At 34.6% G+C, this 60,948-nt stretch overlaps 1 protein-coding gene across 1 annotated transcript; it reads right to left on the bottom strand.

Moving 5' to 3' along the window:
* Positions 1-11,093: 11,093 nt before the first annotated feature.
* Positions 11,094-20,448, bottom strand: LOC111509840 (uncharacterized). Its single transcript, XM_023165674.2, has 3 exons — positions 20,214-20,448; positions 16,081-16,280; positions 11,094-11,498 (listed from the first exon to the last, which is right to left on the bottom strand). The coding sequence occupies exons 1-3, from the start codon at positions 20,275-20,277 to the stop codon at positions 11,235-11,237; spliced, it is 528 nt and encodes a 175-aa protein (XP_023021442.2). The 5' UTR covers positions 20,278-20,448; the 3' UTR covers positions 11,094-11,234.
* Positions 20,449-60,948: the final 40,500 nt, after the last annotated feature.

Here is a 60,948-nt window from a genome sequence, read left to right as displayed (position 1 = left end):
GTCATAGCATTATGGGTGATAGGTACCTACTAGAATTTTTTGGTCAACGAAATCGGATATGTGTTCGTTGAATGCTTTAACTCCTTTATATGTTCTTTGAAACAAGTTAATGTCTGACCAACATCCTTTTTCCCTTTTTTGTCACCGTTCGTGACAAGTTGGCGAAATTCACTTTTGCTTACTTGATTATTACGTCTAAATTTCAAGTTGAATACGGAATATAACTGGAGTTTTTTCTCAACACCAAATCGTTATTTTTAACACCTCGACACGTGTTTCGATCACCAAGTGATGATCTTCAAAGAGGAAGATTAAAACTAAGAACTAGTGCGACCTGATCCTATTTATTCTATAAAGGTAACCCATACAGGTAAACCATCCAGGCGTACCAACCATACAGGTATACCAACCTAAATTAATTTTACAATTTTGCTTTATCTATTATTTTACAATATATATTTATATAAAACAATTTTCAGCTATATAAAAATTAATTTCACAATATTGCCTATCCAAATTTATTTTTGCAATGTGTCCTTATGTTGTAATCAGTAAACCCAACAACATTATTTTATTTTATTTCAACAAGCTATATCGTATGCTCTTTGGTATAGGTTCGGCATCGTTATTCATAATATTATTGTGTTTACTTATTTCTACACTCTCATATAGGCATCTAGTTGCCTGTTGTTGTTAACTTGTCTAACTAATCTTAATGAACTGAAGTCTATGGAATAGTATTGTTGCAAAATATGATGGGCGACTGCTGATTTTTCAGGTCTTCCATATTTTAAGTGTGCTATGTGTTCCTTATATCTTAGTTTCATAGATCTTTTTGTCTGTCTATAATATTTTGCATCGCAGTCAATTTCGTAAATTCCAGACTTTTCCGAATTATCGACTTTGTCTTTTGGACTTCACGAAAGGCTCTGTAGTGTATGACTTGTTTTAAAAACCACCTTCGTACCTAGTTCCTTGAAAATCTTTCCAAAGTTCCTCGTATATTGATGGTATGGAACTGAGATGTATTTATCTTGGTTTTTGTCCTTTCTGAAAGTCGAGATTTCGTTCATTCTTAACCTAAACTTCTTTTTCCTTATTATGTCATCTACAATACCGCTCGAGAAACCGTTAGTGGCTGCTATTTCCTGTATTGTACGGTGTCGAAACTATATTGCCTCCCAAAAATCCACAAACCGGGAAAATCAATGCGCCCCATCGTGTCAGCTATTGGAGCTCCTACCTACCACCTACCTACCTACTAAAGAATTTGAAACCTTGTCTAAAAACTCTTTAGAGTTCATACAACATACAAAAAAGTGGTTCTGCAAGAAGGTGAGATTTTGGTTTCTTTTGATATTAGTTCCTTATTTCCTAGCGTCACAATTCCACAGACATTGCAATACCTCAGGGAATTACTACAGAAAAATAATTTCAATAATAACGAAATCGATGAATTCGTTTCTCTTACTAATTTGTGTATGAAACAAAATCGGTTCCAGGTAGAAGGTTGCTTTTATGAACAACACGAAGGAGCGGCCATGGGAAACCCCTTGTCCCCCTACCTGGCAGACCTGTTCAGGAGCAGATTCGAAATGGAAACCAAAGAAAAGTCGAAGTATTTTCCTAGGATTTGGCTAAGGTATGTGGGTGATATTTTCGCGATATTTGATACCAAAAAATCGAATATTGACGACTTTGTTTCCATTTTAAATAATAGATGTCCATCAATACAATTCAAGTATGAGTTAGAAAATAAGGGACAACTACCATTTCTTGACGTTTTGGTAATGAGGAGCCAAGATGGAGGGTTAGAATACGATATATATTTAGAAAAGAAACAAGCACGTACAGGTATATTCCTGACAGTTCACATCACAGTGGACAGCATAAACGTGCTGGGTTAAATTTTTTAGTGCATCGTCTTTTAACTCTTCCTCTAACACATGATAGGTTCACAAAAGAAAGACGTGCAATACAGGAAATAGCAGCCACTAACGGTTTCTCGAGGGGTATTGTAGATGACATAATAAGGAAAAAGAAGTTTAGGTTAAGAATGAACGAAATCTCCACTTTGGGAAAGGACAAAAACCAAGATAAATAAATACATCTTAGTTCCATACCACGAATATACGAGGAACTTAGGAAAGATTTTCAAGGAACTAGGTATGAAGGTGGTTTTTAAAACAAGTCATGCACTACAGAGCCTTTTGGAAAGTCCAAAAGACAAAGTCGAGAATTCGGAAAAGTCTGGAATTTACGAAATTGCATGTAAGGACTGCGATGCAAAATATTATGGACAGACAAAAAGATCTTTGAAGATGATCACTTGGTGATCGAAACACGTGTCGAGGTGTTAACAATAACGATTTGGTGTTGGGAAAAAACTAAAGTTATATTCATTACCACACCAAAGGTTCCAAACAGTGCATGCATAAGTTGAATACGGATATGTATTTTCATTTTGAAAATCAAGACAAGATGTTTCTCGTTTGTCTATAGTTCGAAAAAGACAATCATTCCGGCCTTTAATAGCAAAACTCATAATCTGAACACACTATTAGAGGTATGAAAGAAACTTGTTTCTGAAATAGAATTCAAAATACTAATTATGCCTTTCAGAAAACAACTGCAGATCATTTTTAATGGTCTTTCTATATCCTTCCCATTTTTTAAAATTTTTTGGAAAATTATTTTAAGATATTTTTTACGAATAAGTACCTATATAGAAAAGGGATGGTTTGAGAGGGACATTTTTTTCGAAGGCCTTGAAAATGGATGAGAAGATATATTTAACAGATTAGAGATGTATGGAATGCTTTCAAATATTTCACCATACATGTCATTGAATTGAATGTTATAATTATCACTTCTTTTCGCTTACTTATTTATTCTCGTATTCTTCTAGAATGTAAGTTGTGTCATTTCGTAAATGAAGAGACGAAATAACTTATAAAAGTATATGATACTAAAGAAAGTTTGCTTGAACTATACCTAAGCTGTACATTTCCTGAATATACGAAGTAAACAATAACTAGGGGAGCGAGGGACACGTTGTTACAGGGGTAGAAAGCTACACGCCTTTTTTACCGGGATTTTGAACTCTTTGGTGGACATGATTGGACTCATTTGTTTTATTATAACGTCATGCATCATATAAAAACGGTCAGTGACCGGTCAAGCGGCAAGTTGCTAATAGGTTGTGTGCATGTTTTTCGATGTCAACCAAGTACCTAAGTAAAAATATTCTTAACGAAATTTTTGATTTCTGACGAAAGTTGTTCATTGGGTAATATTAAACCTAAATTGGCATTCTCACAAGAAATAGAACATAAATTAGCTCATCTACTAAAAAGTTCAGAAATATATTTTGGTTTACTATCAAGTCCGAGAACTAGCTCACCAATGTGCTGTAAAACTCGATTTGAAAAATATTCCCCCCAGCTGACTTGAAAATAATATGGCCGGGCCGGACTGGTTTGAAAGTTATATGGATATCAATCCTCAACTATCTCTACGTACACCAGAAGTTACATCTTTGAGTAGTTATAGCAACGTCGTTCAACACAACCAACGTTGAAGATTTGACAAACTGCAAGGCTTACTTCAAAATTACAAAAAATCCTTATAAATTACGATAAGTACCTACTCATAAATATTAGAAGACTATTCAACGTGATCTCTTTCGTTTATAACTTTTTGAAGTGATAATGAAAATTAGTTTTCACTGCTGGTTTTGTTTATTTCTCTCCCGTTACATCGTGCCCCGAAGATGTAACAAGTAGCCCCAAATTGGGGGTAAGTTGTTATAATAGACTTTTTTGTTTAATTATTCATTGTGCAAAAATTACATGAATTTTAATAACTTTTCAATCATGTTTCAATAGCTGAATAGACATATTAACGATAAAAGCTATCAAATGTATAAATTATTTGATAGCTTTTGTCATATTGACAATTATCTAAAAATTGTAACAACGTACCCCTCCGCTCCTCTACTTAGGCGTTAGAAAAATATCTCATTTGAATTCATGTAACTGAATTTATTCATAATTATTAGGTATGCTAATTTTATGCTATTTTTATCATGAATATAATAACAAAAAACATGAAGTTAATGAAATATTTATAAAAGATTATTTGTTGCCCGTGGCTTGTGGTTTGTCACATTAAGTTTCGTGACAGACCATTGAAGAAATGGTTATTTCTTTTTTATTTTATACTTTTTTATTCATTTTTATAAACCCAAAACTTCAGGTTTCCAACTTCAAAACTGACGAAATTCAATATAATCTTTGAACCCCTATTTTTCCCCCTTGGAACTGGAAATTCCTAATTCCCTTTCGTGATGCTTATTTACCCTATGCAAAGCACTTACCTGAATATTTCAAGATTCTAGGTTCAGTAGCTTCGGCTGTACATTAATATAAGAGTGGGCAACAACTGGTAATTTATATTTTTACTTTAAAAATGCAGTAACTAAAAAAATATGCCAACTGCTCTAAGTAATGAATTGCTTCGAGAATCGAATCAAGTTACCTATAAAGAAATTCGCAAAACCAACACAAAACGACGTCGGCCCTCACGCGTCTGCCTGCGTTCGGGTCGCGTTCTCATCAGCAATTGCACTTCATTACTGAGACCGTCCCTCTTCTCCGCGCATCGTCCACCGTCGTCTCACAGTAGACGCGACATTGTATTTATAGCTCAGTAGTTTGCATATAGTGACTACCTCATAAGAGGTAGATATATGCCATCGCGGATTCACTTGAATCAATTTTAAATTCTGTCATGACGTTATAGTATTCATATTGAACGCAATATAGGACGCGTCTCAAGCAAATTGAGGTACATTACAAGTCGTGATAGTTTTGGCAATGTTTGAAGTCATCCACGCCTAGTACGGTTACATCGAGAGGGGATTGAAATAGTTTACGAAACGTCGACCAACGGGAGCAATTTTTTTTCAAATTCAAATATATATACATTGATTAGTTTGAAGGTGTCTGACAATGTTTCGTGGTGCGTTTCATTAGTTTGGACTTACATTGTCTAATATGATATAAATTCAATTGAAATCCCTGAAATAATCTATGGAAAATTAAAAAGATTAGCTGAAAAATAACAATTATATTGAGAAAAAAACTGAAATTACCATTAACACGAGATTAAAATTGAAAATTAATAACAAGAAATGAAAATTAAAAACTAAAAGATTCCAAGTTACTTCACATTTGACGTTTCGATTGTTAGTATCCACAATTGTCTTCGTGTGATAACTAAACTTATTCCTCCGAGATCTGACTATTTATAGGACATTCGAGTGCTTTGACCTATCCCCTCTTCCCTCTCCCGCTTCATCGGTTTTAGCGGAAGCTGACCTTTTTGGCGGGAGTTGGTCGTGATCCGCTTGATTATAGGTTCCCATATGTTGCGTATCTCTACAATAGCGCTAAATGCGTTGTTGTACAACATATATGCGGCTTCTTTGAATTTTCTCCTAAACCAGTGTTCCTTCTTGTGAATGATTTCAGCTTGAGACCAGTTGATGTTATGTTGATGAGCCCAAATATGCTCTGCTATTCCTGATTTGCTGGTTTCTCCTCGCTGTGTATGTTTCTTGTGCTCGACAATGCGAACTTTCAATGGCTTCTTTGTTTCACCGATGTACGATTTTCCGCACTCGCAGAGTATCCGGCAATTGCAATTCTAGGAATCGCAGTCCGCGTTTGGTGGCCTGGTTTTCGTGAGACTGCTACGTATAGTGTTCACAGATCTGCAGCAGGTTCTGATGTTATACTTGGACCCAATTCTTCTTATCCTTTCCGACAATCCTCTGATGTAGGGAAGTACAAGTACTGGTTGTGGCGGCTTCTCTTCCTTGTGAGGTTCTTGCTGTCTTCTAGCCAAATTATTTTCCACCATAACTTTGGAGTAACCATTCCTGGTTCAGATACTGTCCCGTGAAGAATACTTTCGAAACAAATACTTTTATATGAACACTGAAATATACAAAAAAATATTTTCTCTATTCAGTTTGTATTTCAACTCAGATTGAACACTGTGGATATCATGTATTACGTGTTTCCACATTTTATCCTTTTGTTGAACAAAATATCGAAGGTGAACTTCGAGATAGTTCAAATCTCGATTGCCTAAATATTTCACTCCATGTTTTTCTGCGATCAAACACCGAGATAATAAATAAAAAGTTTGCGACATTTGCGACAGAAGATGAAAAAATAACATATTCAGGACAACGACGTGCCCTTTTCAGGAGATTCGAATCCCATGGCTGCGAGAGAATCATTTACGAGCTTGTTGGAATGGGAAGCCCTGGTGACAGGTCACTTTGTTTCATGATTGATGTCACTTGTATCGCTCTGAATATTTATATGAGCTCCATCTCCAGCGATGCGATTTTCTGTGCTGGTGTGATCGATACAAAGGACCACTTCGAAATAATAAGGAGATGGAATTTATGATAAGATTTAACTGGAATATACGTGGGTGTCTGTTAAAAAAGCGGTTTTTGAAGATTGGGTTCATGCTCTTTTATGTTTACGATACATGACAAACAGTTCTGGTGGTTAATTATTCAGGTAGAATACTCTACAGAATTGTTTTGAAAATATATTAAAGTTCGGAATCACTATATAGAAAGGAACTTTACCAATATAAATTGAAAATTGTTTGAGTGTTGATAAGGTTTCTAGGTAGTGAAACTTTAACTCAAGAAAATTACTCATAACGGTGCTGTGATAATTCATTATCACACCACCCATGCACCCACCACTTACTTATGGGATACTTTGTTGGGGAAAGAGCTCCAAAAGTCAGATGGTATTCGTTAGGCAGAAGCAAATCATCAGAAGTATATTCAGTTTGCAAACTGGAAGCCGCTTGAATACAAACAATATTTGACATTTATATTATAAGCGCTGTATGCTCCATTCACAATTTCCAAATTTTTGGCGAACTCAATAATGAAACAAGTCTGTACCAGAAAAAGGTAAAGGAAACCCATGAGACAATGGAGTTGGTTGTGAATGGAAGTGATGAATACAGGGCAATGATCATGAATCCACAACCACTCAAACTGTACTCTTTTTTCAAATAACATGAAAACAGTTTCTCGATTAGACCAGTGATGTCGTTTATAACGGCTCCAACCGTAAAAATCCCATAAATGCTCATGAAATCAAGTGATATCAATAATAATAATAATAATAATAATAATAATAGGTCTCCATATCTAGAATATGCAGTAAATATGTGTGAACATTTTCTGAAACGAGAAGGGCTGAAGATCAGTTGGTTGCATTGAAAGATGTAACCTCTGTTTTTCATCTTATGCCAAACCTATATTAATCTTAAGTCGCCGTTCAGTATAATCAACACTCATCAAATAGTGAATAATATTCCTAATAGCTCCGTATAATGCTTAATTAATATCGTAACAGACTGTCGGTTGACACTGGAAGTCAAAGCATTCTGGAAATGACCTCTGACTTTATGCCTCCAACTGTTAACTACGAACTGCCTCATAAAGTACTGTTTCCGAGTAAAGAGGAATGGATCCTCCTAAAGAAGGAAATATTAAGAGCAGATAGTTGTTGGTTCAGAGTTGGATCAAAAATACCTACCGGTTCCGGTGTAGGTGATTTCAGTTGCAGACTCAGGACAGAGATATCAACCTGCCTAGGATCCTATGCGACTGTATTTCAAGCCGAAATTTACACAATTGAATTGTGTGCGGAGAGATTGGAAAATTCCAATCTCATACACAAGTTAATAAACATATTCTCGGACAGTCAAACGGCGTTGAAAGCTCTTGGCTCCTACCGAGCAACGTCTAAATTGGTAGCATATTGCCAAAAACGATTCTCCTGGATAGGAAGACTTAACAGATTGTTTCTGGTCTGGATTCCTGGCCATATACTGGCCTGGAAGACAATGTGGCTGCTAACTTCTTTGCAAAGGAGGATGCTGCAAGCAGCTTCATTGGACCAGAACCTGTCATTGGCATCGCTTCAGGCTTTTCCAAACAAAGATTGAATACATGGATGGCAGAAAGATTCATGGACTTCAGGCAGAATCTGCCAGAATTGGCTCACACCCTTCGAAGCTTGTGAACCAAACAGTTGTTGGACTACAGTAGGGATGAACTACGATGTCCAACAGGCCTTCTTATAGGTAACTGTCATTTTAATCATCATATGCAGATACTCGGACTGTCGGAAGACAGTGTGTGTCGCCTCTGTATGAAAATGATGAAACAGCAGAGCACATACTTTGTGCCTGCCCCGCTGGGGACCGAATCAGCATTTTAGAGTTCGACAGAGCCGTACTCTTACCATATGACCTGAAAGACCACTCACCATACAAACTAATCGGCTTTGTTAGGAAGCTGGGTTTATTTGATAGTGTGAATAGGTGTGAGCCACAATGAACCCTTGCGGGTTGCGGTGGAGGGTTGATTAGACCCACTCACTTTGAACCTAACCTAACCTTAATTGAAAGGGTTATTTTTATAGACCATGTAAAAACTAATAAAAAAAGGAATTTCCGGTTTACTTACTATTTGTCTATCTCAGAAGTATTTCAAATTCGACAAAAAAAATTTATTGATGCAGCGAAGGAATAACAATGGGTGAAATATTCATGGATAACTTCGAAAATGAAATCCTTAATAATCAGTTACTTAAGAGTTTCTTGTACTGGTTCAGATACGTTTATGATATCTAAGTATGTTTTACTAGTACATCTATAGACAATTAAGTAAGTTTGTCGAATATGTCAACTTCATTCACCCGTCAATAAAATTCGGATTTTAGTTATTGAAGACATGCCTAAAGAAGCTATTGTATAGCGAAACACGTGTTGCGTTTTTGTAGAACTGTTTAGTGACAGTGTTTTATGAATACGTTATGGATTTTCATCAAGTATCGGCCAATTCCATCACATATAAATGATATATAAATGAGAAGAATACATCATCTAAGTCCTATGATCCTTTCACGCTTCCATTGTAAAGTACTGAGGTGATTGTAGATACATTTATACACTTTGTAAAAGCCAAATGGAATAAATTCATTATTTCGGTTAATATACATATTTAAAAAATCCCGAAACACGTCGAATATAAATTATAACTTGATATTCTTCAACGTAAAACTGCCACCTCTTTCTTCAGCTCCCTTCGAATGACAGGTACAACCCCTAATTATTAAATGGGAAGTATAGGTTTATGATGTATGGTTTGAAAAGTCTCTTCATTCTTTATTCAAAAATGTTATCGCTTTCAAGTTCATTGCAACAATTGAGATAAAATAAATTAAAATCATGTAGTTACCGAAATTCGATAAATACACTCAAAAAGTAAAATGTAATGCAAAACGTAATGAAATGTAGAATACGAAAAAGAAGTATGTTAACGAAGTATATGTTCAAAATATCCACCGCGAACGTTTTGGCAACATCCTAATCTCAAATAAAACTCTCTTATAACATTATTTTGCATATCAGGCGTGACCGACCTAATCGCAAACGTTATTCGTTATTTCAAGTCATTCAAATCTGGAAGTTTTGTTTTGTGCACATTGCTCTTCACATATTTCCATAAAAAAAGATCTAACGATGAAAGATCAGGTGATCGCGCTGGCCATTCACTCGATCCTCGCCTCCCTATCCACCGATTGGGAAATATATCGAGGTATTGCTGGACATTAACTTGGTAATGTGGTGGCATTAACCTTGTGAGGGTATTGCGTGTGTTCTTCTCTCATCCAGTGAGGATTTTCCGTTGATCAGTAGCAGCAATTTTGCCGATTGGCATGACCGTTAAGAGACAAAGTACACTCATCAGAAAACATTAAGTCTTCTAATTGTATGATATTGTTATCCAACATGTGTATCATTCGCTCACAAAAATAAGTTCTATAAAAATCGTCTCTCATGAGCTCCTGAGTAGGTATCATTTTATAGAGATGCATTTTATTTTTTAATATGTTTACTATCGATGTATAGCTAACATTGAATGTAGCGGATGCCTAACTACTCGATGTATGTGAGTTTTCCTCAAATTCAAGCATCACATCTAACTTGAGTTCATCACTCATTGCATTGGCAGCTTTTTTTTATCTGCCTCACATGACCAAACTCGCGGCCCTGCTTCTCTATTTTGCTTAATGTTCCTTGAAATATGGGGGGTGAATTAGGAAATTTCTCATGAAATAGGCGAGCTACTTCCTGTTGTGTTCTGTAACCAATCATTTGTGGAACTGTTATTTTATGCATTTCCGTTAATCTAACCATTTGTCAGACTTAAAGTTAACGAACTTCAAACTTTAATTAAAATACTGACAACTAATGTTGTAATATACAAAACAAGTTAACAAGGCGTTTTAAACTAAAGTTGCCACGGGAATTATTTACATGTTTTTAAAGGATACCATCTAAAAATAACATTGCTATGGTTTTTGCTTACTTTCTTATTATCAACATCTCAACATGAAATAAGTTATGAGTATATTTTATCCAATTTTGGTAACCACATGATTTTGATTTATTGCATATTAATTGTTGCAATAAACTTGAAAACGTTAACATTTTTGAATAGAGAATGGAGAGGTCTTTCAAATGATATATCACAAGCCTATACTTCCTATTTAAAAAATTGGGAGTTGTACCTGTCATTTGACGGGGATTGAAGGTAGGGGTAGCATTTTTCCGTTGAAGTATGTCAAATCATAATTCAAATTTGACGTGTTTCGGGATTTTGTTAAAATTTGCACCGTAACCGAAATAATGAATTTATTCCATTTGGCTTTTACACACTGTATATCTACGCCTCACAAATACATGGATAACATTTTTCGAGGATTTTATTGAGCTCTTGTTTCGATATTTGATTCCCGTTAAAAATCAATACATGATGGAATATTCTTTTTCTCGTAAATTCGCACTTTAACTCTGAGATCACTCTTTCTATAGGCTGATAAACAGAACCAGACTAGTGTTCAACAAAGTAAAAGTCATCTCAGACTTATTTGAAAAGTAGAAATGGCTGGGTGAAAGAGAAAAAACACAGCAAAGAATGAAAGTTTTATTCGTTTATATGAATATATATCATTCTACAGTTCGAGGGGGCAATTGGATTTTGAAACAATGAATACTTGGAAATCTAAAAAATATATGTATGTCAACTAACTAAATTATAGGTGGACCGGATTCTAAAGTGAAATTCGGACATCAAGAGGAGCTTTATAAGTAAGGACTTCAATATTATCGTAAACATACTGTTCTCGACCTCTAAATGGTAACGCAAGAGCACCAGCTAGTTTCCCCAAAACTGATCTGCCATTTCTATAGATTCTCCCAAAGTATTGATAGCCACCGACTTCAAATCCTCCTACAACTAAATTTGGTAGAGACTTGTATACTTGGGCGCTAGTTCGAACCCATTCGAAGTTTTCTTTGTATTGACTGCATAAAATCTGGAAATGATTAGTCATTTTGAATTGAAATTTACGAAGGAAGCCTCATCCTTTCAAAAAATATAAAAATATTTAAGAGGTTTTCCATACCAAGTCGACCACTCAAATTGAAAAATAATATAAAATATGAATTTTTTTTCTAGCAAAAACCATTTTATATAAAATACCATTCTATTTTTTTAATTAATGAAAGAAATTCAAATATTCAGTTTATGTCAAATGAATAAATACTACACAGCAAATATCAAACGACTAAATTGATTCAAATCATTATGTCGAACTGACCAATAAGACCAGAAATACCCATGTAGAATCTTTATTGTCAAGTAATGAATGTCTTACTACGGAAGAAGATTTTGAATGTTCAATTCAATTTTTGGGGCACACTGAGATATTTTTTTCCAGTCGAAAATGAAAAGTTGTCATCAGTTTTGCTTTTTTATTTGGATTAAAAGTGCCTAACTGAAATGCTGTGAAAATATATTCGATAATGATGAAAATACACATACTGAAATTCGAAAACTCATCATGTAATAACCATAAAAGAATTGTCATGAAAATTATTGTTTTAAATCAACTGTAACAACTGTCCGGAAAAAAATAATCAATAGCAGACTGACTCTTCATGAGTATCTTGATTAAAATGATGTGACCAACTTATCCCCTTACGAAATTTCTTGATAGTGGTATCCAACGGCGCAGTCGTCAAGTCACGTCTATTCAGTGTGTACAAAAAATCAATTGCTAACAGTTATTTTTCTAGATTGATTTTGAAATAATTTCATAATGTACTCTAAACATATTTATCCTACAAAAAAATGGTAGGACAAAATCGTCCCCCACTCCCATTTACCTTTTGACTCATGATGCATATCCACTCAAATTGTAGGTACTCAGGTTTGGTTAGGTTAGGTCCAAAGTAAGTGGGTCTATTCGACCCTCCACCATAACCCGCAAAGGTTTATTGTGGCACATATCTATTCAAACTCGACCAAATAAACTCAGATTCTCAACGAAGCCGATTAGTTTATATGGTGAGTGGTCTTTTAGGTCAGATGGTAAGAGTATGGCTTTTAAAACTCTGAAAACCTGATTCGATCCCCAGCAGGGTAGGCACAAAGTATGGGCTCTGCTGTTTTATAATTTGCCACACAGAGGCGACACACACTGTCTATCAACCTTCGACGGATGAATAAACGCCTTGGAGTGAGCCAATCTCTACCAGAAGTCCATAAATTTTCTTGCCATCCAGGTATTCAATCTTTTTTTGGCAAAGCCTAAAGCCATGGCAATGACAGGTTCTGGTTCGATGAAGCTGCTTACAGCACCCTCCTTTGCAAAGGAGTCAGTTGCCTGATTGCCTTTCAGGCCAGTGTGGCCAGGAATCTAGACCAGAGACAATCTGTTAAGTCTTCTTATCGAGGAGGGAACTTTTGTCCATTTCCGACCAATTTAGACGTTGCTCGGTAGGAGCCAAGAGCTTTCAACGCCGTTTGACTGTCCGAGAATATGTTTATTGACTCGTGTATGAGGTTGGATTCTTCCAATCGCTCCACACTCAATTCAATAACGTAAATTTCCGCTTGAAATACAGTCGCATAGGTTCCTAAGCAGCTTGATATCTCTGTCCTGGGTCTGCGACTGTAAAATGTACTTACAATTAGAAAAGCTCTCACTGATAAATGCCCAATCGGCAATATAAATGTCTATACCCTTCTCCATAAATTTCTTTTTTATGACCAAGTGAGACAAATTGCCGGTTTATTGTTAGAAACAATACAAATATGTCCTGATTTGATGTGTACTTTGTGTAATCTCTTAGATCTCAGTTTTACGTCTTCAAATAGATACAAGGACATGTTTGTTATTCGTTGTGTAGTAATATTTACTTATTTCACTCTGGATACTCCTTTTCCAGCCAGTTTGGATGATTACAACGATGCTCTTTCAAGAGGAACTAAAATTCTACGTATGTATAACCGTGAACTATATCAGATATTATTTAGTTGCTGTACAGCCAGGGTTGAATTAATGAAATGCACCACGAAACATTGTCAACCACCTTCAAACAAACCTAGGTTAAACTGTTGTCAATTCAGATTTAATATCAGGGAAAATCTAACTGAAACGATTGTCAAAAGTCAACTGTAAGTTGAGTTATTGAATTGAATAAAGAAAAAAACTCGAAAAACATGTATCAATGACAAGAGCATAAAACACTATTTCCAACAAGCGATTTTTTTTACTCATGTTCAGTAATTATTTGTATACTCAAATGATCATCCTACGAATTCAATAGTACGTTTTCCCACTCGTATGTGCGGAAATTGTAAATTCCTCGGTGAACTTTTTTACAATACCAACTGCAGAACAATGAAAACATACGAAAGGCCAATATATCTTCTTCTAATCAATATAGTGTCCTACTAAAAAACAGGTATGCATCGCTAATCCAACAAGAATTATTTAAAATAACGAATTATTTCAAAATTATTGTTTCGATAATTTAATATACTTTTATTCGCGATGTTATAATTTTCAGTTGATAATTGTTTGTTCAAATTCAAATATTTAATGATTAATGTGAATAAAGTAGGAAAATTAAAAGAGAAAATTTGTGTTTAAAAACATCTTTCTTCAAATTTTAGTAATTACTTCATTATATAAAAAGTAAAAAAATATATATTTAAATAAATTGATCTTCATCAGATTTATTTGTAGAATAATGGAATTCTGAAATAAATGTTTTCTGCTTTGATAGAGAAATGATAACTTCACTAATAGAATTCCTCAAAACTGTTGGTCCTCTAGTGATAACTACTACTCGTATTCATTCGAGGAATCATCGGTGGTTGGCATTATATCTCGGAATAAAAACCAATAATTACCTGATTATAGTGTAAGGGGGAGTTATAATATGCATGAAACCCTCAAGGTAACTAACATACTTAATTTGATAAAAATTAGTATCGCATTCGTCTAAATGACCTTCCAATTACCTACCACCTTATATGTGAACATTTTTTTAGATAAAATTGGACGTAGTACTATCTGGCTGGATTTATGCCATGCTAGTAAACATAACTGCAACTACAACTCTTCAAGGCGAGGTCATCAGGTACAAGGTCACCAGGGACTGCCCTCAAGGTGGGGTACAATCTCCCCTTCTGTGGTCGCTCCTGATGGATAATCTGCTTGATGCCCTTGACAGAAAAAAGTTGATCTGCAAGCTTATGGAGATGACCTCATCATCCTGGCAAGGTCCACGTCGGAAAGGGTAGCTTGTAATATTCTCCAAAGCATGTTGAACGTTGCTTACAGTTGGTGCCTGAGGGAGCAGATGTCCGTCAATCCCAGCAAAACTGTGTGAATCCCCTTCACCAAGAGGGGAACATTGGACGATCTACCGCCAATTTCCCTCAATGGTGAGGTCAACCTCACCTCACACACCTCACACACAAGTCAATAAAAATAGTCTCGGACAGTCAAGCGGCGTTGGAAGCTCTTAGCTCCTACTTCGCAACGTCTAAATTGGTAGCAAATGGACAAAAACGAATCTCCTCGATAGGAAGACTTAACATATTGTCTCTGGTCTGGATTCCTGGCCATACTGGCCTGGAAGGTATTGAAGCAGCTGACTCTCTTGCGAAGGAAGGTGATGCAAGCGGCTTTATCGGACCAGAACCTGTCATTGGCATCGCTTTGGGCTTTGCCAAACAGACATTGAACACCTGGATGGCAAGAAGATTCATAAACTTCTGGCAGAATCTTCCAGGATTGGCTCACTTCAAGGCGTTTATCCACCTTTCGAAGTTTGATACCAAACAATTGTTGGACTACAGTAGGGATGAACTACGATGTCTAACAGGCCTTCTTACTGGTCACTGTCGTTTGAATCATCATATGCAGAGACTTGGACTGTCGGAAGACAAAGTGTCTCGCCTCTGTGAAAATGATGAAACAGCAGAGCATGTACTTTGTGCCTGTCCCGTTGGGGACCGAATCAAGTTTTTAGAGTTCGGCAGATCCGTACTCTTACCATCTGACTGATCGAGTGTGAATAGGTGTGAGTCACAATAAACCCTCGCGGGTTGCGGTGGAGGGTCGAATAGATCCACTTACCTTAGACCTAGCCTTACCTAATCATCTTTTTTATAAAAAATCGTTTATTTGACGGTGGTTCATGATTGAAACTTTTAGTTGTTGCACTTCTGTTGATAATAAACATATTCGTTAAATTTCATATATATATATATATATATATATATATATATATATATATATATATATAATATAAAAAAATAAAATCTCTCTTTATATATATATATATATATATATATATATATATATATATATATATATATATATATATATAAGTATTTGTTATTCTCGACTCCGGAAAAGTTTCGTGATATACCAAAAAAATCAAAATAAATTTTTGAATTTTTTCCGAAACGTAGACCTTTCAATATTGGACAATCAAAAAATGATTTAAATCTGTACATAAAACTTTACATGGGTATTTACAATCTGAATAAATCACACTACTGACAGAAAATTGAAAACAATTTTAAAGAAGTACCTTGATATTTTTATCGGAACTCAATTCCTTATTATATGCAGTGAACGTTGCGAATGGAGCAGTTGGACGTATAGTTGCAGGAAGAAGTTCATATTCTTTTGTGTACACTTGGCCAACGTACGGAGAATTTGGATCATTCTCATCTATTCTCAATGCATTATCTGGAATTTTGTCACCGTTGTAATCCAGCCAATAATAACCTGAAATAGAAATGTGGATTCAAAAGGACGCTCAATAATTTACAATGTGACTCATTTAAAATGGGAGCACTCCTATGAAACATATTTGTCAATTAATTAAAATATCTTTCCGTTAGATGAACGGAGACCAGATTTTATATGAATGGGTTTTCATTTTCACGATTAATTTCAAAAATTTTTCAAAAATACAAATATTATTTATATTTACTTACTGGATTAAAATGGTTTTAAAATGATTCATGACAAAATTACGTCGGAACACTTCCGTCATTGAAAAATTGATGGAAGAATGAAGTTTGAAAAACATATCATTTGATTATCTCACCAATTCAACTTCACTTTTAAAACTACTTCACTGGATTCAGCAGGTTTAGGTTCATCACTGTTCAGAATTTTATCGAAATCTGCCGTGATTAAAAAAGGTATAAAAGAAAAAGTTTATATGACTTTACTCTTTAGATGACGAAAAGATTTTGGTGAAATTCTGAACAATGATAAATTGAAAACTTTATGGATCCACTGGAGAAGTCTGAATTGTGACAAAAGATTTAAAAATGAATTGATGGCATATTTAAATGTCATATTTTATTTTTTATAACTTCAATGACAAAGCATTTAGATATAATTTCAATATGAACCATTTGAAAAATATGTGAATCTATCGATGTATCCTATTTTTTCCTAAAAATCGCTAGAGTTGGCCCTGAAAATGAAGACTAAATAATTAAAATTGGTGTTCTGATAGACTTCTCAATCGTTAATCTAAAGAAAAAAATTAAATAGATGGCAAAATATGTTTTATATGGGTGGAAGCAGCCTTTTTAAATGTATAGACACTGGTAATACTGTACTGTATATAGAAACGGATTTTTTTCCTTCAAACAAACCAAAGATCATATTCCAAGTGCAAAAAGTTCAATCAGTTCAATAATTTTAGAAATTTGTCTAAGCGGTAGTTTTTTAGGTTTTCTTGAGGCATTTCTCAACAGAATCAGCTCAGGAATAACAAAATAGGCCAAAGTTTTTTCAATCGAGTAACTAGCTCAAAAACTTTCCATCTCAGTATCGGTAGATATCAATTCATAAAGTGGAACAAACTCATGGACTTGATTGTAGGATTTGAATTCAGCGAAGTCTCAAAAATTACCAAGGCAATGACAAAATATCGTTTAAGATTTTCAATTGACTTTGAGAATTCTACCCTCCAAAATATTGGGAACTTGAATTATTACAATTGATACAATTGATATTGATTATGTTGAAAAAATTGTGGATACCCTAATCCGAGCGAAAATTATCAGAAGAACAATAACACTATTCAGATTCCTTCTAATGTAAATACTGTAATTGTATTTCTATGACGACATGGTTTGGATCACCCTGTATAACATGGCATTGAGAATCTCACAAACGAGGACGTTGCCTATATTTTTCCAAAACAAATTTTGTTCTTACAAGACATCGTGCAACAAACCGTCCAAGTTTGAAATTATTCGTAAAAACAAATTCCATAACACATTATTTGAATTGTTTTTTTTTGTTAGCAACAATAGATTCTGTCAGAAAAAGGGCAAAAAGTGTATAACTTGAATACATATAATGGCAGCTTAAAATATTTCGAAATTAGTAAAAGAATTGATAGGTATAGTCGAAGTAACTGGTATTGTGAATAGAACCAATACAAAGAAATGATGCCGCTACCAAGTAGTCCACGTGGACTGGAGAATTGGCGATTCGTATTGGATAATTTTTACTGACCGAGTTTTATGATTGGCTGAAGAGTCATAAAATTAAATTTGTAGTCATATTACGGTGACGAATGGAATGCGAGGATGTTTATACTCGTTGTGTTGTCAATGTTCAGTTCAAGAACTGATCGCTATTTGAATGTTGAAATTCGATATTGGTGCAGTTATAATTACTTGAAATTTTTGTTATCTGTTCAAAATGTGGCGTTCTTGGACAAGCACTAATGGTTATAACGAGTGTGATAACAACGCAGACTCATTCCTGTGGAGTGATTCCAATAGCGATGGTGAACAATGCGAAAAAGAGATACCAGTGAATGAGATTATATGCATTGACAGTATGTGTCAATGCATATAAGAATCTACATCCCGAGTTCGGTTTCGAGGAAAACAAACTATTTTAAGCAACATCAGATTTGACCGAAATTCATCATCAATACTATTCTTTTTCATGAAAAATTTTGAGCCTGAACACAAAATTATTTTCATAACCCACAAAAAACCGCCATCAAGATGCTGTCAGCGTATGTTTCATAAATATAACAAATAATCAATCTTGAAACAAGGACCTTATACAGAAAGTGTAAGAGCTTGGGAGACGAACGTTCGGGACGTCCAAAAACTGCAACTACCGACGAAAACATCGCCAAAGTTCACCAAATGGCGCTATACTACCGCTAAATTGAAGTGAGAGAGATAGCAGAGGTTATGAACATGCCAAAAGAATGTGTTGGTCACATATCAAATCAACATTCAGGCATGACAAAACTGTTCGCGCATTGGGTGCCGCGTTTGCTCACCTTAGACCAAAAACGTGTGTTGAAATGAACATTTACAACTCTCTGTTGGCGCAGTCTAGGCGCACTGAATCCAAGTTTTGGCACCGATTGATTACTGAAGATGAAACTTGGATACAACATTATACGGCCGAAACACAATACAGTCCAAACAGTGAACTTCAAAGAGAAAACCGGCTCCAAAAGAAGCAAAAACTGTTTTTTTTGTTTGGGAAAGTGATGGCGACTGTTTTTGGGATAGTCATAGAGTTAAATCGATTTCTCCATAACAGGAGCATACTATGAATCATTACTTGATAAGCTGAAGGCAGAACTTGCGGAAAAATGGCCACATTTGCACAATAAGAAAATTTTGTTTCACGAAGATAACGCACTGTTTCACACCTCAGCGGTTGCCTTGGCGAAAATCCACGAATTACGGTTTGAACTGCTTGACCATTCGCCTTACTCACCAGGTCTAGTCCCAAGCGACTTCTTTTTGTTCTCTCATCTGAAAATTGCGCTCAGAGGACATATATTTTCGTCAAATAAAGAGGCAATCACCTTCGTGAACAATTATTTTGCAGAGAAAAACGCCAAGTACTATTTGGACGGGTTACAGAGGTGGGAGCATCGCTGGGAGAAATGTGTAGAAAATCAGAAAAAATGTCTTGTATCTTTGTTATAACAGAAACTTTTCAGACCACCTATGTAAGATCAACTGAACTCTGAGGATCGCACACTAACCATTTTACGGAATAAAAATTTGATTTTGAATTATTATCCGAGAAGAAGCGAATTATTTTGAACATTCACTGTGAATCGAAAAACGTATATAAGGAATACCTATCTACCTTAGAAAATACTCATTATCCGATTCAATACTGCAAACATGATTTCATGTTTGAATCGATAGATTTTCACTTGGTATCTTCCAACCCGTGTTAGGAATCACACGTTAAAAGGTAAGTCCTCGTTAATCTTTAGCTCGCACAAGTTTCGACTTCTGAGGGTTGTCGTTCGTAGGGGTGCGACACCTGGTTAATGGAAGAAGATATTCCAATGCTTGTTTATTTCATCCAAAGTATATTAGAATATCAACAATAGATAAATTGTGAAAAGGCTAAATTCAGATATTGAGTGATTTTCTAAATACTAAATACAGAGGGTTACCTTAAAACTTTTTAAATATAAAGTATAACGTTAAGTATAATGGGAATATATATGAAAAATCATTAATAAAATTTTGCATTTGGCTTCAGGTAATATTTATTAGAAAGACAACTTTCTACTGATATTGTTATCATTTTCCTGAACTTTGCATATTCGAAATGTTCAATCCACTGTCCAAGCCAAGTAGGATAAAAATCGTAATTTAGTCGACATGCACCTTAACACTTAATACTTACCAATTTCATTACTTCCAGAAGTCAAACAAACACTAATACTTATCAAAAGTACTATGATTTTCATTTTCTTTTGGATGATTGGTAGCAAGCGGATTGATCACTGGCGTTTCTCCTTATATATAAAACAGAAATTTGCCAATACACAATTTGATAAGACTAAACAGAAGGAATAGTTGTTACTCCCAGAAAGCCCCGATTCCAGGGTAATATGTTTTTCCCAAAGCAACCTAAAGTAAACTGTGAGAAACCCGTCAACTTGAACCATGACCTTGGCAACATTTAAATAAAGATAATTTTATTACTGCATACTAAGATTTATTAATACAGTGATATTTTTAGAAACGAAAAATATTTACATTACATTCCATTTCTTAATAAAGTCAGTGGCGTTGGTATCAAGTCAAACGAAGTTCTTCATCTGGATCTACAAAAAAAGCATATACTGGTCAATATTTCAGTGGAAAAAACTGCCATGATGGCGGTAAATATCCGATTATGTCGTTTTAGGATTTATCTCCTTTCTTAGTTTGCAGTGTTCGGAAACTTCACAGAGCAGAGAAACAACTGATTTGCTTCATAAAAAATTAGAATGATTTACAGTGACGCTTTCTCGAAACCTATTGAAAAGGGTCCGTAATTTTAGTTCTGGTGTTGGGAAAGTGTTTTCAATAGACATTTTCAGTTAAACCTAGAAGAAACGGATCACTGCAGTTTATCCTGTGAGTTGAACATTTGCCAGTAAATTATTTGTACGAGTTTCTCAACATCCTTCAAAGTTCTATAGTCAGGACAGTCAAGGTTGTTTGTGTTTTTCCATTATTTGGGACTCCAATCATGGAATAGTCCTTGAAAATAATATAGAATCGTTAGATTTCGCATCCTCATAAAACACCGAAAGTTGCAACTTTCAAATTCAACTTTTTTTCGTGAAATAATGTTTCAAGTTCAAGAGAAACAGTTTTCATATTCCTGTAACAGAATTGTGCCACTGCAACCTATAGTTGGCGTCATCGAAAGATAAACTTTGTGTATGAATTATAATCTAGCCCTGGCAATCAGCAAGAATTATATATCGAGAATGTACTGGAAGTAATGATGAACCATAATGAAGAAGATGATGAACGACCTTAACACTATCATACGTCGATTCTAGATCCTTCCGTGTTAGGAATAACACGTTAAAAGGTAAGACCTCGTTTGTCCTTAGCTCGCACAAGTTTCGACTTTCGACTTCTGAGAGTTGTCGTTCGTAGGGTTGCGATAGCTGGTTAATTAAAAAAATATTTAAACAACATATTTTCCAGTGTTGTATAAATCACGTCAGAGTAACTTGGAGCAAATAGCCTTGTTGTAGATACAAAAGCGTTAGCAAGCGAAACGAAGTTAAGGAAAGTATTGATTGAGTGACATTCTTTAGCTTCTGCTTTCTTTATATATCACTACTGAACTGTGAAGTTACATTGTCAGCAAGTCAGTATCTGCATCAAGTTGCAAAAATTGGAATAGTTCTGAGATCAGTTGAAAGTGTAACAAAAGAAGTGAAAAAATAATCCGAGATGAAACGTTGCAAAAGCGGTAGGCAACATCAATGACAGCGATAAAACATTAGTGGCAATGAAATTAGAGCCCAAAGACAAAATTTTCGTGAACCGACACCAAACAGCGGTGTTTCGACTATAGGTTCCATTAGTTGTGTTAGGTTTAATCCGGATTAACAAATCTGAGAAGGAAACAACGAAAAACATCCCCCAATCATCGAATATCAAAGATACTACCCGGAAGGAGGCTACCCGGAAACTAATTTTTTTGGCGGTTTTCTTTTTATTTGAAGGACGGCGCTCTCAGAGCGGTGCCTGTGCGAAAGTGGCGATTCATATTGGATTTAAATAGATGAAGATTAAATCCATTTGTAAAAATGTTCTTGGGAAGTTTATCCCACACAAACGCAGTTCTCCAAAAGAAAGAGTTTTTAAACAGTGGACTTTGAGTTGAACCTCAAAACGATGAGCAGCCACTGTCCATCGCGTATTTTATATATACCGCTCTTGGTGGAATCAAATGTGCCAAGTCACTTGAACACCTCCCGTGAAAGTATATATAGAAGAGAGACAAATCTCCAACCTGTCTTCGATGTTATAGGCTATTGAGGTTGCAAGGTTTATCATGACAATGCTACTGAAGAAAAAAGATTGAAGTGAATTTTGCTTGTGAGCATTCTGTTTATAAGATCAAATAACTACGATGAAGTGGCGATCTGAGATATGATGAAGTTACTCAGTAATATTTTTTTCAAATAAGCTTAAAACAATAACAAACGAAAAATACTAGTATTGTTGTGAAAAAAGCGACGGGCACTGCATATACAAAAATAATGGCACAAAGCGTCCACGATTTTTTGACAATGATACTAGTATTTTTCGTTCGTTCCAACCTAATAATAGTGATAAATAAAATATAATTTGCAAATTCTTGTCTCATAACAGTACAATATTCAATTTTCTCACCTCTTGACAAATCGTAAGTGTCGAAAAAATTAAACTCACCATCACATAGCTGTTGATGGATTTTTATTCAGCAATAGGTAAATTTATTTATCTCAAGATTTTTTTTATCATTTCGTGAAAAACTCCATTTTTTGTGAACTTGGCCTCATCTGTCCATATGATATTGTCAAGGAAATGTTCATCCTCTTGAGTCTTGACAAGTAACCATTCAAAGAATTCCACTCTACGAGGTAAATCAGTCTCTTTCAAATGTTGGACACAGTAGAACTTATAGGGATGCCATTTATGCTTATTAAGAATTAGACAAATTGTCACGTAGGGTATGTCACGTAGGGTATGCCTATCTCCCATTCAGCCTCGTGCAGAGAAGCATTTGGAAATGCATGAAAGTATCCCAAAACTGTTATACCATTGTCGTCATCATCCACTTTAGTCTTCTTACGAATGATTTTTGGACGGAAGGTTCCATTCAACCTATAGTTTTTTAGTAGTCGATTTATCACCTTATTATTCGACTTCGGAAGTTGTGGATATCTTTCATGAAATACTCGGCATGTTCTACTTGCACGTACTGTACTTTTGTACGTTCGAATTGACTGATCTGAGACAGTTAAAAAACTGGATCAAAAAGAAATATTACTGAGTATACAAAAATGTTGAATATCCAAAATAAGTGATGAATTGAAAAAAACGAGCAAGAAAACCACGTCAGTTTCCGTTTGAAACAGTTTATCTCGAAAACGGTTCAAAATAGAAATAGTATTATCTGAACAGAGTTAATCTAAAATTGGATGTAGAGCTCAAAAATGTTGAAATATACAGGGTGTTCCATTTGATAAAATTGAGTTCCACTCATTTTTTCATGAGATGAAAGTATCTGCATTTTTTGAAGACCCTGTATGAGGCAAATGAAAATATGACTCGGAGTGAAGATCCTCATAGTATCACTCCACTCCGTTTCGAATTTGATCGTTTTAGTGCAAGAGAGTTCAAGATTATCAGCATTTATAAAAAAATATCGAAATTAATTTATATCTTCTAAACGGTAATGGATAGGTATAGGGAAATAGTGTATGAATTTGTTGACAAAGTGATAATGAATCATAATATGATATTATATACGGGGTGTTCCATTTGAAAAATCAATGAAGCCGCTACTTTATAGTAAAAGCGACAACGCCGCTTCGTATGAAATATTTTAGGCATGTAGGTCATATTATGATTTATGCATACTGTGAAATTTTCAGGTTGATCCGTTAAATAGTTTGTCAGAAACGGCTAATTAACGCTCATCATGAAAAGCCCTGTATAGGTCCTGAACCAGATCTGGGGGTACCAAAATCATTGGTACGAAACCAGATTAGGAAATTTTTTTTTTTGTATGACATTTATTTTATTTCAGTTTCATATTTTGTTTGGTACAATATCTACTATAATAAAAATACATCGTAAACCCAAAGGAAACATAGAACATACCTAAGCAAAGAATGCTTGTATCGTAATGTTCCATTCTTCCATTCTGGTTATCTACACCTATATCCCTGTATATATTCCTACTAATAGTATATCCCTACTTCCCTACCAATATTGTAAATGCGAATTGAAGTTTGTTTGTAACTTTCACGCGAAAACTACCCAACCAATCATCACGAAATTTTGAAGGTATTAGAAGTAACATAGGAAACTTTCTATTAAAAGAAAAATTATTTTTTATATAAGATTGAAAAATTGGAATTATTTATTTTTGTTACAGTGAAATATATTTCAACATTTGTTGTTGCAATTCAATAAAGCATATTTTAAATTTCGAAAATTCATCGTATGTAATACTTTTTAAAATTTGATAATCCCAGCCAAGCATTAAAATATAGTTCTCATATTAATTAATTTCTATTGTACTGACACTTATTCAATGCTACAAATGCGAGTGAATCCGCGGGTGAAAGCTAGTACTATTATAAAGGTGAAAGTTTGTGAGGATGTTTGTATGTATGTATGTATGTAGGTGGTCTTTTCACGCCTAAACGACTGAACGGATTTAGATGAAACTTTACATAAATACAGCTCATAGGCATATATATATATATATATATATATATATATATATATATATATATATATATATATATATATATATATATAGGCTACAATTTACAAAGATTTTGTGTAATTTTGGTCATAATATAACGGTAAGTATTGAGTAAATCGGAAAAATTCTTGCTCCCTGAGAAGTTATCTTGGAGTGAATTTACATGCAGATAATGTTCCGTGAGATTGTTTATCTTGAATAGTCCTAAATGAAAGTCCGCGAGAGCATATATCTACCTCTTATGAGGTAATCACTATATGCAAAATACTGATCCATAAATACAATTGAAATGGATACTTTTTTATAATACACATTTTAGAATATCTGTCAAATTCTTGTACAAATTGATACAATTGTCGTTTCAAGGTAGATGAACTTTGTCTTTCACACTAAATAATCGTTTGAAAGTTATCACGACCAGTGAAACTTAACGCAATTCAGTAAGCCATTAAGCGTCGCATCTACTATAGGGCGATGGACGACGATGCGCGAACACACATCGTTGACGGTTGTTTTAGTTTTTCGAATTTCTTTATAGGTAACAAAATTCGATTCTCAAAGCTTTTCATTACTTTGTACAGTTGGCATATTTTTTAAGTTGCTGTATTTTTAAAATAAAAATATAAATTACCAGCTGCTGCCTGCTCTTATAGTAACGTATAGCCGAAGCTACTGATCCTAGAATCTTGAAATAAACAGGTAGGTTCTTTGTATAATGTAAGTAAGCATCAAGAAAGGGAATCAGGAATTTCCACCCCCAAGGGGTAAAATAGTGGTTCAAAAATTGTATTGAATTCGTCAGTTCTCAAGTTGGGAACCTGAAGTTTTGGGTGGATAAAAAATATTGTGACTATTTCTTTATAATCGTCTGTGATAATGTGACAAACCAAATTATACGCGAGCGGCGAAACCGTGGGCAATAACTAGTATGGAATATATCTGAAGAGACAACTGTCATTGTCATAATAGATTAATAACTGATACATAGGACGGGGCAAATTTGCTATAGCTTGCAAATACAATCATTCTAGTGCTGAAAATTCCATTTTTAGTTTATTGAGTTACCCAGAATAAAAAAGTCAATGGGTTGTTTCTCAGAATAACATCGTCAAATATACTAATATCGGTAATTGGACTACTACATGTAATATGACTCTAGATAATAATTCATATACCTACAATTATTCGTAATGACTCAATATATATTTTAAATACAGCTGTCAAAACTTGTTCACAAATATTTTGTTTACATAAACTTCTCACCTATCGGTATAAATTACAAATGGGAAAGTGAAAACAAACATAGTGTTAGTTTCAATTCATGAGTATTTCTTCAGGTATCATCTTTCCATCAAAAATTTCAAGTCACGATGTTAGGAACCGAATTACAGAAAAAGTCGATATATCCGTGTTAAATGTTTGTTCCTCGGTCGAATATCAGGAAATTGACTGATCGTTGTGGAGTGCTATTTCCTGTCTGCCATTATGACACTTTGTGAAAGACCTCAGCCGGTGTTGCCTTTCATATCCGCCACTTAAAGCCAGTCGACGAAAGGTAATTTAAACCATAAACACAATGGATAGTGACTAATGTGAAAATCGAAATGAATTAAGGTAATCGGCGGGGTGAAACACAAATGTTACGTTATCTACCCTTCACTTCACTGAGGATTAGTTCTAAAAATAGTAACTGGATCAAATATTTAGACCATTCAAATCATATCAAGATTTTTAAAAAACAAATCCATTTTAAGTTTTTGAGCGCCAAACATCCAATATAGTTGACGGACTAATTGAATAGTAAATTAGGATAAACAGGATGTTTACTAACTTTGGTACGAAATTTCAGAGGGTGATTCGTTGGGTCGTTTTAAGGAAAAAATTTCCCATAAACATATGTCCGTAGTTGCTTCAATCATGAATAATTTCACTAACGCTGAAATGGCTGAGATGCATTTTAGCAAATGGAAATGCGGATGAAGCACGGATTTACCAGGATAGATATCTTAATAAGAGTATTTCCATATATTTGAAAATTAAGAACGCTACATGCAAGATTATGTGAAACTAGTAGTTTAAATGAAGATGCAGGTGAATGCAACGCCTGAACTAGAAGAAGCTATAAGTACTCAATGCGATTGAAGAATAACCCTCAATTAGTACCAGGAAGATTGCACTGCAGCTGGAAGTCAGCCTAATAACTTTATGGACCGTTCTGAAAAGAAACTTCCAATACCCATATCACATACAGCAGGTCCAATACCCACTTTATTAGAAAAACTCATTTCCAGCAACAATTTTTGCTGAACATTTGGGTAGGAATGATTGGTGACTACCTAATCGGCCCATTTTTTCTACTAGCAAGTAAATCCTCCACGGACTTGTGAGACTATTTGCCTATTGTGTTAGAAGAAGTGCCGGTACTTGTGAGAGGCAACATGTGGTTTATGCACGACGGGGCTCCAGTTCATTTTAGTGTTCTTTCTCTTCAGCTACTCGACATTATCTAACCTAATCGCTGGATTGGACGTGCAGGATCCCAAAATTGGCCAGCTCGCAATCCTGATATGGATCCTCTAGATTTATATTCATGGAGTCATCTGAAGGCTCTTGTTTATGAAACTCATGTACTAGATGTGAATGACTTGAGGAATCGAATAATTGACAATTGCAATGTCACAAGGAATACTGTAGGTATTTTCAACGTATCAGACAATCAATGACAAATCTATTGCTGTCAGAAGGTGGACATTCTGCTCATTTATTTTAAGGTTGAAATGGCTCATTATTTAATTTTGGTTTTCATTTCATCTTGTTCATGGATAGTTTCTTGAAGTGACTTTTATTTTCTCGAAAAAGTAGTGGATATGAAGAAAACACTGGCAAAAAAACAGTTGTATTTTTAGTTGCTTGATCTAAAAAATAAAAAAAAAACAAAAAAATCACTGTTTTTTTTTCTTAATGTCGTTGGATGTGGTGCCCACTGAGACGCCACTGAACCTATTAATTTCAATCTTAATGAGTTCAATGAGCGCCTTATTACTTCAAATAACTGCAGCAAATTTCAACCAAATCGGTGTAAGAAAATTTATGATAATTAATAAATACCGTTTTTTTCAAACTTCAACCCCCTGTATCTCAGAAACGAAGCAACTCCGGATATACGTTCATTGGATTTTTTTTCTAAAAACGACCTAACGGATCACTCTCTGAAGTTTCGTACCGTATTTAGGAAACACCCTGTATTTGGTTTCACAATTGATAAAACATTTGTTGAAACCAGAGCCCTTAAACAAAGCATTCATTTTCCACCACACCAGACAGGGCTGTTTCGACCCGCCAAGTTCTCATCAGCCAAGACCATCTACGGGATTGACAAGATTCAATTTACGAATATTGAGATAAACGAGACTCCCCCAAGGCGGTCAGTTGCAAAAACTGCGACATTGACAAGATTCGTCCTCTGTCTTTCACTGCAGCTTTCACTGCAAGGCAACTAGTTGAAGCAACAGTCAAAGACGGAGGTTTAATTTCGTTCGGCAGTCGATGTTGAAGCCTGACTTCGTAACTCACCGGATTGAGGAGTCTGGTCTTTCTGTACTACTGAGCATCACTGATCAGACCTCAGCAGGCCGAAATTGTACTGTCCACATACCGTTGGTATCCAGATCATCCAGCTCAGGTCAAAAGAAGTTGGTTATCATCGATATATAGTGTTCGCCCTTGACAGTGATGGCCTGATTAACGTCGTTTTCAAAGAAATATGGACCGCCAACTCAAAATCCACACTAAACAGTGACTTTTTCGAGATGCATTGGACGCTCTTCATCATATATGGAGTGGTATCCATATCCAGAAATGGGCCTCCTCACTGAAGATAATTTTTCGATGAAGATTAAATGAGTTACTGCTGCAGAGCCCCTTCAGCGTCATTGTCTTTCGTCTTTTACCTTCATCTTCTTGGTCAGTTGAATTTTGTACGGGCCCAAGTCACGACGCAAAATTCGCTGGACTGCGAAAGGCCAAGTTCTAATGAGCAACGCGAATACGACTGCCACATTGTGAATAGTCCTCTTGGAAGGACACCTTTAAATGAGCGAAGCGCACGGTACGTTGCTTGACCAGAACACCCATTTTGATATAACAATTTTATCATTTGCAGGTATTGTTGAATGCTATATCCATCCGTTTATGGTAATTTGGCAAAACAGACTAAATAAATGTCAACTTATTTGACAGATGTAGCTTCAGCAAGATAGCCGCTATCAATTGTCAAAGTTCGTGAGTCCCTGTTGGAAGACCCTATATTATTTAAATACGTTATAATGGATTTCGAACAAAAATCGGAGAATTCCATCGTATAAGCTGATGGGTATGCAAAATAATGTTCAGCTGTGGAGGTAGCAAAATATATGATATAGAACCATATCAGGAACTGAGTCAATATGTACCTGTATGAAGAGACTCAGAAATTACATCTGGGAACGCAAGTGGCAAATCTTATGATTCGTATGGATGAAACGTTTGAAAAGAAAAGTGAAATACTGCCTCAACAAATTAAAAATCGGCTCAGAATGCTGATAGACATTGTTCATTCGGAGGACACCCGAACAGAAAAGTACTTCATAACGGGGAACCGTTTGACTTGAACTTGAATACGTTTGTAGATTTTCATCAAGATCGGCCAATTACACTTTCCCCTGAAGATTCAATTTCCAAAGAATATAATCTCTGAATTGGTCGAATTATTTCTCCGCGTTTCTAATTGACTCTTGCTCCTCTATGGATCCCATCTCTTCCAGAAAATAGTTTCAAAATTTCCCCTAAAGGCCTGTCATTCAGCTTCTTGTTATCCGTTTCATTGAGAACAATATCAACTACTCTCAGATTACCTTTGACCACACAGTAAAAATAAAAATCTCAAAGTGAAGAACATTATCAGAATTTGAAGAAATCTTGCTCTTCTATATGTATAAAGAAATATTTTTTCACATCCTACATTAACAATTTACCTCAACTGGGAAATCTGTATGTTGATAAAAGTACAACAATACCAGAAGCAGAGTCTGTCAAGTATCTCGGAATCATAATAGATAGGCACGTACGCTGGGATAAACATACTAATTATATAACAAAAAATATTAGAGGTCTTATTAGCAGATTCAGATGCTTAACACAGTTTTTGGATGTACATCACTTGAAAACTATATATTACTCATTAATCCAATCCCATTGACATGGAATAATGGGTTGGGGTGGAGTACTTAATTGTCATCTGGAAAAGGTGAATGTATTACAAAAATGGATTCTGAGAATTATTCACAAAAAAAATTACCTTTTCCAGTAACGAACTCTTTCTTTTGAGTGGAACACTAGATATAAGACAATTATACTGCCAAAACGTTATTATGAACATACACAAATCTAAAATTGAACTGAAAGCCATCGATCATAGTTATCCTACTCGAAAAAGAAATACAACTGTGCAAATTGCCAAATGTGAAAAAAATATTGGACAACGATGTACAAGCTTCTTAGGTCATAAATTGTACAATCATTTTCCTCCAGAACTTAAGTTGATTAACAACATCAACTCATTCAAACATAAATTAAAAATTTGGATGCAAATCACCGGAAGACTGTTTTTTAGTGATATAGTCAACAACAAAATTTAATGAAAACATAACTTTTGTAAATCATATATTATTCCATACTCTAATCTGAATATATGATGATGAAATTTATGATTACGACAAAATGCCTCGATTGTGATAAAATTTTCCCGAATATGACAATCTCACTTTTAGTGTATTCAATACTCAAATTGAATAGTGAAGTTTCCGCTTTCGACAAAATACCCTGATTCTGACGCAAATTTCTCGAATATGACTCCTCATTATTACCGTATACATTTTAGTTATAAGTGTTATCGTTATTTTCGCTTTTACAGTATATATTTTAATTATAAGTGTTGTCAATATATTCATCTATTTTACCGTTTACGTATGTTTCTATATCATGCTTACTAAATATCAACTTACTTTTTCCCACTCACGCACAAGCAACCCTTTGCTTCTGTGAGCATAGATGTTTATTATTCTGTATTAATTGATTGTAATAATTTTTCTATTTGAAATAAACATTATTATTATTATTATTATCATTATTCAAACTGAGAAACATATTCTCTCAAGTTGAATTTGAACCATTATTTCAAATGGACTGAATAAACGCTTTTCTTAAGTAAAAAAAAATATTCCACTAAGATTGTGCATACATTTCAATAGAAATAATCTCATTAGCTCAAGAAACGTAAGTATACATTCTTTAGTCTGAGCAAAATTAATCTCGAAGCAAAACTGTTTTGGGTTTTGAAAGAATGATATGTTTACTTGGAACATTATTTAAATGTCTCCGTATGAGAAATTGATTGTTTTCCTTTTAAGAGAAGCATTTTTCATTGAAACGCTTTTATTTGTATAAATCAAATAAACTCATTTACTTCATCAAAGATGAACTTATGCTTGTGTTTATAAACTGTCACTCTCATTTGGATGTATTTAGTTACTTGAATCCAAGGTATCTCCTCTGTAATATGAACAGCTATAAGTGGTAAGGAAAGAAATTAAATAATACATTACATAATATGATTGGTTTATTTGAAGCAATTGCAAATCATAAATATTATCCTGAAAAAGCATGTGATAAAGAACAAAACGTAATACAGATCTAAATTTTCTTCGCTAATCTTTGCTTAAATATCATATTCCAACCACACACTTTTGAGAGATCATACAGTTATACAAATAACAGAAATAAATATTCAATAAGAAAATATATATATATATATATATATATATATATATATATATATATATATATATATATATATAAAATCGAAGCCTATAAACAACATTACAACTCAGACAAGAAAATAAATTAATTTATTAGTAATTTTACACAAATGAAATTTGTGCAAGAGCATTCTGCTCTTGTTTATCCACAATTGCCGGAACATCACTTGGATTCTGAAACGAAAGAAGAAATCAGCACATCATCCTTAGCCACTATTTCAAATATATAGAAAGGTAAAAATATGAAAACAGCAGCCACTTGATCAAACAACAATTTTTTTTTCAAAAAAACACTGTTTAAGTGGGTTTATTCCGTTAACCAACCCAATTGTTGTTCGCATGCGAATGACAATCCTCCAAATTTTAAACTTGTCTGAGGTCTTATTATTTAACATACGATTCCTAGCAAGTTAAAAGGTGCTTAAACATTATTTGATCAGAAATGAATAATCAATTCCAAAGACTTACCTCATATCCCTTTGAAGGGGACAGTAGTCTATACAGAAAAATTGCCTTTCAAAATAATAATTTTGGAAACGTTATAGGAATTTAAAGTGTCGTGTGAAGTATTATTAGAGGATCAATGTAAAATATCAAATGTTGAAAAAATGTAACTCATTATCATACAAACATACTTAAATGAATATGATTCGCTGTTTAAATAACAGCATTCACTGTTTTCACGTTTTTGTGAATTTGGTAATATTTCTACCTATTTCTTACATTCGTACAGGAAATCTATCAAATAATTTCAAGTTGAGTAGGGTATATTCGATTTGTTCCCAATGAATAACATAAAAACATTTCTCAAGTGATTACAGAAAGCAAAGATGTTTCGGAATTCGACAAATATTTACATGTTAAAATCAGAAAGTGGCTATCACATATACAAGCTTTGTATACTTGCTGGTGTCTATTTTGGTATTTTTTTGTATTATAATTTATTGTCGAAACTATAAGTACCTCTATCTTTCAATAAAATATCAATTCGGTCTAAAAGAAAATCAAATTTTATTTAGAGAAAATGCTCTTGTTTGAAACAAGATGAAATGTATGTTCAAAACAAGAGATTGGCAAATTTGAATCAACGTGAAGGATTTTTCAGTTTAAATTAATATACACTTGCAGAGCTCGGCAAATGTAATAATGCATGTGTGAAAAATTACGGAGCATTGGTATAATTTTCGCAAAATGAGGGCAAAATTAAGAGTTGCCGTCAAAGTTTACCACTTTCTCTTCGGTACTACGTATACAACGCGGTACTTACTGATATAGCGAAGTTATATCCAATTGTAATACTTACCCATGAAAATATCTTTCAACTGTGCAAGACCCCAGTCTTGTAAAATCGGTTCCATTATGGTAGATACAAAATAATCGGAAAGAAATTGCACTGCCTACAGACACATATAACACTTCCTCCTCAAAATCGCAACACACCAATATCACTTTCCAACACATACTGGCGCGTACGCGATGCTTACAATGGAATTCCCCGCTCCCCTCTCACTTAAGAGGGTCATAGAAAAACCAGAGCACCACAGTTTTTGTCAAACTGAAATGAATGAAATACTTCTTTAAAAGAAACCCTGTTCATTCTATACAAAATTCCTGTTATTTTCAGTCGATCATAATATAGTTTTGTATGTAGATTCACAAAACTCTTGTTATAAACGAATTGAGTTATTTAAAGGGATACAGTATTAAATTTAAACAAACACTATGTGTTCAGATCAAGTTGATATTGCTCTCCATTTGAAACAGTTTATTTTTCCCTTCAAATAGGTGGTGGATTTTGAGAAGATATTATATTTTCTTGATTCAAAATAGTTCATCTTCGCAATGTATAATCAAACGAATGATGTCGTTGAAAGGCCAAGAAATTTGATTTCTTTGTTGAAAAAAGTGTGATTTTCTGGTTGAACATGGCGATGTTGGCAATAAGTAATAGTTTTTTCAATAGAGATAAAAATTTCAAAGCAACCTATGATCTTCTTTTAAAGAAATACTTTTTACTATGCAGTGTGGATCAATTCCACTAGATAATCTTCCTAAATCGACTACGTATACCGTCTCTCAGCTTCTGTGGATAATTTATTTTTTTTATCAAAAGACGTATATCTATCTACTATGACCAATTCATGAATATCCGTTTAGTAGTTTGTATTGAGAAACATGGAAGGTGTTATAGGCAACACATTCTCTTCATCATCAGATACGTATGTCAGTGGTAGAGAGTTTATAGTTGCCTCGCAATCAAATAACACATTCATGCTTTCTTCATAATCAATTGAGGATTTTCCTAAATTCCGCCGCAACAGCTCCTTTATTATCCTAACCATTCGCTTACACCATCCTCTCCACCAAGGAGCATTCAAAATCCACTTCACTTTTCTTGACTTAACTTGTAGTAATTGTACAGTATTTTCCAAAGGCTTGGAAGAAAGTGATACAGCTCCCAAATAGCACAAAAAAAACGTAAAAATATGAATATCTCAAGAACTAGCATTCGTCAGAAATCACCCTGAAGACATTGATTGAAAAAATAACGAATTCAATTTAAATATCTAAAAAAACAATATTTCAGCCTTTGTTAAATGAAAACTGTATTGTCCAGATAGTGCTTATGTTAGGTTCTTTTGTTAGTTTCAATTGTTTGCGGTTTGAGAAGTTCCGCAACGTATGGTTGAAATATTTCAATCGACATTGGGATGAGCACATATGTTTTCATCCATAAAACTTCCGTAGATGTTCATAATAGGTACACATAACACAAACACGCCCATCATTTGTCTCATAAAACTTATACAAAGCATGTAAAAACATTAGTTCTGCACAATAACCAACCATATGTGATCTGAATAGCTTCAAATTTGAATAACCAACACATTATTTTTGTTGTGTATGGTCGATAATTTTGCGGTTGGTTATTCGATTTGGGGTGTTGGCAAACCTGCCGCAGAACCCTCCGGGGACGACTGATGTCATCTTTCCTGCCCTTCTTTGTTGTGTAATGCTTTCGATGAAATGGGGTTTTATTCGCAGATTACTCTAACAATGTTATCTTGATCTGTTTTGTGTTGATTATTATTGAAACATTATGCTGATTCTCCAATAACACTTTTGACGGAGTGTGCTTTTATCGCTTCGGTGAATAGAAATAATCTGCGAGGGGACTAATTTCGGAACGTGAGTTAATACAGCAAGCTCTACCTAGAACTTTGGAACGGAATAAATAATTAATTGACCCAAGTTACAACAGCAGATGACCTGAGCTGATTCGAAATTATATTATAGAAAGAAAGGTACTACGGTATCACCTGAGGGGAAAAGAATAAGAATACTATTCCATTTAAATCGACACATGAATTTACACAATGAAGAATAATTGTTGTCTGAAATGATTTTATTTTGTTATAGGACTAAACAATATTTAAATTTGACACTTCAAAGACTACTTCGTTGTGTGACAGAGATCTGGCATGTAGATACGTAAATTTCACTGCTCCGTGAAATCACAGATGAATTCAGTATTTGAATTTTTTTGAAATATATTCGGGTGATCTGAGTATTATCTATTCCATCATAAAATTGATTTCAATGAAATTATTCCAAGAGCAGCACATATCAGAAATAAGCGACGAACTGTGGCTTCTCATCGTTTTGAGGTTCAACTCAGTACACCTCGAACTCATGGTTTGAGAACTCTTTCATTTGGAGATCTGCGTTTATGTGAAATACACTTTCTTGAAACGTTTTTCCAAATGTTTTTAGTCTCCAGCGGTTCAAATCCAATGCACAGGCATCGCTAATAGAGCGCCTCAGGAATTTTTTTTGATCTTGTGTTTTTTCCTTGAAAAAAATTGCGTGTTTTTTTTTAAACTTCTGTATACAAATTAATCAAATACATGCAAGTATTTGTTTTAGTAAAATCTTCAGATTATTATCAGTCTACTGAGAATATTGATCTATTCAATTTGAAAGGATATTTGATCAGTTTTCTCTATTGAATGTGATAAACGTCAAATTACAGGATTTTCAAATATATAATTTTTCAGATTCAGAAAATTCAGCTTCTTTTTATTTGAGTGAATTATTCGAATTATAATAATAATAATATATTTTATTGTCATTGAAAATAAATCTTGTAGACAAAGCTTGTGAAAAATAAATATAAATGTAAGTATATAATTATAAAATGTGAATAAAAAAGCACCTACAAAGAAGTGAAGTTGGAACATACACTATAGTTCAACGTCGAAATTTTGTGTCGTCATGGTTGTGTGCAGGTTTGTTTAAAAATATTATCAAGACTTATATAATACACATATGAACATATATACTTATTTATAATATTACATAAATTTACAAACCTATTACACCAGACAATCAAACATTTATATACATGTTATATCTTGTTTTTCACGATTCACTTTTTAAAAATTGGTTTATTTCTTCATAAACACTTTAATACAATATTTGAATATAATGTGAAAAACTTGGAACATTAACTGAAGAATAAGTAATTGATATGAACTATACTTGAGAATGAATAAATCGTTAAAGAACATCTTTCTGACCTCGCGGGTCTATTTATATGTTTGGTATCTAAACAATATTTGAACAATGTCAGCAATTGCTTTGTCTGGAACACAAGTGTTCATCTTGCTGATACTGCACAATTAGCACTTTTAGCAGGAAGCTGTTATCGCTTGTAATTTAAAACGTGTGAGACGCTAATTCGCATATAACATACATACAAGAATATAAGCAAACATCTTATATAACCTATATTCAAATATGCACATATGCACGTAAATTTATCGTTGTAGAACTCTTGCAAATTATAATAGGGTCTATCAGCCAGAAATGTTTTACTCTTACTCTAAACATTTTGTTGGTCACATTTGCCCGTCTTATATCTGAGGGCAAGTGATTAAACATCTTGACACTATTGTAATAAATATAATTCCTGGCCAAATTTGTTAAAGCAATTTCAATGCGGTGAAACGAGTTTTATAAGAATTGCATGAAGCCTCGAATAGGGAGATATTTTGGTAAATGAGGCAAACCAATTCCAAAATGAACAAAGCAATCACTGTTGAAATATTTTCCTTAACGAATTTGTGTCTGTGTGAATCACGAGGTTTAATCTTACACATATACCTGATAGCCCGTTTCTGCAGTACTAAAACAGACAGAAGTGCTGATAAATCGCATACTCCCCAAAACTGTATTCCATAACATAGGTAAGATTCAACGAAGGCGTAATACACCGTTCTGGTAGTTATCAGTAGATATTGCATTGTGTAGATCATTTGAGTTTTTGTGTTTCACAATATCGTCGTGTCATCAGCGGAAAGAGTAAATTTTCCAGAAATCCTCAAATTTGCAATGTCATTGACATATAATAAGAATAATATGGGTCCTAAGACCGATCCTTGTGTCACACCACAGTCTGGTTGTTCTTACCATTCCGTTCCTTCCTGAAAGGTGAGAATCAAACCATTTGAGGGTGGTGGTGATAGATCACAAAAGACCGCAGCTGCTACATTACCAGAATTAAACTTTGGATAAACATAAAAAAAATAAATGGTGGCATCGTCCGTATTTTCATTGCTTTAAAAACCAAAATGGCTTTCAATTAAGAAATTGTAGTGTTGTAGGATAACCGTCAGAAGTATTTTCACAAATTTAAAATTGAGTATCGATTTTATTTGTCTGAAATATTTATTTTTTCCTTACAAATTTTTGTTTCAAAAATTGTATCAATAACAATGGCTGAAAAACATGGTCCATTTGCCTTAGAGCAGAATATTGATGTTTTGAATATATTGAGGGAATTAGAGAGAGATTACAAAATTGGCAACTAACAGGTACGTTACTAACAAATCGCCTCAACTTCAAAAGGTTTTAGACGAATTCGATGAAAAATAAATAAAATGATGCTTCCTTCCTTTCTTGAATCTTGTATACTATCTTTGTATCAAGATGGAGAAGTAGAAAGCTAAAATCGAGATTTTTTTTTAGAACCTTGCAGATTCTATTCCGACCACTTGGTTAAGATGGTTGTTCTGATTATTGGAGTCTTTGGTAGAATGATGCCCTCTCCACTCTCCAATCTCACGATCATGCCAGGTTTCAGAAAGATGGCAGAAATCTTTGCCAGTCAAATGCAGAAGGCTGTCATTTTTGGCTCATGGCGTCTGCGTAGGGCATATGACTCTGGGACTCAATGATCATTTTACCCACGATGTGGGGAATTAGTCATTGGTTGATAATGCTGGCTCTCTCTCCCAACTGTATCGGAGCTTCAGGGACAGGATCCGAGCAGCGTACCCTCTGTGAAAAATAATAATAATTATATCTCACGCGATGATCTCTCAACTGGCGGAGAGTATGGGAGAAGTCATTGGTTATTGATTTCATGTCCAGAACCACGTTTACTTCAAAATATAATGAGGAAGAAATACAGCACAGATCTGTGCTTGGGAGTTGTACATGTCTCTACTCGTAACAAAATAAAAATTGTTTATGGTTGGTACATTTCGAATATTACATTTAGAATCAAAAGTGTGACCACATTCTCCACTAGAGCTGTGAGATCAAAATGAATGATGTGTTCTGACATCCTTGTCTTGAGGTAACGTCAGTTTGTCCCACGTAACGTTTTCAGCTCTCATTACAGTTCGATTTCTAAAAGATATATATTGCAATATTCTCTATTTAGTACCCGTACGAGATTTTACGAGATTTATTTCGTGATATTTGATACATTTTTGTTAGCGGAAGAAATATTTTGTTCATGTTTTTTCAGTTTGAAGCTTACCATGTCCATGTTTGAATTGATGAGTTTGACGTGTCATATTTGTATTCAAAAATAACAAAGACTCAATCTTGTACTTCAACTTGTACGGAGGAAGGAAGGATTTTTTGACGAAGTGTTTTTGATATATTGAAAACAACTGATCGAAAAGCCAGGTTTTTTCTCAATTATAAATTCTTCCAATCGTATTTGAATGTACATTGGAAAAGTCGGTTATCATCTTGAAAACGGATTTTCAATTATTATTCGAAAGAAATATTGCTGTCAGGAAATAATTAATAGATCTTAATTAATTTAGCCACAATAAATTACTCTTAATGAATATTGAGGCCGGGTAGCCGCTTTAAGGCGACAAAATTAAATTCTGGACCATCAATAACTCTTAAACTGAAACCGGTGGAATCTTAACGCGACGAGGATAAATATTTTAACAGTTAATTTTATATTCAATTCAGATTAGTCTGGTGAAGTGACAAGTTAATATTGCCAGTAGTTACAGACCAGACCGATGTTCGAACATTGATATTTATGTAAAGCCGGCTATAAATTTTTATTTAATTGTCAGTTTGAATTCCTCCGCTCAACCACTAAATGCAAGTGCTGGACCTTTTACCGCGTTTTTAAGAATTTCTTGATCTTGTTATTGATATTCCATTTAGCTGGTTTATTATTTATGGTCCAGATGGTCCTTATAGGTTTTCTAGGTACTGCTTGATGGCTTCGTAATCAACACTGTTAATCCGTAAAAAAGTAGTAAAAACTGTATAAACTTCAGGAGATTTAATCAATTACTGTTCCACTCTTTGAATTATTATCTTTAGATATTCTTCACACGGTATGTATCTTTAATAAACTTGATCAATTTTGGGATATGTGCTGAAAAAAATATCAACCTGGACTTCACGCAATGCTCAAAATCAACTTCCCTAGGTGGTTGGAAGATTCCACATTTTTTTGTATATTGGTGGAGAAATAAAAAGTCAAAAACTAACCTACATATTGTGGTTGTTCCAAAAAAAAATAATCCATCAGAATACAAAGACCTACGCGCCATTAGTTTATTACCAACTTTGTCAAAAGTTCTTGAAAGAGCTATTGAAGTCCAGTTGAAAGAACACATTGACAATTTCTCTATACTTACAATAACTCAATCCGGATTTCGTAAAGGACATAGTTGTACAACTGCTTTGTTGCATATAGTGGACGATATTATTAGAACATGTGACGAAAAAAATAATACAGTATTGGTACTTCTTGATTTCAGTAGAGCGTTCGATACTATTAACTTCGATTTAATGTTATTAATTCTTGGCTATATAGGACTCTCTAAAAATGCTATATCACTAATCAGATCGTATCTCACCAACCGTCAACAAAAGGTTACCATAGAAGGAAACAGCTCACAATATTTGAAGTTGATATGTGGAGTGCCACAGGGCTCTATTTTGGGACCCCTTTTGTTTGCTATCTACACATCCCAACTTGTAAAATGTTTAAAATTTTGTAATATACATTTGTATGCAGACGATACCCAGTTGTATTATAGCTTCTCACCTGAAATGATAGATAATGCTTGTACTCAAATCAATAGTGACTTAAAATTATTTGTGAAAAATGCTTCTGATCACTGCTTAAATATAAATTGTAGTAAATCCAATGTTATTGTTTTCGGAACAAAAGGCCCTAGAAATGATATTTGCAAATCTGTGAAAGTAGTAGTAAATGATCATGTACTTGGGGTTGTCCCAGAAGCCAGAAGCCTGGACATCATTTTAGATAAGGACTTGACATTCGAAAGCCAGGTTAATCAGTTTATTCGGCGTGCATATTATTCACTCAAAATTATATATGGACACCGAAATTTCCTACCCATGAAGCCATGAAGGTGAAGGCGAATTTGTGCGAATCATTAGTTTTATCTATATTCAATTATGCTGATGTTTTGTATGGTCCATGTTTAACCAACCAATTCAAGAAAAATATACAAAAAGTTCAGAATTCCTGCCTACGGTTAATTTTTGGTATAAGAAAAAGAGAAAGAATATCACATAAACTGAAGGATACCGGCTGGTTAAATATGAACGACAGGAGAGTGTTACATGCTGCAACTTTGTTTCACAAAATAATTAATAGTAAAGTGCCGTCTTACTTACACCAGAAAATCACTTTTAGAACTGATGTGCATAATATTAATGTAAGGTGTAAAGGCCGACTAACTCCGCCATCCTTTCGCACAGAGTTCTTTAGAAGGAGTTTCAGTTACCAGATCTGTGCAATTTATAATGACATTCTCGAGCCCATGAAACGAGATGACTTCAATCATTTTAATATCAATTTCAAACGATTCTTATTATCTTCAAACTATTAATGACCCAATAGCTACCTACCTATTACAAATCTATAAATAGTCATAATATTTTAAGATATTTAAAAATTCTTTTTGTTTATTCCTTTGCGTACTAGGAGACATTTTTGAGGTTAAGTGGAAGAGCAATTGAATGATGACTTGTCATCATGTAAATTGAACTTCGCCTTTTGTCTTCTTATAATAAATGAACTGTACATGATTAATTTGATTTGAATGTATTAGAAGATAATGAAGACGGTATTATTATTGTTATTATTGCAAAAAACATAAACACCTATAGTGACTGGGCATACTTGAACCTGGCCATATATCAAATTATCTGAAGGAACAATTCGTTCAGACCAGTCATCCCTCAGGTTAGGTTAGGTCCAAAGTGGGTGGGTCAAGTTGACCCTCCACTGCAACCCGCAAGGGTTTATTGTGGCTCACACCTATTCACACTCGAACAGATTCTAAACGAAGCCGATTAGTTTGTATGATGAGTGGTATTTCAGGTCACATGGTAAGAGTACGGCTCTGCCGAACTCTAAAAACCTGATTCGGTCCCCAGTGGGGAGCACAAAGTATGTGCTCCGCTGTTTCACCATTTTCCAAACAGAGGCGACACACACTGTCTTCCGACAGTCCAAGTCTTAAATGATGATTGAAATGACAGTGACCTGTAAGAAGGCCTGTTTGACATTGTAGTTCATCCCCACTGTAGTCCAACAACTGTTTGGTATCAAGCATCGAAGGGTGAATGAATACCTTGAAGTGAGCCAATCCTGGAAGATTCTGACTGAAGTCCATAAATCTTCTTACCATCCAGGTGTTTAATATTTGTTTGGGAAAGCCTCAAGCGATGCCAATGACAGGTTCTGGTCCGATGAACCTACTTGCAGCACCCTCCTTTGTAAGGGAGTCAGCAGCCTCGTTGCCTTCTAGGCCAGTATGGCCAGGAATCCAGACCAGAGACATTCTGTTAAGTGTTCCTATCGAGAAGAGTCGTTTTTGGCAATTTGCTACCAATTTAGACGTTGCTCGGTAGGAGCCAAGAACTTTCAACGCCGCTTGACTATCTTGGACAGATTTTTTATGGGTAAATTTTGATTTTATATGTGACAAATACATTCTTTCGACATGTTCATAATCTCTGCTATCTCTCTCACTTCAATTCGGCGGTCGTCTAACACCATTTGGGGAACTTTGGCGATGTTTTCGTAGGTAGTTGCAGTTTTTGGACTACCGAATGTTCATCGTCTCCCAAGCTTTCACACCATACACAGAATCCAATTAATATTTTATTTGCGTAGGCGTATTGCCTTTCAAAAATGAATAATTAATGACAGCTCGATACTCAATTTTGTCCATTTTCATAAAAACACTCACATCAACTCACTCAAACGTCTCTTTTCTAACAACTGCGCGTCCAAAATGGCCAAATCTTTGGTGAGTAACTGTCAACAGATGAACAACGAAATTTACTAGCTTTCATTTACGAGTGCTGTAATCGTCATGTTTAGGTAGGAAACTTTCCAGGCCACCCTCGTATTTAGATCCCAGACAGATCGCGCGAAATCTCTGTTGCCCTTCTACGGAACCACAGGGTTCCGCGGACTATCACTTAGAAATCTAGGTACTGAACCGTATTCGTTCATTGTTTCTTGGGAAATGTTTCAATAAAATGTTTTTTTCTGGATATTGAAAAATAAAATCGAAATGAATAGCTAAATGTAACAATTACATCAAGAAAAGAAAACCCTGAAATGAAATTAAACATCTTCAGCGGCAGCAGGAGGGAAAAATATCGTAATAAGGATCTAGAAGTGATTTCAATGTCACAAAAACCTAGGCTTCGGTTTTCTCCAAAATGTCTCCGAACCGAATATAATAATGTCAAGACAGACAATTGTGCTTTCTGCTTTGATAAGTTTGTTGGAAATTCAAATAAACACCAATATATCTTAGCACAATCATGTCTCTGGAATTGCAACGGCTGCTCATCAAAAGCTTGGAACACTATTCCGAACACCTCAGCAAATTTTTATGCTTCATAAAGTTCAGATCAGACCTGCCTTGGAGTATTGTCCTCTGAAGCTGTTGGATTCCATCCAGAAAAGAGCAGTCCGCCTGATTGGAGACGCGAACATCACGTACAACTTTGATAGTCTGGAACATCGAAGAAAGGTTGGAGATTTGTCTCTCTTCTATAGATACTTCAATGGGAAGTGTTCAAGTGACTTGGTACATTTGAATCCGCCAAGAGCGGTTCATACCAGAAATAACCGACGGACTGTGGCTGTTGATCGTTTTGAGGTTCAATTCAGTACACCTCGAACTCCACTATTCAAGGACTCTTTCATTTGGAGAACTGCTTTTATGTGGAATAAACATCCTGAGAACGTTTTTCTAAAAGGATTTAATCTCCAGCGATTCAAATCCAACACTATCATTCTGGGGTACACAGTACATCTCGAACTTTACTGTTTGAACACTTTTCCATTTGGAGAACCGCGTGTATGTGGAATACACTTCCTGAGAACGTTTTTCCAAATGGATTTAATCTAAAACGATTTAAATCCAATGTGAGCCGCTACTTAGAGTGCTTTAAAGATTTTTCTGTAATGCTTGTGATTTGTAATTGAAATAACAAGCAAAAAATTTAAAATTGAACGATTTAACAAAAAGGAGAAAATTTACTTCACTTGCCTTGAAATCTCTTAATTTTCATATTCGTTCAATTGCTCGATTTTCAATTTTTTGCTTGTATTTCATTTAAGGATTTTTTCGCTTGACATAATTGTTATTTTTAGCTATTCATTTTAATTTTCAATTGTATTGGTTCTTGCAGAAGTTTCTAATCATTTTAAATCGTATTAGACAATGGAAGTCTGAACTAATGAATTGTTTTCTGGATAGTTCTATGGAATTTGAAAATTTATATATTTTCTATTTATTTTTTCTGCACTTATTCAATTTTTTCATGTCATCGGAGAACATATTTAAAGAGAATGATCTGATTATTTGTCATCTTATAAAAGGTGTTGACTTTAAACAGACCTTTTGGATGGCCATTTTTTTAATCACTTCTACACATCATTTTCTTGGACCCAAGTTTGAACTTTAGCTTATGGGTTCAGTATGGTAGGAATCCATGATCATTCAAGAATTTCCAATGCTCATACTTGGTCTTTGTAGATACTGACATCATGGTGAAAAAACTTCATGACATTATTTGTTTATCTCTGAAACCTAGTTTTTGAATTTCATGCTGGTTTGGTGTAGCTCTTACAGATCTTGGCAACTCAAATAGTATATATTTCGAGAAACTACTGCGTCTGCACTGAACTAGGTGTATTTGCCCAGAATCATAATTTGACACGCTAAAGTTTGTTAAGTTTTTTTGTCAAATAGCCCCGCATTAGTTTTCAAAGTGGTTTGAAACAGGAGGAAATTTGAAACATCACAGAGTAACCCTCTTCAAGAGACCTTCTCGAGCTGAGGATCTTCCTCATGAATGAACAGAATGACGGAAATGAAACCTTTTTGTCGCTCCCGACCCATAATAAGATGTATAGATATGATCGCAACATAACGCCGCAATTCATTACAATTTCCAAGTGAATCCGACCCCTCGAGAGCAAATTCCCACCGGAGGACGTCAAAGGCAACAAATCAAGCGGTCTTTCGGTGGACGGACACCAATAATAATCCGAACGCTCACACAGATCCTCGTATCAGATCAAAGCCCATATGTGGCGGATTACGCGGTGTCGTCCGCTCTTTGTTCCCGTATTCCACGGTATATCGGGAATGCGGCAGGTCCTCCTCTTTATTCATTGGTGATTTATCTAGAGAGTGACTCTCACTGCTCGGATTTTCACTGCTAGAAATAGTACATTGAAATGTGGGACTGTTGACCTTAAATCTCTATTGAAATTTTTGAAGAATTGGTTCTAATAAATCAAAATGTCAAGTGTGTATAAGATATCGAAATTTTTTATTCGTTTGAAGAACCTATTGAGCACATCTGGAACGACCAATTTTCCATGACTCTTGCGCTTGAATCAGGCTGAATTTGACTGATGGCATGAGTTATGTTTGAGGATCGCTGTAGTTAGTGGCTTATTCACATACCCCTGTGGCTTGAGGAAACCTCACAAGAAAAGTCTAACGGAGTCAAATCGCACGATATCGGTGGCCAGTCCACATTACCTCCACGTGAGATATATGTATCGCTCGTGTATGTATTGAAACCACCATATAATGTGGATTGCTATCGTTCCAAATTCGACCATTTTGTTTGTTCACATATCCATTCATCCAGGAACGGGCCTCACCGCTGAAGATGACTTTTCGATGAGAATTAGGGTCAGTTACTAACTGCTCCAGAGCCCATTCAGCGAACACAGTTGTGTTTTGTACGGATGCCGGCGCAAGTCACGACGCAAAATTATTTGAGTTGTGGTCTGCGAAACGTCAAGTTCTTGTGAGCTACGCGAAATAGACTGCCTGGGATTCTCCTGCACATTCTCACGGAAAACGGTGATGTTTTCGGCAGATCTTGCGTTTCGTTGACGTAAGGGTTTTGGTCGGTCATTTGCTGAACCAGTTGACTAAAAATTATCCACCACATTACGAAAAGTCCTTTTGGTAGGACATTTATGGCGACCGTAAAATGGGCGAAGCGCGCGGTACGTTGCCTGAGTAAATACCCATTTTGATAAGACAATTTTATTATTTGTTTGTTTTGTTGAATGTTACATATGTCCATGGTGATTTGGCACTTCAGAATGAATAAATGACAACAAATTTGACAGATGTAGCTTCAACAAGATGGCCGTCATCAATTGTCAAAGTTTGAAAGTCCTTGTTGGAAGACCTCATAGAACTTTACTGGCAAGGCTATCATCATGAAAAAACACTTTTTGAAAAAAAGACTTTGGGAGATTTTCTCACTGACTCACTTCTACCTCATTAGTGCTTTATGTAACGTAACAATTCGAATAATATGAGTTTTATTCAAACACCAAACTGTTATTTTCAACACCTCGACAAATGTTTCGATCACCAAGTGGATCATCTTCAAAACGAAGATTAAACTGTTTATTTTAACACCTCGACATGTGTCGAGGTGTTAAAATAAAGATTTGGTATTGGGAAAAAACAAAAGTAATATTCATTATTACACCAAAGGTTCCAAACAGTGCATCACAAGTACAATATGCAATAGTCAAGTAACTATCTACCTGAAGGCAACACAAAACAAAAATGTGACCTCAACTTTCAAAGTGATTCACTACGTGAAATAAAACCAAATCACCAAATCACGCGAGTCGCAATCGGCTTGTGATTGTGATAGTTATCGTTTTAATTTAGCGAGATATTGATTCTAACTGTATGTTGTGAAGGGCAAGAAATAAATAAAAATGATCGATGAGCAGATAATTGTCACAACAATTTTAAAGAGTTGAATCAGTCAAAACTAAGTTGGTGTTGCTCGAACAAATGTGCAGCAACGATTCATTATTGTAATGAATATGTCCGATATCCAAAAACTGATAGAAACATTATCAAAAGGAAAACATTTTTGAAAACAAGTGTTCATTAACATATTCTAAAAAGAAGCAAATGAACTGTTAATTGAATCAAACCCATTAATTGATTTCATCAGACAATTATACAGACAACGCATTTATGATTCAACACCAGACAGAACCGATTTCTTTATGAAAGATTTTGTTTGCAAAAAATGTTTGATAATATATAATATAATACAATATGATACGATACGATACGATAAGATATGATATGATATGATATGATATGATATGATATGATATGATATGATATGATATGATATGATATGATATGATATGATATGATATGATATGATATGATATGATATGATATGATATGATATGATATGATATGATACGATACGATACGATACGATACGATACGATACGATACGATACGATACGATACGGTACGGTACGGTACGATACGATACGATACGATACGATACGATACGATACGATAAGATACGATACGATACGATACGATTCGATACGATACGATACGATACGATGCGATACGATACGATACGATACGATACAATATAATATAATAATTTTTTGAATAATAGCAGATACAAATTTTCAAAAATCATTTTCATGTAGCTTCTGATCATAAATGACCGACTCGCTAGTATTATTAAAAAAATATATTTCAATGAATAGTGAAGGTTTTTGATTTTCAACCTAAATGAAATGTAGATAACAAATTGAAAAATAACTTCTTTTCTTATTTTTCCAGCGGGAATCTATTCAATATATTCTAAAACCTTTCGAAAATAAATTAAAAAAAAACAGATTTTTTTATTTGAAAATTATCGCTCTTGTTTAAACAGAAAAAACTTGTCAAGTAACTAATGCATAATAAACTGGAAAACCACGATGATAATTTTTTCAACCGCGAATCATTTTTCATTCAGTAGGTCCCTGAATTTTTTCAATTCTCTATTTTGATATTTAATAGATTGGAATATTTTTTTTCAGTACGAATCCAAAGTGGGCTTGTCTTCGGTAAGCCAAAGTACCCGTTTTAGGGCGTATTTTCAACTCCCTGGAAAATTATAAATATTGGTCCTATAATTCTGGGAGGCAGACATTTTTTTGCAAAATTTTCTCCCCTTTTTGAATTTTATTTAAAATTTTCAGTTAATGATAAGTTTTGTAGATTTTTCAAGTGGCACTTGATTTTTTTCAAAACTCATCTAAACGCTATTTCGAATCGAATGACACCTCGATCATATTTTTCGGAGGCAGAGAAAAAAGTTTGACCTCGTATTTCATTCACATATTTCATTCAATATTTATTCAATATTCATTCAATTCAGCATTACCAAAGATTCACATCGGCAGTTGCGTAACACGCTCTTTCAGAGGGCATTCATGACATTTTCTTTGGCCGAATGTAAGTACTAGATAAAACCATCAGGTATTATCCATGGATATACAGGGAGGCCTTAGAAATCCATGAACATAAAAAGATATCAACCTTCAGGAAAAGATCTTGTATGTCAATAAAACGTGGACACCGGCACTTCAAAACACACAGATTATCCTAATGATTAAAAAAAGTTGGATCGATCAGATACGGATCACTTTCAGTTCATGTGCCGTAGTAAGGCAGACCACATTCGCGTCCCTTTTGATATATCTGCCCCAGTAAAAGACCAAACAGCAGGCCTTAAACGGCTAAGAATACCAAAAATGCCAAATGGGTAATTAGACATCTATTACACACCATGACTCGTAGATTATACTGGAGTGGAGTATATGCTTCTTCCATTATAATGCTTTGTTATTGGATAATGATTATAAATCATGCACTTGCATGTCAAGTGAAATGAACTGATGCAATATCACTTATCACTAAGAAACAAAAAAATGAAGTACCTCATATATTAAACATAATTGCAGAAAATACCAGACATTGCGAGACCCCGAGGAACTCTAATTAGCAAGTTTCATGAATTAGTATTTTTAATGGGGATGAAGCTTCTGTAACCAGCAAGTCAGCCAAACAAGAGCAAGGCCAACAAGCATATTACATAAAGCGTTCAGATTTCGTTCATTCCCCCGATTCGGTATTTTCTCCACTGAAATAGTTACTGCTCTCCTCTAACCTAACGTTCAAAAGCAAACCATTTATATCCGGCCCGAAGGACCATTTTTGTACCTCTCCCAATTGTACGCTGTCACAAGTTGCGAACGAAAACTCCCTACCGTAAAAACTCGTTCACTTGCCGGCATCAGATATAAAAGCCCAGTAGTGGGGTTGCTAAGGGACGCTTTTATTCAATGCGATGTTCATTTATTTTGGGCCTCGGGCCGTAGCGACGTTTTGCGCCAAAATGCATTCGCGTCATCTGATAAAGTTCCCAATAATGATTTTGCGATTGTATCGCAAGCGATACAGAATTTTAAAGTAATTTCTTTTTGTTTTATATCATCTATCTTCCTGATTGAGCGACATCTGTCACGCGTTCTGCATAATAAATCGTCGGGTAAATAGAAAGCCTGTTCGTAACATATAATCTTTCAGATGCATTATCGAAAACTGAAAATGTTTTTTCACCATTGTGAGAACTAGTGTGATCCGAATTTTATGAAATTTTTCATCTCGAATGAAAAATTGGATTCAGTTGAAATTTTCAAACGATTTGCATTTTTTCCATAAACAAGCTACAACAGTCGTATCTAGAATTAAATAACCCAAATAAGATATTTCAAATTGAAGGAATCATATTCGACTACTTTCACATGAATATTAATTTATATAAAAGTTTTTCATAGGATCCTTGAATTTCATGAAAATCATTTTTTCCATTCATTATGTAAATGTGAAAATTATAGAATTTGTAGATGTGGATATTATACTAACGAGTCAAAAATTGACTACATTGCAAATAATGTCTCTACAGAAATGTGATATGGATAATCCATCCGATTTGAAAATACGAATAAAAAATAATAACATAAATCATGAACGAATGTCATTCAAAAATCTAGTGAACATAGAATTGAAAATCGTTAATGAGTCATTTTTTCTGTAGTTATGATACTGATATTGATATGACATTTATTACTTCCATAGGAACTTTGGATTATGCCATAGCTTTGTTCTGTCCGATATTTAGTGAATGTCTAAAATAAATTAATAGCTCTGGAAAAGGTGGACTGAATGGTGTGTAAATTAGAAACACTTTGGTTGTACAGACTGAAAACTCGGGACAAAACAAAAAAAAAAAACGCAACATTATTTTGAATGATCAGCTGATTGATAACGAATCTGCGATAGCGATTGAATAAATTTGAAGCGAGAATACTTTTCAACTTCATCTACATAGCATTAGAACAACATTCTCAAAATTTCATATCTTTGCTTGGTTCAATGAAAATAAATGGATAAAAAATGCTTTGCAGGGATAACTGGGGTACCTATTTAAGCTGTGGAAACCAGTATCACGGAAAAAAAACATTATAGCTATTCTGCTTAACCTCCCCTAGCTTTTTCCTCTAGTGAAATTTCAAATGTGACCACCAGAGGAAATCTACTTCGTTGGTTAATACCAACTATTAGTAACTATTAATAACATGGTCGAACATACAAATCTGAGAATGCGGCAGTGAAAGTAGGAATACCCGAAGGAAGCATTGCGGATCCCTTGTTATTTATCATCTACATAAACGATTTATGTTATCATTCAAACACACATAATTCGATTACAGTCTTTGCTGATGACACTAATTTATTAATAGGTCGTGAAACATACCTCAAGGTAGTTAAAACAGGTATGGATATGTTTAATGATACAAAAGAATGGTTCACTAGGAATAGGTTAATTTTGAATGAATCTAAAACGAATCTTATATTTTTTAGAACTAATCCAGTACAGATAGAACGACCTCAAATTTTGAATATTGAAAACATTACTATAAAATATTCAGAAGACACCAAATTTCTAGGACTTCATATTGATTAATTCTCAAAATGGAACAAACAGATTGACTATACAGCTAACAAATTGAGCAAAATTTCCTATGGACTATGGGTGGTTCACAAATATTTCAACAAAGACTCGGTAAAAATTTAATATTTTTCCAATTTTGAGTCTGTAGCTAGATATGGAATCATATTTTTGGGAAGCAATAGTAATATAAATGAAATATTTGTAATTCAGAAAAGAGCAATCAGAATGATGAGTATTTTGAAGTATAATCAATCGTGTAGATATGTCTTCAAGAATAACGGGATAAAGATGAAATTTGCTCATTATATTTATGAATGCTTAATGTTTGCATTGAAAAATAGACATTTGTTCTTTAACAATAATGATCAACATTTCTATTGAACAAGAAGAAATGATTTCGAGCTCCCTATAGATAGATTTACCGTACCAGAAAAAACTCTCCATTACATGTTAATGAGGCTGTACAATAAATTGCATACTCGAATCAAAGATTTGAGGAACATAAAGAAATCTAAGAAAGAAATTAAATAATATTTAATAGATTTAGAACAATATAGTGTTAGTGACTATTTAGACCAAACCGAATTATAGAAATGTATATATTTATGAGTAAATGTAGCCTTTTTTTTGTTGACATTATTTAATTCAGTGTTGTCTGTCTACAAGCTGTAATATTATTATTATTATTATTATCCAGTCACTGAATTGACTGAATATCTGAACGTTCAACATTCCTTACAGAATATTACTGGAGTTCTTTCCCAACACCAAATCCTTATTTTTACACCTCGACACGTGTTTCGATCACCAAGTGATCATCTTCAAGAGGAAGATGAAGTTTTATCTTCCTCTTGAAGATGATCACTTGGTGATCGAAACACGTGTTGAGGTGTAAAAAAAACGATTTGGTGTTGGGAAAAAACTCCAGTAATATTCATTACTACACCAAAGGTTCCAAACAGTACATCATAAATTCCTTACAGAGGTTATCGCGAGGAATTTTAGAATATCCAGTACCGTACGAGTACCAGTACGAGTACCAGTTGAGGTACTCGTATAATCCGTGCAGGTAAAAGTTTTCCTAAATGACGCCTCACTCAAGATATCTTCGGGATACCCTCTTAGAAAACCTTGTCACGCTAATGGGAGGAGCTACCGTGATGGACCCTCTTTTCTTTTCCAAGGAATCCGTGGTTATGGACCAACAAATATCTAAAGAACCCTTTTGGGCTCACAGAGGAGATGGACGTCGATTGAACAACGCCAGCTCTCCTCCCTATAACATGGGATCAACAGCAAGACCTCTATTATTCTCCAACCCGTGATCCTCTTAATGAACCTATAGGAGACTAGGTGGTGTACCCAAGAAGCGAATTCTCGCCTTCTCAGATTCAGAATATAATATGAATCTGCATTTCACCAAATTCTTGAACACCAGGAATACAATGTGCATCAGTAGAGAAAACAAACTTATCCTGAGCAGGTCACTAAATATTTTCGCTCACACGATGATCTCTCCAAACCACAGGCACTATATGGGAATATTTCTGTGAACATTAAGGTATGAATCTTAACTTGAAAACCAGACAACCTCAATATCGACCAATTAACTGAAATCTCTTCAGGTTATCATAGAGGTTATAATTCTTAATTCCACTGTTCCCAAGATAGCTACCTGGCTGGTAAGTGCAGTTAGTAACTTGTAGGTCGCCTCCTTGGAAGATCATCTGAAGATCTTCATCCCAAGCCACCAATTTGCATAGTTTACCTACGTCACAGAGATAGTTGGACCAGTGGTGCAGGCAGTTTTTGGGACAGTTTTCGGGAGTCTTTGCCTGGGGCAGTGATCTCAGTTGGTTCGCGGAGTTTTAGGCTTGAAGGGGTTATCTCGATATGGAGTCGTGCGAAAAAATTTTTGGAGGTTAGTCTTCCTGGACTTAGAGCAGGGTTCACGAACTTGGGAGCTGAAAGGTTTCTCTCGACAGTCGGTGAAGAGCGGTATTTTGTTTTGGGAGATAGTTTTCCTGAGTTAAATCTTTAAAAGTTTAAATATTTGAAAACAGGCGGTTGGCACGATTCTGGACAGTTTTTTATTATGACGTAGGATTTTAGAAGTATGTAAGGCATATTTCGATAATCTTCAGGGACGAGCTAGAAAAGGCAGCAGTGAGATAAATATACATGTGTACTCACAATTTCATGAATTTTAAAAGAGTTACCTATGAAAATGAGTATACAGAGTGGACCTGATAATTGAGTCATACTTATTTAGCGGTCAGAAATTATCGGCCAATCTAGAGTACTACGTTAATGTCTTATATGATAGTTTACGGCGAAGGCGCTAAGTTTGAGTTTATTTTGTTGTGTCATTTTTCTTCATTTTCTTTATTTTTGAATAGAATATAGTTGTATTGAGGTTTAAAACTGAGTTTTGTTTCGAAATCTAACAGAGTAACCTCTTAGAAATCAGTGACTGTGAATTCTGAAATCTTTCTCACTGCAACTAAAGACCTCCTCTTCGTGCAGAAGGCCAAAGTCAAGCCTTTATGCCGTAATATTCATTATTATATGTGGAGAAATTCGCTTCTGGTGACAGCAGCTGCCAAATTCTATTCAAATAAAACAAACACGGCAATAGCGAGAGGGTTACCAAGGGTTGATAAACACTTAGTAACGTATTTCATTTCATTAGTTTGGCCTTCCATTGTCTAATATAATATAAATGGATAAGAAATCCCTGAAAGTATCTATACATTTTTTTTAATTAGCTGAAAAATAACAATTACATTAAGCAAAAAAACTGAAATTTCAATGAAATGGAATACAAAAATCAACAGAAAAAAATTTAAAAAAAAGATCTATTAACAAGAGATAAAACATTATCAACAAGAAATGAAAATTGAAAATTATTATTTCAAATCAAGTTACTTCGCGATGTTTCGATTGATAGTATACACAATCGTCTTCGAGTGTTAACTGGACTCATTTCTCCAAGATCTGACTATTTATAGATCATTTGAGTGCTTCCACCTATCCCCTCTTCCTTCTTTCCGCTTCATCAGTTTCAGCGGAAGCTGACCGTTTGGCGGGAGTTGGTCATGTTCCGCTTGATTATAGGTTTCCATATGTTGCGTATCTCTAGGCTAGCTTGGCTGAATGCGTTGTTGGACAAAATATATGCGGCTTCTTTGAATTTTCTCCTAAACCAGTGTTGATTTCAGCTTGAGCCCACTTGATATTATGTTGGTGAGTCCAAACATGCTCTGCTATTCCTGATTTGCTGGTTTCTCCTCGCTGTGTGTATTTCTTGTGCTCGGCAATGCGAACTCTAAATGTTTTCTTAGTTTCACCGATGTATGATTCTCCGCACTCGCAAGGTATTCGGTAAATGCAATTCTTGGAATCGCAGTCCGCGTTTGGTGGCCTGGTTTTTGTGAGGCTGCTACGGATAGTGTTTCCAGATCTGAAGCAAGTTCTGATGTTATACCTGGACCCAATCCTTCTTATCCTTTCCGACAATTCTCTGATGTAGTACAAGTACAGGTTGTGGAGGCTTCTCTTCCTTGTGGAGCTCTTGATGTCTTTTAGCCAAAGCCTTTTCCACCATCACTTTGTAGTAACCATTGCATTGAGGGTCATTTTTGATGATGCTCAATTCCTTTTCGAGACCTTTCTTTGTATAACAGAGCCCGAAAGCACGGTCTAGTAGGGTCTTTATGACTCCTCTCTTAGTCGATTAATGGTGGTTTAAAAATCTGTTTAAAATCTGTTTTTCCGTTAACCAGCTGTCGCACCCCTACGAACGACAACCCTCAGAAGTCGAAACTTGTGCGAGCTAAGGATTAACGAGGTCTTACCTTTTAACGTGTGATTCCTAACACGGGTTGGACCATAGCAAGTGGTGATCGATCGTTCAGACTAGGGCTTGAACCACCGACCAACACGGCAGTCAAATCGAGTGAGTGAACAAAGCACCCACGCCAAGCCAAGTATCTGAACTAGGAATACAACCGGTGGTTGTATTCCTAGTTCCTACTGTCCTGTGTGAGTGGATTTTCGATATACAGATGTTTCCCATTTATTGTCGATCTTCTTCACCAATACGTTCGAGAATGGCAATTCGTTGTGGACTTCCTTCTTCATTGTGAAAGTGATGGAATAACTTACGTTGTTGATGTGCTTCAGGAAGGTGTCTAGTTCTGCATTCCCATGGTTCCATATAATGAAGGTGTCGTCCACGTATCTCAAGCAGACTCGGGGCTTCTTGTGGGCTTCCTCAATGGTCAGAGTTTCAAACCACTCCATACAAATCTGAGAATGCAGTAGTGAAAGCGATCCCATTGGCAGTTCCTCATCTTGCGTAAAGAATTCGTCCTTCAGTTGGAAGTAGCAGTTTCGTACACAGCATCCTAGTAGTTCCATGATTACTTGTATCGGTAAGTTTGTTCTATCTTTCAGGACTCCATTTTCAGATAGCTTCCTCTGTATGATTTGCAGTGCTTCTAAGACAGGGACGTTGGTGTAGAGGCTTTCCACTTAAAAACTGATCAGTTTATCCTGCTCTTTGACTTCGATTACTCCTAGTATTTCAACAAAATGCCTTTAATTTTTCATTTATTTTTTTTATTTTTGTCAATGATTTTTTAAATTTTTTTACAGATTCTTTCAGGGATTTCAAATCAATTTATATCATATTAGACAATGGAGGTCCGAACTAATAAAATGCACCACGGAACATTGTCAACCACCTTCAAACAAATAGTAACGTATTATGTCACTGGTGACCTAGATACAAAGCCGTAGATGTTACAAAATATTCATTCTAAATGTTTCTTGAAAAAAATATTGCATTGTCAATTTATAAAAAATGTGAAAACTATTTCAAAATATGTTCAAAGACGTTTTCGTTAACTTTCAGGCATTTGTTAACTCTCTCATCAAATTGTTATGCTTAATGGAAATGTATTCGAACATATTTTGGAATGGTTTTTATATTTTGTGTGGAAAAACAATACATTATTTTCGAAATCTCGCTTTTTTATGAAACATTCAGAATTAACATTTTTTTAAAATTATTTATTCATCTGAAATCTCATCTCCAAAGAAAACCATAACGGCAAATTCAGAGCCCGTAGTTTTATGGTGGACATGCGCATGCTTTATTATTTCAAGAAAAACTGAAATATCTTGTGAACAGTGGATTTTTGACATAGAGTTTGTTATCACATATTCAGAATTTCTTATGTTTGCTGATGATCTCTAACTTTATCGAGCAATTATTTGCCGGGAAGATGCTGAATTAGTTCAAAAAGATCTCGAAGCCTTTTACATGTGGTGTAGAAATAATTTGTTAGAGGTAAACATTGAAGTGTCAAATCATTACGTTCGCTAAAAGTATATTCTTTGAATATGCATTGAATAATATAGATCTTGAAAGAGAAATATTTATTCGTGATCTGGGAGTTAAATTTGATAGCGAAATTAATTTTAATCTTCAAGTATCAGAAATTGTGGCAAACATTCTCAAATGCTAGGTTTTGTGTTGAGAATGTCCACTGATTTTTTAATCAAAACAAAAAAGATTTCATATCGTGCTTTCGTAAGATCCATTCTTGAATATTGTTCAGTTATATGGGACCCATACTATAATGTAAATATCGATTTGATTGAGAATGTTCAAGAGAAATTCTTAAAGAATTGTGCTTTTCACTTTGGTATTCAACGAAATGAATAAGAGTACAGTCAACTCTAAACCAAGTTAAATATAAAATCATTGGAAGATAGGAGAATTTCTACAGGGTGTAATTAAATAAGTGTAAAACATTTAAGGAGGTGATTCCTCATCGAAAAAAAGATATGATCTTTCATATAAAGAAATTTCATTGGAGCATCCCTTGTTAAGATACAGCCCCTTGAAGGGGGTACATAAAATGTGTATAACAATTTTTTTCACAAGCACTAAAAAAGTTACAATATTGAAATTGACCTGACGTCTTGTACTACCAAATAAACACTTTGCCACACATAAATGCGTCATAAATGCGAAAATACGAAACTAATCTATCTAGTAGGTCGCTATTAGCGATAGTGACAATTAAATTGGTATGACGCTGTCAGTTTGTGAATTTTCGAAATTGAATTGATACTAATTGTGTGTTGTTGTTCTGTTTTTAATTTGTTATTTTAATAATTCACTTGTTATCAAAATGGCATACATAAATGAGGAAATTGCTGATATGTATTACGTTTACGGTCTGTCGTAGGGGAATGGGTTAGAAGCTTCTAGAAGATATGCGGAAATACATCCTCAACGGCAGCATCCTTCACATAGAATATTTGCTCGATTTCATCAACGATTACGAGAATATGGTTCATTCGACAAAAGAACGCAGTATTGTGGTCGCCATCGGAAAGTACAAACACCACAGCTTGAGGAAGCAGTGCTTAATTTGATTGAAGAACAACCTACCACCGGTACTAGAAGGATTGCTTTCCAGCTAAATGTTGATCATATGACGGTATTTCGAATTTTAAAAGAACAACTCTTATACCCTTACCATCTGCAACGAGTACCTACAGGCACTGTTACCGCGAGACTTCCCGAACCGTCTTGAATTTTGCAATTGGATGCTGCAATTGTGACTTTCTGAAGACGAAAAAATTCACAGACGAATGTAGTTTTTCTCGGGACAAGATTATTAATATTCATAATAACCATATATGGGCTGATGAAAACCCTCACGCTATTGTCGAAACTAACCATAAAGAACAGTTTTCTCTTAACGTGTGTCTCGGAGTTATTGGGGATGATAATTGGGCCTCATTTTCTACATCCTCGATTAAATGGTCGGGCATAATACGTTCCATTTTCAAGAGAAGTGCATCGAGTACTGCTGGAGGAAGTTCTTTTGGGCGTCAGAAGGGATATGTTTTTTATGCATGATGGGGATCCCGCCCATTTTAGTCAAGTAACACGTCAGCATTTAACTGAAACATATGCAAATCAGTGGATAGGTCGAGGAGGACCACAGAACTGGCCCGCTCGATCCCCGGATCTCAATCCTCTCGATTTCTCTATTTGGGGCCATTTACAGCATTTGGTTTATCGTACTCCTGTTCGCGATGTAGAGGACTCAAGAAACCGCATCATCGATGCGTGCAGGGTAATCAGAGACACTCCAGGAATATTTATAATAATAATAATAATAATAATGATAAAGATCTTTATTATTTTCAAATAATATACATATAGATTTTAACATTGTATGCAAAAAAAAATAAAAACATTTCTGAAAATAAAGGGCGAAGTTCATTTTCTGCAGACAAACGATAGTTTTACTACGAAAATGTTCTTCCACTTAACCCTAATACAGTGCGTCGAAGAATTCATATGCGTTTGTACATGTAATTGACAAATAGACAATGAGAGAAATGAGTGATAAGTGACGAAAATCGTTATGTTTGTTGGTTTGGCAGCGGGGCAGAGGGGTATCTAGACTTGTGTTTTGAATAAATTATTTTTATATTCTGATCTGAAGCAAGTAATACTGAGGTTCTTCAAACTTTCAGGAACGGAATTATATAAATTATAAATTTGGTAGGTGAAAGATCGTCTGAACATTTCAGTTTTGAATTTAGGTGGGGATAATAATCCTTTAAATCGTAGATTTAAATTATGTATGTCTGTCCTGAAAGATATTTTGTTGTACAAATATGAAGGAGTTTTAGATAGAATAATTTTGTAATATAAAATGACCGCATGATGAACTCTTCTATTTTCCATATTCAACCATTCAATCTCAATTAATTTATGTGATATTCTCTGATTTTTCCTCACGCCGTATATTAGCCTCAAACAGGAATTCTGCACTTTTTGAATTTTATTTTTGTAAATAGTTGTTAAGTTCGGACCATAGACAGAGTCAGCGAAATTAAAATGTGATAAAACTAATGTTTCGCACAGTTTCATTTTGATTTTTCGAGGAATTAAATGCCTGTTTCCATAAATCAGTTTTAGTGAACCATATGCCCGTCGAATCAATTGATTAACATGTTTTTCGAATCTTAGGTCTGCGTCTATGATAATGCCTAGGTTTTTAGCTTCTTCAACAACAGGGATCAATTCATTATTAATTTCTATGTTAATAGGAAACTGAAATCTAGCCCGATTATACATAGAACCAAATAACATTACTTTATATTTAGCGCAATTTATTAGTAAACAATGTTCAGAAGCAAAATTAATGAACGTCGCCAGTTCCCTATTAATTATTTCAGAAGCATCATCTGCTAACTGCGGAGGAAAAGTGTGATAAATCTGTGTATCATCAGCATAGACATGAATCTTACATTGTTCTAAAGATTTTATTAAATTTATGGTATACACAGAAAAAAGTAAAGGGCCCAGGATAGAACCTTGAGGCACCCCCGAGTTCAATGTCATATATTCGGACTGATTTGATTCAATTTTTACACACTGTTTACGATTGTCTAAATAATTTTGTATAAGGCCAACAGCCGATTCTGAAAAACCTATATAGTGCAAAATATTAAGCAGTAATTTGAAGTTGATAGTGTCAAATGCTCTGCTGAAATCTAGCAGTACCAATATTGTATACAGACTTTATCCATTGAGGCAATGATATCATCGACTATATTAAGTAAGGCTGTCGTACAGCTGTAGCCTTTACGAAAGCCAGATTGAACAACAGGCAATAGTGAGTTGTCGGCTAAATGCTGTCTTATCTGTACTTCAATGGATCTTTCTAGAATCTTGGAAAGCATGGGTAGGATACTTATTCCTCTAAGATCCTTGTATTCTGAAGGATTTTGTTTCTTGGGTAGAACTTGAACCACTGCTCTTTTCCAAACAGTAGGGACAACACCCCTTGAAAGGCAGAAATTTATGATGTGTGTAATATATGGCACAATTAGAGGACAACAAAGTTTGATAAGTTTAACATTCAGCCCATCACAGCCCATTGCATTGGAATTAATTTTACAAATGCTGTCATATACAAAAGTGTCATTGACTTCTTTGAATTTAAAAGTGGAAGGAATAATATTGTTGGTGCTGTAAAAATTCATAAGATATTCAGGTGGGGCAACATTTGGAATGGAATTTATTAAAAAATTATTAATTTCACTTGGCTTCTTTAGATTTTCAGGAATTTTTTGATTTTTGTTTTTCAAGAAGTTATTTGTTCTCAGTGTTTGCCACAGCTTTTTTGAATCGGAATTCTCAAACTGATACAAAAAGTATGCCAAGGAGCTTTCTTTTTTGTAATTTTAGAAGTTATTATAGGGGCATGCCGATCAAATATGCTAGTTAAACAATTTACCAAGTAAGATACTTTTTCATCCACGCCTTCTTGATCGAAAATGCGGAAAAATGATATATTTCTCAAATCATGAAGGAATAATTGTTCATTAAAATTTTCGAAACACCTATAAGTATACATCTTGAAAGTCGTTTCCTTTTTTACATTAAGCTTGCAATTTACAATACAGTGGTCTGATATATCATTATGAATAATACCTTTCTCAATCAAGTTTTCCTCTTTAAGTATAATATAATCAAGCAGCGATTCCGAGCTATCAGTTATTCTTGTTGGTTCGTCAATTACCTGGGCTAGATCAAATACCTCCAAAATATGATTCAATTTGTTGACAACCGCATTTTTTTCAATAAAATTTATGTTGAAATCACCTAAAAACACCATTTCATCAACAGTTGGAAATAAGTATCCCAAAGAATCTTCAAATTCATCAAGAAAATCATTGGTTGTTTGGTCATGTGGTTTATAAATCACACCTATACCAAATGTTTGTTTATGGATTGTCAGTTTAATCCACAATTGTTCCCAATTATTTTTATCATTCTTTACAATCAATTCACTAGGATACTTATTTTTACATAAACACATAAACCTCTACCCCGAGCATTCCTGTCTCCTCTGTATAATACATAATCTGCAATATTTAAGACTTCATCAGTAATATGATCAAAAAGCCATGTCTCACATACCAAAAAAACATCGTATTCATTTTGCTGTAGTATATTTTTTACGTCACGAAGTGATGGTAGCAAAGATCGTACGTTTGAACAAGCTACACTAAGATAATCCATCATGTTTATTAATATTTATTAAATTATCCCAAATATTCTCTCAAAGTCTATTTCCAATTCTAAAAAATTCTAATATTCTACAACTGAATAAGTAGAAGTTTAAAAAAGGTAAGACCTTCCAAACCACAAAAAATTAACAGTCACTGTGGGCACGGACCAACTGCACTAGCCCAGAACAATTGATTATTTGATATTATTTGTGCAAAAATAAAAAAATAAAAAAATTGAAAATGCTACAATCACAATGACAAGATGAAGTTCAAAAAAAGAAAAATATACCAGCGGTTCAGGGCGAACAACTTATTTATAAACAATTAACTCTAATAATTACATATTGTTCAATGATATTCCAATAAATAAATGTATGAAAAAGCAAAACCAAAATAACCCACAAAAAATTAAATATTTGAAATGGTAACCTAAACTGCGCTGTCCCACAGAAATA

This window comes from Leptinotarsa decemlineata, unplaced genomic scaffold (genome assembly GCF_025532065.1).
Source record: "Leptinotarsa decemlineata unplaced genomic scaffold, Ldec_3_MD MMD2_tig00026282_RagTag_RagTag, whole genome shotgun sequence".
In the NCBI taxonomy this organism is placed as follows: Eukaryota; Metazoa; Arthropoda; class Insecta; order Coleoptera; family Chrysomelidae; genus Leptinotarsa; species Leptinotarsa decemlineata.
This window is presented reverse-complemented; position numbering and strand designations above follow the sequence as displayed.

What these genes read in the sequence shown, in the direction of transcription:
- LOC111509840 (XM_023165674.2), bottom strand. Translation starts at nt 20,277, where the DNA reads ATGAAAATCATAGTACTTTTGATAAGTATTAGTGTTTGTTTGACTTCT. An exon ending in TTCTGGAAGTAATGAAATTG is followed by an intron (nt 16,281 to 20,213) that starts GTAAGTATTAAG and finishes TTTCTATTTCAG; the next exon opens with GTTATTATTGGCTGGATTAC. An exon ending in GTTCCGATAAAAATATCAAG is followed by an intron (nt 11,499 to 16,080) that starts GTACTTCTTTAA and finishes AATCATTTCCAG; the next exon opens with ATTTTATGCAGTCAATACAA.